The following is a 72,089-nucleotide window of genomic DNA, read 5'->3' as shown; positions in this document are numbered from 1 at the left end:
CGAGAAAATTTAATTCTCGGGGGTGCTGCTGAGGGACACCCTAACCCTAAGCCCAACACCGACCCCCCTAAAGACCAATCACGGCACTCTCATTTCACTGTTAATAGATCACCAGGAACTCATGTTCAAACCTGGCCAGCTGTGCTAAAGCAGCCCGTCGTATCCCCAACTAAGAGTGAAATTGAGTGTGTTGGCACCAGAATCACTCTCAAACCAAGAGGAAAAAATTTAATTCTCGGGGGCGCTGCTGAGGAACACCCTAACCCTAAGTCCAACACCGACCCCCCTAAAGACCAATCACGGCACTCTCATTGCACTGTTAATAGATCACCAGGAACTCATGTTCAAACCTGGCCAGCTGTGCTAAAGCAGCCCGTCGTATCCCCAACTAAGAGTGAAATTGAGTGTGTTGGCACCAGAATCACTCTCAAACCAAGAGGAAAAAATTTAATTCTCGGGGGCGCTGCTGAGGAACAACCTAACCCTAAGTCCAACACCGACCCCCCTAAAGACCAATCACGGCACTCTCATTGCACTGTTAATAGATCACCAGGAACTCATGTTCAAACCTGGCCAGCTGTGCTAAAGCAGCCCGTCATACCCCCAATTAAGAGTGAAACTGAGTGTGTTGGCACCAGAATCACTCTCAAACCAAGACGAGAAAATTTAATTCTCGGGGGCGCTGCTGAGGGACACCCTAACCCTAAGTCCAACACCGACCCCCCTAAAGACCAATCACGGCACTCTAATTGCACTGTTAATAGATCACCAGGAACTCATGTTCAAACCTGGCCAGCTGTGCTAAAGCAGCCCGTCATACCCCCAATTAAGAGTGAAATTGAGTGTGTTGGCACCAAAATCAATCTCAAACCAAGACGAGAAAATTTAATTCTCGGGGGCGCTGCTGAGGGACACCCTAACCCCAACACCGACCCCCCTAAAGACCAATCACGGCACTCTCATTGCACTGTTAATAGATCACCAGGAACTCATGTCCAAACCTGGCCAGCTGTGCTAAAGCAGCCCGTCATACCCCCAATTAAGAGTGAAACTGAGTGTGTTGGCACCAGAATCACTCTCAAACCAAGACGAGAAAATTTAATTCTCGGGGGCGCTGCTGAGGGACACCCTAACCCTAAGTCCAACACCGACCCCCCTAAAGACCAATCACGGCACTCTAATTGCACTGTTAATAGATCACCAGGAACTCATGTTCAAACCTGGCCAGCTGTGCTAAAGCAGCCCGTCGTATCCCCAACTAAGAGTGAAATTGAGTGTGTTGGCACCAAAATCAATCTCAAACCAAGAGGAGAACATTTAATTCTCGGGGGCGCTGCTGAGGGACACCCTAACCCCAACACCGACCCCCCTAAAGACCAATCACGGCACTCTCATTGCACTGTTAATAGATCACCAGGAACTCATGTCCAAACCTGGCCAGCTGTGCTAAAGCAGCCCGTCATACCCCCAATTAAAAGTGAAATGGAGTGTGTTGGCACCAAAATCAATCTCAAACCAAGACGGGAAAATTTATTTCATAGGGGCGCTGCTGAGGGACACCCTAACCCTAAGCCCAACACCGACCCCCCTAAAGACCAATCACGGCACTCTCATTGCACTGTTAATAGATCACCAGGAACTCATGTTCAAACCTGGCCAGCTGTGCTAAAGCAGCCCGTCGTATCCCCAACTAAGAGTGAAATTGAGTGTGTTGGCACCAGTATCACTCTCAAACCAAGACGAGAAAATTTAATTCTCAGGGGCGCTGCTGAGGAACACCCTAACCCTAACCCTAACCCTAACCGCAACACCAACACCGACCCCCCTAAAGACCAATCACAGCACTCTCATTACACTGTTAATGGATCACCAGGAACTCGTTTTCAAACCAGGCCAGCTGTGCTAAAGCAGCCTGTCGTACCCCCAACTAAGAGTGAAACTGAGTGTGTTGGCACCAGAATCACTCTCAAACCAAGACGAGAAAATTTAATTCTCGGGGGTGCTGCTGAGGGACACCCTAACCCCAACACCGACCCCCCTAAAGACCAATCACGGCACTCTAATTGCACTGTTAATAGATCACCAGGAACTCGTTTTCAAACCAGGCCAGCTGTGCTAAAGCAGCCTGTCGTACCCCCAACTAAGAGTGAAACTGAGTGTGTTGGCACTAGAATCACTCTCAAACCAAGACGAGAAAATTTAATTCTCGGGGGTGCTGTTGAGGGACACCCTAACCCCAACACCGACCCCCCTAAAGACCAATCACGGCACTCTAATTGCACTGTTAATAGATCACCAGGAACTCATGTTCAAACCTGGCCAGCTGTGCTAAAGCAGCCCGTCGTACCCCCAACTAAGAGTGAAATTGAGTGTGCTGGCACCAGAATCACTCTCAAACCAAGGGAGCAACGGGGTAACTTGCATTTGGCAAAGCACCATGGGAGAACCTTTTAAAAGTATTTTTTCGGCACAGTTTGACAAGAAATTTATTGGTGACCCATTCTGAATATATATCTTACAAGGGGAAGTCAAAAAGGTCAGTGCATTTTCTGGCAGATCCATGAAACCTGACAAAACAAGACTGGGTTAAAACAATTACAATTACAAATGTTTTTGGCATACACATTTATTTCCTTTATTTACATTGGATCAACACAAAAAAGCCGAAAAAAAGCCAAAATTGGCATAATTTTAGACAAAACTAAAATGGGCCAGACAATACTGTAATCGTTTATCCATGGCTGTAATCAAGAAGTTTATAACCCATGGAGCTGTGGCTAATCTCCCTGGACGTGGACGGAAGAGAAAAACTGACAAAAGAATGCAACGCAGGATAGTTGGAATGGTGGATAAACATCCTCAGTCAACTTCCACACAAATTCAGGCTGTCCTGCCGACTCAGGGTGCGAAAGTGTCAGCTGGGACCATACGTGGTCATCTGAATGAGATGAAGCACTATGGCAGGAGACCCAGGAGAACCCCACTGCTGACAAAGAGACATAAAAAAGCCAGACTGGAGTAGGGCTGGACGATTACGGCAAAAATAATAATCATTATTTTGATTGATATTGAATTCAAGATTAATAAACACGATTATTCATTGATTTCAGAATTTGAGCATTTATTGAACCACAACTTAAAAGAACAAAAAAATAAAAAAAATAAATTGGTAACAAGTAAAATAATAACAATACATTAAATAATAGCAACAAACAACAATAAATGAAAATAAATATCCAGTCTACATGCACTCCTGTAAAACTTGCAAAATTTGCAACATGCAAAAAACACTAATAACACAGCCAAAAACACAACCCAGAAAATACTCTTTGAAGTACACATTAATCGTTTTTCTTTGATTATAATGTTTTTATGATCATGAGAAGCCAAATTTGAAATCACGATCAAAATTCAATTAATTGTCCAGCCCTAGACTGGAGTTTGCAAAAATGTGCCTGAGTAAGCCTCAATCCTTCTGGGAGAACATTTTGTGGACAGATGAGACTAAGGTAGAGCTTTTTGGAAAAACACGTCATTCTACTGTTTACAGAAAACAGAATGAGGCCTACAAAGAAAAGAACACAGTACCTACAGTCAAACATGGTGGAGCTTCAAAGACGTTTTGGGGTTATTTTGCTGCCTCTGGCACTGGGTGCCTTGACTGTGTTTCTTGTGTTGTTCCAATGCACATAAAGGAAACTAGAAAAGCACTCGGAGAGCGCAGACCTCCGCCATTAGCCCTACCTCCCAATAGTGAAGAATCCTTTAAAAAAATTCCTGGATCTGTCCCCATGTGCCCCGGGGGCAGGTGCCAAGTCCTGCTGGAAACATTTGTAATTGCAACAATTTCTGGGAGAAGTGGTGTTTTTTCTGGAAGAACCCCAGGGGTGCCAATACTTTCTTCCATGACTGTATCTGGGATGCCTGTTGAAATGCCTGACTGAAATGTGTGTTCTAGGGCGCAGCGCCCCCCCATGTGCACAGACGGCCCAGGCCTGAATCCAGCCTGAGGCCCTTTGCCACATGTCTCTCCCCTTGCTCTCGTCCCTGTTTCCAACTCTATCCACCATCCTCCTCTATCAAATAAAGGCACAAAAATGCCCAAAATAAACATTTAAAAAAAGTGTGTTCTAGCAGAGTGAATTTATCATGACTGTTAGTAGTATATTATTTTTAGCCAAAGTTATAGTAAGTGGTTACATAAGGGTTAATGCCTGACTTCGTCCCAATGGTTCAGGCCTCCACGTCATCCATGAATCCCTGATAATTGGACACCTCGAAGGGCATTAACCCGCCTATACCGTGGTCACTTGCTAACGTAAATAATAAATAATAAAACTACTAAATTATAATTCCATATGTTTTGTGATCAAAATTGAAAGTTCTACTAAAACAATTTCGTTCCCCTAGCAACACATGAGGGCTTGACTAATAACTGAAATAGCCATTCCAACCTTTTGTTTTATTCAGAAGAACCATAATATCACAAACTTAAGTAAGTTTAATGTAAATTAAAGCTGCAAGCAGCGATGATGGGCCCTCGCAACCCATCGCATCGCTGCTCCCATGGGGTATGTCGGGATTGCAACACTCACAATTTCACAGAAACAGAGGGTGATCCCCCTCATTAATATCCACAGCTTGTAGTTAGGGTAGTCGGTAGTCAAACAAATGGGTAGGAGGTATGAGCCCTGAAAATTTGATTGCAGCTCCAAAAAATGAACAAATCACAGGATTGTCAACTTCACAGCTCCTCTTTCTGCTCTGCTTGGCTCAGCTGCTCTCTCTCGCTCTCTCTCTCTCTCTCTCTCTCTGGCACGCTTGCAGCCTCACTCCCTCTCCCTTGTGTGCGTGCACTCACTGCACAGGAGAAAAATAACTGAGTGGCTAAAAGCATTGACTGATTGTCTTCTGAACGTTTCAATCATTGGTGGTGAAGATAGAGCAGAGGAGTTAATGCAGAGATACAGATGTGTACATGTGTTATTATTTTCTTCAATGCTTGACTACACTGCCTGGCCAAAAAAAAGTCGCCACCTGGATTTAATTAAGCAAATAGATACGAGCCTCCTATTGGATAATTACTGCATGGGCGATTATCTTGCAGCTGTTAACAAGTTATTTAACCCCAGCTGATGCAATGAGTAACTTCTCATTTCTTAAACAATGGATTTTGTCTTCCCTAATGGCACGGGCATATTCCAAGATGACAATGCCAGGATTCATCGGGCTCAAATTATGAAAGAGTGGTTCAGGGAGCATGAGACATCATTTTCACACATGGATTGGCCACCACAGAGTCCAGACCTTAACTCCATTGAGAATCTTTGGGATGTGCTGGAGAAGGCTTTGTGCAGTGGTCAGACTCTCCCATCATCAATATTACAATTAATGCAACACTGGATGGAAATAAATCTTGTGACATTGCGGAAGCTTATCGAAACAATGCCACAGCGAAAGCGTGCTGTAATCACAGCTAAAGGCGGTCCAATGAAATATTAGAGTGTGTGACCTTTTTTGGTGGCGACCTTTTTTTTTTTGGCCAGGCAGTGTATCTCATCTCAGTTCGTCATGTTCTCTTATTTTCATGGAAAAATAGATACAAACATTTTAAAGTGTTGGTTGCTGTTTGTTCCTGTCCTAAATAGTGTTGCAGTATTTTGTATTATTACAAGATAGCAGCATAGCCTTAATTTTGGTTCCATTAGGGGAAGAGAGACTTTTGAAGCTTTCAACACGCAAAATGAAGGAACAAAAATAGACTTGCTGTTGTTTTACAATATGGGTCCAAAAGGCTTTTTTTGTAGATCTTGAGATGTTGTATAAGCTCAAAAATTTTCAAAATTTTAGGTTAAACCTGCTGCAGGGGCTTAATTTTTGAAATGTTGTAGGGGGCGCTACTGAGCCGAAAAGCCACGCCCACCCACAACATTTATAACAATCATCTCAATTTTCCACCGAGGATATTTGTGCCAAGTTTCAGGACTCTACAAGAAGTTTAAGCTCTTTATATAAGTACTTCCTGTTTCATGGTGAGGGATCCTTTGTTGTGGCAACGGAGTTATAAGCAGACGTGTGAGCTTTACAAATCTGATTATCCCAATGGAATTTCATAGATTCAACAAAACCTGACTGCGATATCTACAATTTTGGAGGAATTAGAGGCAATTATATGATTACAGTACTTCATGCTGCCAGCGGGAGGCGCTATGATGTAGAGAAAAAATGTTGTGTAAGAAACTTGTTCAGGCATGTAATTCCACTAAGCAAACAAAATCTAGTTGAGATATGATGACCCTCTTAACTAATTAAGAAGTGCCACAATATTCAAATGCCCAAATTAAAATACCCGTCATTATTATCTAAAAACAGTAAAACAAAACCAACCTTTCCTATTTGTGTTGCCATGATGATGTCAGAAGGCGAACCAAAGGGTTGGACCACCTCGATGATGTCACTCTCTGACCAGCCGCTGTCAGGAAGCCCGGTGATCAGCACAATGCCCTTCTGCAGAAGACAGTGGATCAGGATGTGAGGGGACAGCATGAATACTAATATGCCATCACTGGTCATGAATATAAAATTTTAAATGACCTAAAAAAAGACACTTTTCATTTGGGGAAAATGAGCCAAAGTAAACCTTTCTTACAGTGTATTCTTATATAACAAGGTGTGTTTATCAGATACCTCATCAGAAGTCTTCTGACCAGTCTCAGCTCCTTAAGGAGGGAACAGGAGGGAAAGACAGAGCAATAGTCTTAATTAGCACATTTTTAACTGTTTACTGTATAAAATTATAAATTTAGACCTATACACTCACCAGTCATTGTACTGGGTAAACCTGCTCACCTGATCTTTAACGCAAATATCTAAGCAGCCAATCACATGGCAGTAATCAGTGTAGACATGCACGTTCAAGGTGATGTGCTGAAGTTCAAACTGAGTGTTGAAATGGGGAAAAAATGTGATGTACAGTTGAAACCAGAAGTTTACATACACTATATAAAAAGGCACATAAACTTTTTCTTCTCACTGTCTAACATTAAATCAGATTAAACTTTTCCTGTTTTTGGTCACTTAGGATCACCAAAATTATTTCTATTTGCTAAATGCCAGAATAATGAGAAAAGGATTTTTTTTAGACAATTTTTATGACTTTCTTCATGCCTTCTATGCCTTTAAACAATTTGGGAAAGCCCAGATGATGATGTCATGTCTTTGGAAGCCTCTGATAGGTTTATTGACAACATTTGAGTTACTTAGAGGCACACCTGTGGATGTATTTTAAGGCACACCTGAAACACACTGCTTCTTTGTGTAACATCATGGGAAAATCAAAAGATATCAGCCAAGATATCAGGAAGAGAATTGTGGACTTGGGTAAGTCTGGTTCATCCTTGGGTGCAATTTCCAGACGCCTGAAGGTGCCACGTTCATCTGTTAAACTAATTATATGCAAGTATAAACACCATGGGAATGTCCAGCCATCATACGGCTCAGGAAGGAGACGGGTTCTGTGTCCCAGAGATGAACGTGCTTTGGTCCGAAAAGTGCATCTCAACCCAAGAACAAAAGCAAAAGATCTTGTGAAGATGCTGGCTGAAGCTGGTGAGAGTGTGTCATTATCAACAGTCAAACGAGTCCTGTATCGACATGGGCTGAAAGGCCACTCTCCCAGGAAGAAGCCATTACTCCAAAAGAAACATATCTGTGGTCTGACCAAACTAAAATTGAACTTTTTGGCCATAATGACCATCGTTACATTTGGAGAAAAAAGGGGGAAGCTTGCAAGCCTGAGAACACCATCCCAACTGTGAAACATGGGGGTGGCAGCATCATGTTGTGGGGTTGTTTTTGCTGCAGGAGGGACTGGTGCACTTCATAAAAAAAATGGCATCATGAGGAAAGAACATTATGTGGAAATACTGAAGCAACATCTCAAGACATCAGCCAGGAAGTTAAAGCTTGGGCGCAAATGGGTTTTCCAAATGGACAGTGACCCTAAGCATACTGCCAAACTGGTTACAAAGTGGCTTAAGGATAACAAAGTCAATGTTTTGGAGTGGCCATCACAAAGCCCTGATCTCAATCCCACTGAAAATTTATGGGCAGAGCTGAAAAGGCACGTGCGAGCAAGGCGGCTTACAAACTTGGCTCAGTTACACCAGTTCAGCCAGGAGGAACGGGCCAAAATTCCTGCAAACTATTGTGAGAAGCTTGTGGAAGCATATCCAAAATGTTTGACCCAAGTCATAGAGTTTAAAGGCAATGCTACCAAATACTAATGAAATGTATGTAAACTTCTGACTTTCAAGAAAATAATAAAAAATTGTCTAAAAAAGATCTCTCTCATTATTCTGGCGTTTAGCAAATAGAAATAATTTTGGTACTCCTAAGTGACCAAAAACAGGAAAAGTTTAATCTGATTTAATGTTAGACGGTGAGAAAAAAAGTTTATGTGCCTTTTTATAAAGTGTATGTAAACTTCTGGTTTCAACTAGAGCTGGGCAATTTATGAGGATTTTAAGATATGTCTATATTTTTTCAAATGACATACAACGATAGGTAAATTGACTACAAAACAATCAATATTACATTTTTAGTCAGAACAGGGAGTATCATTTTATAAACTTATTTTATTAAAGGAGACATCAGGATATTACGACTGACTGAAAGAAGGAACTGGTGGGTCCTGAGGACAGACCAGTTGAGAACCACATGTACATATAAGAAATCAATGAGTGAAGGAAACACCTTTTAAATAATTCTGTTGTTTGTGGGTTATGTACTGTGTTTAGGTTTCTGTGTTAGATCCTGAGCAGTTTTCTGTCTTTTCACTGCCTCTAAGCAGTCATATTCATTTTCTCCTGCCCTTTTCAGATTTACATTACAGTTCTAGATATTATAAGCATTGAAAATACATCAGAACAATAATGTAACACGCCTTCTGCCCCTCGCCCTTCTCACTCTCTTCTTTGGAGCAGGGCATGAGGATCACATTGTTGATTTTTCCAAAGGACCCGACCAGGTCGGTAACCTCCTGCTCTGAAGCATCCTTTGGGATTCCTGTCAGGTAAACCAGACGATCGGCCACGGAAGAGTCCTGGGAGGAGGAAGTCACAGCTTTCTTCTTCTTCTTGGCTGGTGGAGCTTTGGCACACTGGAAGCCAAAAGGAGGAAGTTTAAGGTTACTGAGTTTACCCTCTGCTTTCTTAAGTACCCAAACTTCCAGTTTTAAAAGCAGCGTAGTTCACCTTAATAAAATAATTAAAGTGAGGAACAATGTTTACCTCGAAAACCACTAAAATAACATAATCTAAAGCTCCATGTGTGGAAAACAGCTCCCTGAATACGTGAGCGACACTGGAATCAACAATAATTTGGTCAAAATCTTGTTCCATGTTATCAAAGCTAAAATATCACCCACCACGTCAGAGGCCTTGCCACTCCCTGTCTTAGTCGTCTTGGCTCCAGGCTTCGACCCGCTCTTGTTGGTCTTTGTTGAGGACTGTGACGGTCCATGTTTGGAACCGTGACTCGTCTTAAAGGAAGACAGATGTCCGGTGTCAAACTTTGAGTCAGTATAAGGACGCTTCAGACCGCTGCGAGGAGGATCGCCTGAAGGTACAACGTAAGACACAGTTATGAAGAGAAATGTTCATGCAAAAACACTTCAAATAGGTCAAAAACATTAAAAAATTATTAAAGGAGGAGCTTAAAATTAATGTTTCATATTAACACAGGTAATTTCCTTATGAACTGTTAAGTGGCCAAAATGTGTACAAAAAGATGCCATAAAATGTATATAAATTAAATTTTTTCCACTTCAAAACACTCAGATCTTTTCAACAGCTTCACTCCTGTTTATCAAAATCACCTATTTAATCATTTCAAATTATTTAACCCTTTAAAAGTCAGTTTACATACCAAATACAACCAACTTTACTGGGCTGTGTAAAACATAAAAAGTGGCTTAATTTCCACAAATTTTATGCTGGATGAGTTGTTTTAAATTGATGGCTACAGGCTTGGACATGTCATTGATGAACAACAAAAACGATTTTGATGTAAGCTTTTTTTTTTTTTTTTTTTTTTTTACAGTGTCGGATTTAAAAAAAAATCCCACTTGCTGTTTTAAGTGATGTAAACAATGACTGCGTTTACATTGACCTGAGTATCCCGGTTATGAGTCATATCCCGGTTTTTATCATATTCGGGATACTGTGTTCACATATTCACAGAGAAACCCGGTTATTCATATCCCTGTATACATGAGAGAAAGTAGTATCCTGGTTTCTGATCATTGAATCATAGCTGCGCAGATAGTTGATGTTATTTTACAACACCAGAAAGTTAGAAATTTTAGAAAAATTAGATCACTGTTATTTTGGCTTTAAAAGAGTTAAATGCCAGCATTACGCAGCAAAAATGGTACCCACCTAGTCCAAGAACGGGAGAAAACAAAACTAATCTCGTTTATAGAACGCTTGCTTATAAAGCATCTGCAGAAAAAGAGACTGAGAGGATTATAAGGAGTGAAAGGGAGATCTCAAATTAATAAGCTTATTATAACTTCATATTTAAAATTTTTATCACTTATTAGGCGATTATTATTATTATTATTATTATTATTATTATAAAACACGACGAAAGTTTGGCAGAGACACCAAGAAATAGCGAAGCATCTTGTAGTCGACTGACTTCACTAAATAACTTTCCCGGAAACGACTTCAAAATAAAAGTCTGTGAAAACGTAAGCAGCTCAAAGTGGGTCTTAAAATGGCTACGCTTTTATTTTGAAAAACACACCGGAAACGTCATCGTTTCTAAATGTCAGGACTGGAAGGAGTTGAAGGGCTGTGCAGGTCGCTTACCGAGTGCCGTCTTTCCATCTTCAGTTCACAGAGCTCTAACTCGTGGCGTTTCATTCATGGCTGAAGATTTAAACTGTTCAGATCACGTTTTATCGAAATATCAGAACGTTCTGACTGCCGTCAGGTCACAGACTGATCCTCTGCAGACACAGCCGCTCAACTGTCACTCTCTCCGTGCAGAGATCAGCTGATCCTCTGCCGCCCAGACAGACGCGGTATTTACAGTATCTGAAGTTAAATTAAGTTCAAAGTTGTGCTTGCACACGTAAGTCTACAGCAGCCAGAAAACGGGATACTGTGTATACATGGCACAGTATCCCGTTTTCCTTTGGAGTCCTCCAGGTAGCAAAAACGGGTTTCTCAAAAATGGGATACTGTCATATCCCGGTATCTGAAGGAGTATACATGTACAAAGAGAAAACGGGATACTCAAAAAACCCGACAGAAAACGGGATACTCAAATTCATGTAAACGCACTCAATGAAATGTCCAAAGGATTTCTGGCATTTTCTACTGTGTAAAAGTTGTCTGTTTTTCTAAAGGGCATCTGTTTACCTGTGTAGTGATGGTGGCGAGGGTGATGGTGAGGGGGGTACGGCCTCCCCTGCGGCCTGTGTTTCCCATGAGTTGGACTCGGGGAGAGAGAACAGGACACGGATCGAGACGCAGAGTGGGATGGAGAATGTGAGGCCCGGCTATCATGTCGTCCACTGCGACTGCATCAAAGACAGCGGTCATTAACAAACCAAACCAGGGAATGAGCAGAGCAACACTGACACGAGCTGACAAAGAGGGACTGGTGAGACAAGTGCTGACATAAAGGAGGGCCACAAGGCTGGATACTGGTGACTCATGCTGCATTATTTGGTAATGATGTGTGACTTTGATTATACTGAATAATACTGCACATTACAATTGTGATAACAATGTACTACATAAATAGTACCATGAGTCTACTTGCTTGGTTATTGATGAAAAAGGAGAGAATAATGACAGGTTTGAAGTGTGCATTTCCCAACTCAAAACTTACAAAAATTAAGTAGCATAAAGAATACAAAATCAGAAAAATAACTTATTTAAAAAAAAAAGTTTTCCTGGAAATAAAGGTACTTCTACAAAGTGGCACTGTTCTAAACTCAAAGGCCTTTCTGTAGGTATTTTTCCTAACCTTTCAAGCACAACTGAATACAAAAGTACTTGCACCTTTTTAAGTAATTTTATTCTTGCATAGCCTTACTGAAGTCCAAAGAAGCTGATGCACATAGCTCTGGTCTGACTGACCCCTATCAGCTAGACAAACACATTGTGTGTTTCAATAAATATCAGCAGAAAGTGAGACAGTGTGCAGGAGCTTCTTTGAACTTTTATGAGCCTGTCCTTCTCTGATGCACATATTCAGGTGTGCAGAGGCCTCTTCAACGCAATTGCACAGCCTGATAATGCAATTAGATTAACTGTGTAGCACTAAAAAGGATGCACTGGTACCTATACAGACTTGAAATTATGCATTGCTTAACTGTCAGGATAGGTGAGGAACATCTGACAAAAAAATATAAACATTGAAGAAAGTTTTAAGAAGGTTTTACTGAATATTCATATTTGTTGCGGTATCGTGGGTACCCAAATTTAAGTATCTACATGTGTTCTGTCAGAAAAGGAGTGGTACCAACGCATCCCAGCTGGATACCATTCTAAAACATATTTAACAATCCTGTTCCTAAAAGCAGTAAAACAACATCTTGTACTTGGGCCAGTAATGAAATCACATATCTGCTGCAAATTACAATATCACTAATACCCTATATGAGCCTTTCTGAACAAAAAAGAGCACACGTGTGGGCATTTTTATAGTTAAGTTAAAGGATATCTGTGTTAGGACTGACTCAAAGAGTCCTACTGACCTTGGTAGGTTTGGCTTCCAGTCAGGGTACCTTCAGAGAAACAAAAAACAATCTGTTAGAAACTTTAACCTGCAATAATCTTGAGTATATTGAACAGAGAGGACAGTGCCTTTTGTATATTTGAACAATCACCAATTTAAAAAATGTGAAAAAAATGTAAAAAATGCTAAATCTGTTAGCCTGTTAAAAGCCATTTCCATTATGTATTAGCATCAAGCTAATAAACTATCATCCTAGTCCAACTTTTAGCAGTCCAAGTTTTTCCAATAACCCCCCCCCAAATTTTGCTGTTCAGCTTAAACTTCAGTGCATTATCTTGACAATGCCTACCTGCAATGGTTGCTACCACGTGATTGGCCAATTAGATATTGGTGTTAACCGGCAGTTGATATATTCATGACAGTGTTTAGTGTAGGCTGATCCTCTTCTCTCTTATCGACTTTCATTTGAGAGAGAGAGGAGAGAGAAGAGCACAACTACGGGGCTGTCTGCTCTGACATCATCAAAATTAAATGTGCAAATATTTTCTAAGAATCGTGATTATAACATTTATTGGTTTAAGTTGGTTATTACTTATCTATTTACCAAGTGTCTGTCCAACTTCCATTGCAAGTTTATTTTCGTTTCAAGCATTTTGCTTGCTTGGTCAGTGACTTGCAATTTTGTCTTCAGTAACTTTGTGGTTTTGTTGCCGTTTTCTTTCACTTGTTTGCACTGGTGTTGCAGCTACTTAGATATTTGGTCAAAGTTGTCTGCATTTGTGTTTACTGTTAATGCAAAGTCTTTCAGACATGCATTCATGTGAGACCTCCCAGCCACCATATCAATGAGTGTGTGCAATGCATTATAATTCCCTCTCTTGTTGCACAGATCTCTGCAAGCAGCGGTGTGGTTGACGGTGTTAATGTGGTCAACCCAGTCCTGAAGAAAAACAACAAAAGGTGGAGAGAGACCCAGCACATTTAGTCACAAACTGGCAGAATCCTTAATAGAGCTTACTTACTTTCAAATGAATGTAGAGCAAATGATACACATTTTTTTAAACAAGGTGATTAGCCCTGAGATAAAGGCTTAAGGTAATGTTTTTCTGCTTTTATCAAGGTGTTAACAACCAATTTTTGATTCTGGAATTATGATCAAATTATCGTACAGCCTCAAGCACACATAGAATACAAAGCTGAGTCTTGTTCTTGAATTTTAAATTATCTGCTTCCCATGTTTAGACTCCATTAACTTAAGAGTGACTTCAAAATTAACACACTTTAAATCACTGGTACAAAAGAAAGGCACAAATAAAAAAAAAAAAATACACAAGTTCTTTTTAGTCTTACAGTTGTAAATATTAAAGTGTTCCAAGCATTATTATGGATAAACCATTCAATACACAAATATCTGGTTTACCAACCAATTCCCAGTGAAACGTAGATTTCAGAATAAATGTGAAAACAACCTATGCTTGCAAACTTTACAACAGCCCAAATAAACCATGAGGTTTAGTATCTTTAAGGTAATATAGTAAGAAAACCACACGATTGTAGATTCTGAACAGTCAATTGTTGGGAATGAAGAGGATTATAAATCCCCCCCCTTCTTTAAATGAAGTGTGTCATTTTAAAGAAATATTTTTGATTAAAAAATACGACTTTTTAAAAGTAATTATGGTTTAAAGAAATTACCATTTTATTATGCTTTTGTCCAAGCCTACCAAATCTTCAAAATTCCACCTTGGGTGTACTTACCAGAGAAGGACACTTAGGATAATCAATTCAAATTGAACTTGTTATGGTTGCAACAGAGTTAAAACCATTTCAAAAGACAATATTCATACATAGGCTCAATCATAACACCATATGAGAACAAGAGAAGCTGCAGTCCAAAGCCACAGACCGGAGTGTTGGGTTTTCTGACAAAGTCAATGAGATTTCTAACAACTATTACTGATGAACTCAGAAAAACATTCAAATATTTCCTATCATCCTTCAGTTTTGAAGAAGAAAAGGTAAACCACTTAAATTATATAGACAGGCAGTTATTAAATATAATATCATTGCCAGTTTGTTATATTAATAATTTTACTTTGTGCCAAAGTGGTTCAAACTAGGGATGTGCGTAAGCAACTAACTCATCATTTTTGCTAGTCAACAGCAGCATTTCTAATTAGTTAAACAATTACTGACATTTTAAGAATTCAGGCTGCAATGTTGGCCAAATGTTGGGCATAATATGTTACGCAGTGGTCAGCCACATTACCATAACCCTCTACTACCAGCATATACACCAGAATTGAAAATGGGTGGCATCTGGTAAGGTTGCGTGTTTTGATCAGTATTTTCACTTTGTATAATGGCTGTGTCTGAACCACTTGACTGTACCAGCACAGGTGTCAGAGCATTAACCTGCAAAGAGGAGCGAAGGCTGGTGGTGGTAGCACTGCTAGCTTAAGCTACACTCAAACTAATTTGGCATTCAGTATGTTTAAAGTTCTTGTCCACGTACACATGTACATGGGGTTAAATATTTTAATGACAGGAACATGTCTGCCTCAGCTACGGTAGGTGGTGCTGGTTTGCCTCACCATTGGTTACTGTGGACCTTCTCTCTGTAGGAGAACTATAACATGGGCAAACTTTATAGTGACGTGCATTTCCTACGTATCCTATGCTTTACAATAGGCACATATCTGAAAAAAGACAACGATGCAACTTCTGCTATTCTTAGCATTTATATCCATCTCATCGATTTAGGGGCAAAAGTCCAGGATCCGGCATATGCTCAGAAGGCCACGTCAAGTTTGGGTCCGATTGAGGTGTAAACATACCAGAGTAAACGGCAACATACAAGAGTGTTTAGCTGACTTAGAGAAATTTGGTTTGGTATGGTTTGAGTCAAACTGACATGTTTGAAAATCAAATTTTAGGGAGACTGATGCCTTAATTTGACTTTTTATGAAGACATGTAAACACACTGCTTTTCACCAGCAAACAAAGTAATCATAGCAGTGTTATAGTGCTCATGCTTTTCTAAATGTTGTTTTTTTTTTACATTTGGTCAGATGATAGTCTGACTGAATTTTGCATCTTATCACCTGAGAAAAAAGTTGTTTAAGATCATCCCTAGTTCAAACCAAGTGAAAAACCCTTAAAGTCTGAGGAAGGAATAGAAGAACCACTTGATTTGTCAGAATGGGTCAGAAATCAGGTTTATACTTTTAATGTGTGTCGTGTTTCTTGTGTTTGCATTGACTAATACTGTACTGAAATACACTATTTGCTTTTAGGTCAGATCATCGGATAAAAACAATCAACAAAGAGATCGGTTTGGTTACTGTAAAGGTACCTTTTTTACATTATGCCAGCAAATATGTGATTGTAAAGTTGGTATTTGTCTACTTTAATGACTCAAAGTGAGGTAAGGAAAATATGCAAGCAGCATTTTTAGTTTGGCAACCAAAAGTTAATGCTCAGTTTTGAGCCCGGCGTCAACTTTAAAATGTTGAAGCACTCAATAAAAGGCTCCGATGGCCTTTTAGTTACACCTTAATAGTTTCAAGTCTTACTTTGCTTCACCAGACAGTGTCTTGAATGTAAAATTTTCAAAGCTCTAGTATTGCTTCCATTTCTGGCAGTTACTCAAGACTGAAGACTTTCATTTGAATTGCATTCTTTAGCTAAGATCAGACTACACCATCTGTCTACTGCAGTGGCCACTGTGTTGGAGTGGATGATCACAGAGCCATTAATTTGACCAAAAGACGCGGCAGACCACACAGTGGTATCCAACCAATTATTACAACTGGTGGGATGACGGTGGAAAGAAGTGGGGTAGGGCCCGGGAAGAAGACTTTAAATGAACTTAATACTGCAAGCCTAGGGGTGTAACAGTTCACAGAGATCACAGTTCAGCTCATACCTTGGTTTTGGCATCATGCAAGCACAGGATGAGGCGTTAGAGTCAAAGCAGATCACTTAAATACATACTGCTGCCGATCGGTCTCATTCCACTGGTGCTAATGCAGAATCTAACTTTTCTTCTTCGAGTGTATTGTTGTGCCTGTTCAAATGTTGTGGGACTACATGTGCTAAACTGTGACCCCCAAAGCTGGCACAGTTCGGGACAAATACTGTTACAGCCCATCTTGTTACTGCACTATACTATGTCCATCCAAATTTTACAATAAATTTTAACCTTGATTGACGAAAATGCTAATGGCTGTTACTGTAGGTTGCTGAAGAGGGTCTGCCATTTCTCACCAACATTTCTATTTTCAGGCAGTCATGATAGTCCCATTTAACCTTGCAAAGCAGATGGATTTGCCCGTTTCCGTGTTTCTCACCTGCAAATCCATCTTGCAAAGCTCCCATCTGTCTGAACCATTTGGGCCTGGTTAGAAAGTGACAGGACCAATCAGCGTCAAGGGGGAGTACTTTTGGGCACGGCAGAGTCATGATGTAAGCAATCAGCAACAAGAGGCCGATGCAATTATGGCAGAAGACATTAGCGTGGAAGCTGCTAAAGCACCAGTTTTATCAGAACTTGACAACATTTCTTCGTTAAAAACAGAATTGAGGGTTCTTTTTTTCAAAAACGACAAAGTCGTGTACTGACATGTCTATAGTCGCCATGGTTGATGTTATGAAGTTCTCTATGGAGTTTACTCCTTCGGTAGGGGTGCAGCTTGGTAGCAGCCACGCCACGTGTTTTATTGCTCTGATTGGCCTGTAAAGATGTGACAGACAGAACGTGCATCCAATTACCCTCTGAGTTCTTTTTCAAAGGCTCTGCCCTTCACCAAATGCTGTCTATGCAAGATTTAGCAGAGCGTGCCAGGTTTAGTCCCACTATGACATATTATAAAAACAGGGATTTTGTCCCCAGAGCTCAACAAACTTTTTCTTTGTCTCATCCGTCCATACTTGTGCTTGTGAATTTGACTGTTGATCACTATGAGGCACTACATGTCTTAAAATCATCTAAATTTCAGGGCCGGTGGGTCCTGAACCCCTAAGACTGTCCGATGGGGCTATAACCATACTTAAAATGTGTAGTCTGACCTTAGCATTAGAAATGCTGTAATTGAAAACCTTTTATTACTGGCTACTGCTTCCAGTCATGGTGGTGGCCACTGATGCATCATAAATTTGAGTACTATATCTGAACTGGTGTGTTTAATGTAAACTGGACACACTTTTAAAATGCTGAGTTGTTATTACAAGTTAACAGGACACTTTACTGACTAAATTTTGATGGTAACAACCAAAAATGGAAACCATGAGCTAGAAGCAAACCTTGACCCCTGCCTGGTGAGGAGGGACTATTGGCTTAACCTCAACATGTGTAGGTATTCCTGTCAGAGCATGGTGCAAAGGCATGTTAGCACTCACCTTTTCCTCATCACACTGCATTTGACACAGTGAGCAGGTATGGGGATACACCTTTGGCGGCACAGCTGAGAAATCGCTTATCATGGTGGGGGTTGGTAACTTCTGTGCTTCCTGTCTGTAGTCTCGGTCCAGAGTGCGAGGCTTGGATGACGGCTGAAATTCTCTCCCAGGAGACCGACTGCTCTTGCAATGTTTGCTACTTGTCCTGCGGTAGTCCTGATCTCCATGCTTGCTTGGTTCAGTGGGTTCCAAACAAAGCTGCCGCCTTTCAGGTTTCACTGCCTTGGGTACCGATGACGATGGCGATGAAGATTGGTACATTTTAACTGTCCTTTCACTGGAGAGCTGCTATCTTTTGAAAGTCTTTCTTGTAGTTTCGTCCTTTGCCTGACTTGCATGACCATAGTTGATGACTTTACCTGCAGTCTGTGTAACCGCAAGAAGGCTGGGTACCTCTGGAGAGCATGAACGAGTCAACGGCGGAGAGCGAGAAGGAGGCATTGGCATGTCTTGGATGCCATGTGAAAAGTGGCAAAAATTAAGAAAAGTGGCAAATTTCGATAAAAGAGTGACTCAAAGGGGATAAAACACGCAGGGAAAGTGGTACAAATGGCGTTAAAGAATGTCAAAAATTGGTTAACGAGGCAAAAAGTATCAAAAAGGGGTTAAAAGTGTCAAAAATGAGTGAATACTGGTGCTAAATCAAAACTGGGGAGGACCCATGCCATTTCTGTGGGCAGGCCTGTCTTCTCGTTTCCTGCGGCACAGTAGTATGTTATTGAAACCAAAATGTTGATCTAATTTTTGTTTATTTAAAAGTCCGGCCCCAGACTTTCTGCCGTTACTAAATTTGGCCCTTTAGTGAATGTACTTGATGACCCCTGCTCTAACCCCTTACATAAATGAGTGCATGTTTGATTTATGGCTTTGTTCGGTGTAGAAATACTTCAGTGTTTTTCTATATTTTCTGTTTAAAAAGTAGTCTCAAAATTCCTCAGAATTGTTCTCTTAGACGAGCCGTGAAGCAGCAGAGACTTTGGGTTCCACTATACCACATGTGAAATATCACTTGGGTGCTGCATACACAGATATACTCACTTTACCCACAGTATTCATCTCCTCTTTCAACTCGTTTGAGCCAAGACTCGTTGGTATCTGTCTGGCCTGGGATCAGCGGAGAAAACTGGCTGAGTGATGGGAATGGAGAGAAAAATATAGTGCATGACAGAGCATGTAATGAGCAAGCAACAGTCTGGGCATGTGACAAAGATGATACACGCGTGGTGGAAAGTGATACGGCGTGGCCCTCGGTTGGGTCAGCTGCTGAGGTGTTGCCATTAAAGATCAAGAATGTGAATAAGACACTTTTTAATGCAGAATTTACCCGGTTTAAATGTTTGGATTCAGTTATTTAGAGCAGTTTTGGTATGACATAAATGTGTTAACACTTACCCTAACTGAAACATGACGTTTCATTCATTTAAACCACAAAGTTGCTAAGCTACTGGTTGACATGAAAGCTTAAATTCACGAGTGAAAATCGTTGTTTGCTGCAGTAAGGCTGTTAGTTTGCAAAACAAAGGTTATTCATTTTATCATTAGACTGAAATTCATTTTAAAATATGCATTCAGAAAAGCAAGATCTCCAATTATAGGAGGACGTTTTCCCTAATACCTAAAGCAACATGTTTGAATTTTGGTTTGGTTTGCTTTGGAGCCCACAAAAAACACCAGAGATCTCTGGGTGCTTTCTTACCAATAACAGGGGCACTCTTGAGTCTTACTATTTAAAGTATATTTATAGTATTATTATATATATTATTATATTGTAATATATTTATGGTCTTACTAATAAATAAAGTTCTTGTATTGTATTGTATTGTATTGTACTATGACTTTTGGTTGTGTCAATCCAAACCAAGCCGTGTTGATTTACTTTTCCCTCACCAGTAAGGCTAAGCCACACCATGCCCAGAATGCTTCTGCTCTGGAGCAGGGCCCAAGTGCACCAGCCTCGCTTCCAAGCACACCACAGACCCATCAGAGCAGTTCATCATCATTTGGGGAAGTGTTTAAGAAGAAACCGCTGCACCAAACAGAAATACCTGCTGGATTACCAAAAAAAGAAGAAGAAATTTTAAAATAGAAACGATGGCCAGCTCTTGAACAACACAATGCTCACTGAAATGCAGCTATTTAACGTATTTGACTGAAAATGCTGCATCTAAGCTCTAAAGCAGTGTTACACAACCCTGCTCAGCCAAAGAGCCAAATTGTTGAAAAATATTTTTGCAAGAGCCACAATCTACTTAGTGAAAAGTGGCAAAAACAAAAGAGTTACAGGTGGCAAAAATGGTCAAAATGCAGCAAAAAGGGATGAAAATGGGGAAAAATGGTCAGAAAGTTAAAAAAATGGGTGAGAAGTGACAAAAATGGAGTTACAGGTGGCAAAAAATGGTTAAAAAGTGGCAAAACATGGGGGAAAAAGAGTGAAAAGTGACTAAAATGGGCAAAAAGAAGTCAAGGTTGGCAAAAATGGGCAAAAAATAGGTACCAAGTGGTATTTTGTGGCAAAAAGAAGCTTAAATGGGCAAAATGTGGCAAAATAAATTGTGAGAAAGGGCTAAAATGGGCAAAAAGTGGCAAGAAGAAGAGGCAAAAAAGTTGGAAAAAAGGACACAAGTGGTCTTTAATGGCAAGAGGTAGCTTATTTGGATGAAAAGTAGCAAAAATGGGTAATGGGTGACAAAAACAAGTAGCAAAAATGGGCAAAAAAATAGGAAAAAAATGGTGTTTAAAGGCAAAAGATAGCTTAAATGGGTGAAAAATGGTAAAAAGTGGTTAGGAGGTTAGGTGCTTAGGAGACTGAGGAATAAGGCTGCTGGGTTCATGGCCTGCTTCGGGCAGTCGAGGGCCACCTGGGGACAATAATGCCCACCTAGATGACAGGTCCTAAAGAGCCTTAGATCCTCTCTGCATTAAAGGAACCTGATAGCATGATCCCAACAGAGGAGTCAGATATCAAGGAACAATGGTCTAGATAGTTTGATGAGTTGGATCTGGCACATCAGGAGAATGGGGATAGGAAGGATCTGCTGCTGCTGGATATGGGAGCAGCAGTTCTGCTTCTACAGGCACTTGGCGCACCTTCCTGGACCTGCAGCTCACTGCATACTGGGTGCCCAGGACCTGGTGGGTTGGACTAGACATAAGACCTGCAAGTGTCATTGGAGGGGTCAGCTGAGAAGATACCTGGAGAGAGGGGGCATGGGTCTGGTGCAGGCATGGACGACGGCCATCAGTAGGCCAGAGCAGAACAGGACCAAACTGCCCTTAAAATGACTAAAGTAAGACAAGATCTATCTAAATGTTCAAGTATATCAGTAAAGATGGGTTTGACGGCAGTAGAACAGGGCCTTTTGTCAATAAATGACCCTGAGCCAAACACTGACCCTCACAGACACACCCTCACTCAAACAGCTGGTGTGTTGGTGTGTGTGGGTGTGTGTGTGTGTGTGTGTGTGTGTGTGTGTTTTTTAAAGAGTTAAAAAAACACACACAAGAGTTAGGGTTGCATTTTAAGAGTTGAGTGTCTCGTTAAACTTCATGTAACCAATGATATGGCGTCGTCTCAGTGTTTTAAAAGACCATATCAGGGGTGTCAAACTCAAGGCCTGGGGGCTACATCTGGCAAGATGATGTCATACTTTTTATTATATGTTTTATTATAAGTATGAGGATTTCCTCCAGTGTAAAATTGTAAACTTAACCTTGATTATTTAAAATGTTCTTATCCAGTCATAAAATTTTGAAAAAAAAAAAAAAAAGAAATTTAAAGCAGAGAGTTAAAATAATCAGATTAAAAGTCAGGAATGTGGGAAAGAAATTAATTTGTGTTTTCACTGCATATTTTTCATTTTGTGTCTTACAATTATGACTTAAACTTATTGTCATGGACTCTGGACTAATTGTCCTTTGAAATAAAGCAGTCTCTTCTATGATTTCTTAGTGTGACACTGCAGCCTAGTGGCACAGAGTAACAATGCGACTTCAGTCTTAAGTTTCACTTGCATTTTATGTAAAAAGAGTAAATGGCCCATACTGCTGTGCTGTCTCATTTTCTGTGTCCTGTGGAAAGAAAATTCTCTGTTTATTGAAACCATTAAAGGCCATAATTGCAAGGTTTTTTAATGTTTAGTCATTTTTTTCATTAATAGAGTGACATTTTATGTATATTTACCAAAAAACTTAATTCAGATGTGCTCGATGAGCAGCTAGCTTGTGTCATTAGCCTGGAAAATGTGCATGATTCTTTTGTTTTATGTATACTTAAGCATTTCTTTAGCACTTTAATGGCATATTTGTTCATGTGTATTGTGTGATGATGATTGTGTATATGGTAAATACTTACCTTAACTTTTATGATGAGAATTTGGTTGTAACATTATGTTGAAGAGCCTTTACTTATTGATATTTCTGTATTGCTTGTATTACAGTTTCATAGTGTAGTCATGTCCCTCAGTAAACTTAAAGACAATGCAACTACTCTGGTCTGAGAGTCTTCTCTGAGCGTGTCTGATTGTTTAGCTAGCTGGATAAGCTTTTTCAAGCACTAAGAGTGAGGCCAGAATACTTGTGATTTTGACTTTTAATTTCATATTATGTCCTTTTCAATCCATATTTGACTCATCTCGTATTTAGACCTTCAAGATTCACAATTTTAAATTTTAAGTCCCATTTTGACCATTTAAACTCCTAACTTTTACTTTTAATCCCATATTTTGACCCTTTAGACTCACAATCTAAAATTTCAACTCATATTTTGATCTTTAAATCAATGATTTTCACGTATCAAACATGGTTAAATACTGAAATACAGTGCCTATAAAAATAACTCACTTCATTGGACGCTTTACCCTTTTATTTATTTTATTAATCAATCATGGTCAATATATTTTGGCTTTTATGGCAAAAAACCCCCCAAAACAAACATGACAAAAAAAGCCTCTTTAATGCCAAAGTGAAAACAGATTTCTACAAAGTAATATCAAATACAAAACGTATGAAAAGTAAAAGAAGTGACTGCATAAATATTCCCCCCTTTAAAGTGACTGACCTAATTCAACAGAGGTCCAGCCAACTGCTGCTAGTAGTCTCACAGTGAGTGAAATGGGGATCACCTGAGTGTAGTGAATGTGTCTCAAGTGACTGTAGACTCCTGTGTCTGGAAGGTCTGCTCACTGTTAATCAGTATTCCTGGCTACCATTACACCATGAAGACAACAGAACACACCAAGGGACTCAGAGAAAATGTTATTGAAAAGTATAAGTCAGGTGATGGATGTGAAAATAATTCCAAGGCACTGAACATCCCCCAGAGTTCAGCTAAATCAAGCATTAAGTAATAGAAGGAATGTGGCTCATGTAAATCTGCCTAGATCGGGTCATCTAACAAACTGAGTGACCGTACAAGAAGGAGACTAGTAAGAGAGGCCACCAAGACACCTATGACGACTCTAAAGGAGTTACAAGCTTCAGCAGCTGAGATGGGAGGGATTCTGTTGCCCAGGTTCTTCATCAGTCTTTATGGGAGAGTGGCAGAGAGAAAGCCACTGATGAAGAAAACGGATTAAATCTGGGTTAGAGTTTGGCAAAAGAATGTGGGAGACTCCATGGTCAAGTGGAAGAAAGTTCTTTGATCTGATGAGACCAAAATGGTGCTTTTTGGCCTTCAGACAAGACGCTTTGTATGGTGGACACAAACAACAGAGGCTACACAACTCATTAGCAAGAAGAATAGGAAGGCCAGGCTGGAATTTTCCACAAACTCAACATCCCCACTGTGAAGCACAGAGATGGCAGCATCATGTTGTGGTGATGCTTCTCAGCAGCCAGCCCTGGAAGGCTTATAAAAGTAGAGGGTAAAATGAATGCGGCAAAATGAATACCCTGGAGGACAATCTTATTTAGTCTGCACGAGAATGATGGCTTGGGAGAAAATTACCTGAAGCAAAAAGTGAAAGCTACACAGAAATGGCTTAAAGAAAACAAGGTGAATTTTCTGGAGTGGCAGTCAAAGCCCAGACCTTGATCCAGTGGAGAATTTCGGCTGGATTTGAAAGGAGCTGTTCATGTCTGATCCCCGTGCAACCTGATGGAGCTTGAACATTTTTGCCAAAAGGAATGGAGTAAAATTGACAGAAGCCTGATTGAGACCTTTCCACACAGACTCAGAGCTGTGATTGCAGGCAAAGGTACATCTGCTAAATACTGAGTTGAAGAGAGTGAATACAGGGGCGACGCCAGACCCCCTTTACTGGGGCACGTGCCCCAGTATCAGGGCTGGACTTGGCCATCGGAAGCAGGGCCGGTTCTGGGCATAGGCGATATATGCGGTTGCTTAGGGCGCCACGGTGAGGGGGCGCCTTCATGAGTCCTGAACATTTTGAATAGGTCCACCAATGTAACAGATCATTAACTCCTGCACTCCTTTAACCTCTGTGCCCCTCATTCATGAAACAGTCCAGCGTCACCTCGCCACTCTCTCTGTCCATGCGCGCCCCTGGCATACGCACACTGGGAGCCCAGCAAGATGTTTGGAGAACTTTTTCCTCGTTCACACAGCGCTGAACAGACAGGACGTGTAGAGCCCTGTGTGGGACAGCTAACTCCTTACCTGCTCATTCCTCCTGATTTCCTGACCATTAATGCCTGTTTGTGCAGTGTGTGTCATCTCTCTCTCCCACCTGTGCCCACAACATGCGCATCCAATTCCTCCTAAAGTCTGACCATCCACATAATGCACAGAATGAAAGAAACTGCGTTCAGTTTAATAAATTATAATATTGCGTTCACTTAAGCCCTGTCCTTGAAAAATAAGGTTTTTCACTGTTCTAATCAAAGTTTTCTGACTGAATAGAGTATGGTATAGTAGGGGGCCCGTGCCCCAGTAGAGCTTTATGCCTAGCAACACCCCTGGGTGAATATTTACACAGTCACTTATTTAACATTGCATATTTGATTAAATTAACATTACTTTGGAGAAATCTGTTTTCACTTTGACATTAAAGATTTTTTTCAAAGCCAAATTATATTGACTATCTTTGATTAATAAAATCATTTAAAGGGCAGAACATCCAAAGGGGTGAATTCTTTTTAGAGGCACTCTATAAGCAATGGAAGTCTATTATCTTCTGATCATGTAAGATGGGCCAGTTGGACAAGTGAGGGGTGCTCAGGCCCGTAAGTTCCACCCATTATGCTGATCTTTATAAGGCTGGCCTTCCTTATGGACCAGAACAGAGTCACCATGTCTTCATTAGACTGCACATGAATTGCATTCTTTTAATGTTACATCAGGGTCACCAGAAGCATGTCAGTAGCTTGGATGATTTTAACTCCCTTTTTGATTCATGAGGATCTGACCACTGCATACAGTATATCTCTTATACTGAATGTTGCTATTCTATTGATTGTTGGAACTTTCTTGTTCCACTGCTTTTCCAGGACTCCCCCTTTTAAATTTGATTGAATATCCCCTGGTTTAATAAAGCCTGAATAGAAAAATACCTTTATTTCTTCAAAAGCCTGGAAGTGATTTTCACTGGTCAGGGTCACAGATGTGGATGCCAGAATTCTGCTTTTGGTTGGATGGCTTATCTCACAGATTTCCACTCTCATGTCTTCCCCTGTGCAGTCCTGACACTCCACAAAGGTGTTTTCTGCTGTTTTTACTCGCAGCAAGTTGGGGGCAGACATCACCTGCCTGCCAAGAAGAAAGAAAACATAGAGACTATTCTCTATCTGTGGTGCAGAAAGCACCTTATCCTATCTAAAAGTTGTAATAAATTTATTTAGTTAGCACTTTCATAGAACAAGTCAAATAGCTTTATTACAGAAGCCCAAAGCACACATGCATTGTTTTTCTCCAACTTTCTGGGATAGATAGTAAATTTCAGTTGTATTCTCAATATCCAGCTTGACTTAAATCAATGGATGACAATACCACTCTCAATTTTACATGAATCATTACTATTCTATTCTATTCTATTCTATTCTATTCTATTCTATTCTATTCTATTCTACTCTATTCTACTCTATTCAACTTTATTCTGCTCTATTCTATTCTCCTCGATTCTCTTGTATTCTATTCTACTCTATCCTATTTATTCTTTTCTTCTCGATTCTGTTCTATTCTATTCTATTCTATTCTATTCTATTCTATTCTATTCTATTCTATCCCACTCTATTCTATTCTATTCTATTCTATTCTATTCTATTCTATTCCATTCTATTCGATTCTATTCTATTCTATCCCACTCTATTCTATTCAATTCTATTCTATTCTATTCTATTCTATTCTATTCTATTCTATTCTATTCTATTCTATTCTATTCTATTCTATTCCCAACAATACTTATGTGATCCCTGTAGAAGGGAAGCCATAGCAGCATCCACTACCAGTGGGGCAGCTGTGAGAGATTGGATCAGACTGCTTTCAGCAGAGCTGAAACAGGTGGGTTTTTAGGCCTGCCAAAATCCAGTACTTGAGTGGGGTTTTTTTTAAAGCAAGAAACTTCCCAGACATGTTTTAAGACCTCTGAGATGAGTGCCAACTTGTTTTAAAAAAGTCTAATATGTGACCTTTAAAATTTTTTGTGTTTTGAAGAGTTTTACCTGCCAGAGAAGGGAGAAATGCCATTAATTCAACGGAAAAAAACTGCCAAAATGCCAGAAAAGTTGAAAGAAATAAATATTTGATGAGAGAAAAGAACAATGCTTTCTTTCGCAGTTTATAAATTTAAGTTTTAATTCACCCAATTACCACTTTGTAGGGCCCTGAAGAGGGTAGAAACAAACAGATAAGGTGCACACATTATTCTGTTTGCAGTCAGTTCATGCAAACTATTTTGGGCTCAAGAAAAGATGCTGCATTAACAGGATAAATGCTTAAAAGTAAATGCTAAACGTTCTCATAGGCATACAAAACTTCTGCACAGCAACTATTGCTCACTATGTCAAACATTAGCTTAAGTACTATACTTGTAACACAGCCATTCATTGTTGCAGCTTTCATTGATCAAAAACAAAAAAAATCTCAGCAGCATGAAAGGACTTTCTGTTTTCTGTTTGCTTAACTGGAATTGAACAAACAAAGATGGTATACAGTGGAGCTCCATCAGCCACAGGAAAGAAAGATCCAAAAGCCAAAGAGGCCAGCAACCACAGCAGAGTCCTCCTCATCCTCAGGCCTGATCTCACAAAGTTAGAGTGTCACCCCCCCAGCACCCTCCTTTTTATTCACTCTCTGTCCGCCTGCTTCACCCCCACTTTCCAGCTCACCCGTCCTCTTCCCAAAGTTTCTCAGCACAAAAACACAATCACATATGATCTCCCAGCAGCAGTGAAAGAATGTTATCTCCACTGTGGGGAACAAAAAGGTAAACAGTAGAAAATCAATACATGACTGAATGATTGACTCCAAGCATTTTAAAAAGGAGATTTTCACGACAATATTGAGCACCTCCCTTTAAAAATGTTTTTTTCTGACTTTTTTAACACAATATATTGTAATTGTTGTTTTTTTTTTGTTTGTTTCTTTTGCTTTGATCATATCCTGAATCAGTCTGCATACACACAATCAAACCTACTGACCATAGACAAACATGAGGTTAGAGCAGTGTTACTGAACTTTGCCCTACAGGATCCATACTGAACAAAAATATTGTTTTGCAAGAACTACTATCCAGAAATGTCCCATTCTTCGAACATTTAGTATGTGAAAATAGAGAAACCAAATATTATTCATTAAGTATCAAAAAGGATGACATTTGGTTCAGTTAAGAATTGTAGTCATTCCTTTTTTATTGATACTGACTGACACCCTGATGCATTCTTCTTCACAATCCAAGTATCTACTAAAACAGTTGTATATGTTTTACCTAATATTTGTCTTAAATTGTCTTCAACACAATTAATGACCAAAGTACCAAGTACAGGGTCATTTACAAAGAACTGGACACAAAACTTCAAAAGTAGAGCAGGACAGTGCAAGCCAACAGTAACAGTATGATGAGTCTTTTGCATCTCTGTGGAGGAATTTTGGCCCACTCTTCTTTGCAGAACTGTTTTAATTCAGCCATATTTTCAAGCATGAACTGCCTGTTCAAGGTCACAGCACAGCATCTTAATTGGATTTAAGTCTGGACCCTGACTGGGCCACTCCAAAACCTTAATTTTTTTTTTTTTTTTTTGGGCCATTTAGAGGTGGACTTGCTGGTATGTTTTGGGTCGTTGTCCTGCTGCATAACCTAAGAGCACTTGAGCTTGAGGGCACGAACTGATGGCCAGATGTTCGCCTTCAGGGTTTTGTGGTATTCAGAATTCATTGTTCCATCAATCACAGCAAGTGGTCCAGGTCCTGAAGCAGCAAAGCAGCCCCAGACCATCACACTGACACCACCATGTTTGACTGTTGGCATGATGTTCTTTCATCAAATGCTGTGTTATTTTTACACCAGATGTAACGGGCCGCACACCTTCCAAAAAGTTCCACTTTTGTCTGGTCAGTCCACAGAATAGGGCCAGTGAGGCCTGCAGTTCTTTGGATGTTGTTCTGGGTTCTTTTGCAACCTCCTGGATGAGTCGTTTTTGCACTCCTGGAGTAATTTTGGTTGGCTGACCACTCCTGGGAAGGTTCACCACTGTTCCCAGTTTCCTCCATTTGTGCATAATAGCTCTGACTGTGGTTCGCTGGAGTCCCAAAGCCTTGGAAATGGCTTTGTAACCTTTTCAAGACTGATAGATTTCAATCACTTTGTTTCTCATTTGTTTTTGAATTTCTTTGGATTGTTGCATTTCTTTAGCCTACTTCACTTTGTCTCACGGGCTCTATTTAAGTGATTCCTTAATTCAACAAATCTGGCGGTAATCAGGCCTGGGTGTAGCCAGTGAGATTTAACTCAGCTTTCCAAGAACTGTGGTTAATCACAGTTAACTCATGATTTAACAAGGAGGAGAGGGGCAACTTTTCACATAGGGCCAGAAAGGTTGCCCTTTATTATTATTATTATTTTTTGCCACTTGAACATCCTTTGCTGTATAATTCCATGAGGATTGGACACTTTTTGTGCATGACACATAAAGTACAGTTATTCATTCAGCCAAACACCTTCTTAAAATCTTGGAAAGTGACTGTGTCTTTGTCTCTGCTAGTTCACATACAAGAATGAAAAGAAAAGCCAGCTTTTTTAACTCACACAAGGCCTTTCTACACGAATGATTAAACCTTATCAGTGAATGATGAATGGTAGGTTGCTGTAGCTCAATCAATCAAGCGAAACCTACTAATCCTAAAAAAAATAAATATCACTACAACATATCTTTTAAAATGAAACAAAGCGGACTATGTGCTACTTTTACAATGGACATTTAAAGCTGCAATAAGGCTATTTGACACATAAAACACGCAGATACACAACCCTTTCTAATTGGCGGAGAGGGGGCACGTGACTATGTTGATTTGCATGTGGACAGGCAGGTGGGAGCGTGAGAGCAACCAGATTCAGTTATGTCGCGTGCATGCTGACATCCCTGTGTAGGAGTATGAGTGTTTTCGCCTTTCAGGAGCGTCTCGCTTTGAGCCTCAGTCACCGCAGGGCACGCCAGTCGTTTCACCTGAATGATAACTAACTGTCAGGTAATTTAAATCGTCACAGCACGTTACCTTTATGTATTTCTGCGAGCCAGGCTACACTAAAGCTGGTGCATGCAAGAACTGCTCGGTTTCGTTTTTCGTCGCTGGTTTCACCTGCGAGTTTACGGCCGCAGACCTCACCTGAGCAGAGATAGCCTACATGCTAAACAGGTGGAGCAGGATCTGCTGCATTCCACCAAACAGCAGCTCATCCGTCTGTGGCAATGTTAAACTTTGATGGGTGTGTCTGTGTGATTACTTTATCGAAGATTAGCGAACAAATTAGCCACTTCAGTCTAAAGGAAGTTATTTTTACATTTAGAGAGTAACACGCCTCGTTTACCTGTAGCTAAAACGGTGAGTAGGTGGTATCATTTATTTCCTCTCTGCTTTGGTAACTTTTCTCAGCTTTGTTTTAATTGTCTGTTTAAACTGACCGCATGCTATGCTAATTTTAGTCTTTATCTTTGAAGTTAAGTATGGATGAAACGAAAATGTTGTTAAAAGTCATGTAAATTGGGAAAATTTGAATCAATTGGAGAAAATTATGTTTGTTGGGATAATCGTTATAATAAGCAGAGATTAGACAATTCAGGGCATTTGAAAGCTTTTTGAGCTTCCTAGAAACACAGGCTACAACTCTTTTTGTCTTCTTTCCTGTAAATCCCTCTATTTTAATGATTTTTAAAAGGTCTAATCTTTATATGAAAAATATGTTTATTTAATTTGAGACAATATCAAAGTGCTCAAAATTTAAAGCTACATATCATTGCAATTTATTAAGACTTAAAACAAAGTTAATATTTTGCCTTACTACTTTTAAAGAATAGACCTGTAAAAAAGCTAGAAAAAGCTAAATTGTTAATAAAAAATCATCTGGCATTGTAAACTATCAGAATACTTTTCTTACAGTGAGTTGAGTGTATCGTTACATCCCCATTGTTCAACATGGAGTCAAGATTGGCTCATTTTATTAATTATCTCTTTAGGCTGCAACTACAATAAAAATGTAATTAATTTTAACTGGCATCATGCCTGCATAAAAACATAGATGAGCCATCAGAGGGGCTCATCAGGATTGAACAGACCCTGACCCAGTGGCCCAGCTGGTCAAAGCAAACAGCTGCGCAGATAGGCCCAGTCTCTTTGTGATCTGCTAAGTGGTAGTTTCTCCCAGCAGAATTAATGCTGTGTTTCTGAAATTGAGATGTCATGAGATAAAGTCACTGTCACCTCTATATATTAAGGGTCATGACTTTAGTTGTAATCTGGTGATTTATACATAAAGATGATAAACTACAGTGGCTCTTACAGGTCTATACATCTCTGTTACAATACCATTTCTTTGTGATGTAAAAAAGAAAAAATATATTTCAGAACTGATCACCTATAGTACATACAGTTCAGTAAAATGCAGCCAATTTTGGGGGGAATAAAAGTGAAGTTTAAAATGAGAACACCTGAGCGCATAAATATGCTAGAACAGAGATGTCAAACTTGAGGCCCAGGGGCCAAATCCTATCATATTTTTTTTTTAACTGGCTCACTGAGGTCTGTAGATTTTCTCCAGTATATAAAAGCAAATTTAACCTTGATGATTAAAAATATCCTTGTTAAGTCATGATAATTTGATAAAGTAAAGAGTTTTAAAAAATTAGATTAAAAAAATCAGGAATGTGTAAAAGAAATACATTTTTGTTTTCTTTTAATATTTCAAATTTTGCATCTCATAATTACTAATAAACTTATGAGTCTGACTCTTTCATATTTTGATCTTTTCAATTCATATTTATGATATTTTTCTTTTAGATTCACAATTTTGTATTTTTCAGTCATGACCTTTTAAACTTGTGATTTTGAATCGAATCTGACGTCTTGACCTTTTAGACTTACAATCTAAAATTAATAGTCATATTTTGACCTTTAAAACTCGTGACTTTGGATGTAATCTCATGTATTTGCCCTTACTTTTCTTGAATTTTGTGGTTTACCTTTTGAACTAATAAGTTTGACTTTTTATCTCAGATTTTGAACCTTTAAACTTATCATTTTGACTTTTTTAAAATCATTTATTCAATTCAATCATTTATTATCAGTGCTGAGTTTTTTTTCCATTATTCATTACTGGTGAAATGAGGTTGATAGATTATAGTTAAATGTTGACCCTGTTAGGCACTTAAGTCAGAGCTAAATTTAGAATCTGGCCTCTGCTGTGTGAGTTTGACACCCTGCCCGAGAGCGATGCCTTATTGAAGCACTTTTTGATTTTATTCATGTATTACTCTTTTGGGGTGGAGTCAGTCAGCAAAACCATCTCTACTTTGCAAAATGTGCCCACTTTTTTGTGCAGAAGTGCCAAAAACCTGTCAGATTGTGAGGATGTTTCTTGTGTTCTGCCCTCTTTCAGTCACCTTACAGATTTTCAGCTGGATTCAGGGCTCGTCTATTAGTATAGATATCAGTATTGGCTAAAAATAATCTGTAAATATTGGCCTATCAGCAAAAATCAGGTATTGTGCATCCCTACCAAAAACTAAACTTTTTCTGCGTCATCATCAGTGCAGATGGAGGAGTTGTAAGTCCTATTATGCTTTAAAAGTAACTTTACAAAATTGCTGCTTTTTCATTCTGTCAATTTTCTTGTGTATTAGTTTGCTGACCCTTAGTTTGGGTTGTGATGTTTGATCCATGGCATTGATTCGTCTCCTCGCACAGTGTTCTAAAAAAATCCTCCTGTAAGTCTTGTATTATTAATGTACTGACCGAGCAGAAACTTAAACCTCCTTAAACAATGTAATGCAATCCAATACAACAGCTGTAAGTACTACCCGTGTGAAACATGGACACACGTTTTTGTTGGAAGTTTAACCACTCAGTGATGTTGCTGAAATCTTATTTTCTGTCGCTGTGTAGGACTAGGTGTTTAAACACAATTAAATAATGTTGGGCTGTTTCTTCTCGGAGTTAAAATACAACGATTTACCCAGAATGCTGCAGTTCTTGTCTTGTCTAACTCACCACAGGGATGTGATGGCGACTCCTAAACATTAAAGCTGTCTTTCTGTCAGTGTAAAGAGCTGATAAGATCTCGCTCCTGGTATTTGGAGCTCTCATATTTCCTTGTCATTTAAGTTGTTTTTATGCCCCTCGGGTTGTCCTGTTTTTGTTTGTCTGTTTGAATAATGCTTAAACTGTCTGGGACTTTTTATGTGTATACTTAAGAGGTTGGTCTTTTCCATCTCTCTACCTGAGGCTTTCTAGGTGTGTTAGCTCTGTTTTTAAACAGGTCTAAAAACATTTATTTAACTGCTGCTTTACAAAAAGTTCAACCATGTCTTATCTACTTTTTCCTCAACTCTTTCATGTACATAAATAGATTGTGTCTTTCAGATTTATATTATCTCTTGATCATGTTAAATTTTAATGTCTTTTTTGGTTCACTATACATTTCTTTATGTAAATTGATTTTTTTTTTTTTTTTGATGAAAGCTGTGAAGAATTTTTAGGTGTTTATGATCTAAAATTGATACCTGTTTAAAAATCAAAATAACAGGAGCAACAACGTGTTTACTTCTATAATATTTATATTATTACTTTTAATGTCAGAAAAAAAGTTGTGATTTTTTTTCTTCCAGTCAGCATTTTACAAAGGTGGCTAAGTGCCACTGAAACATAATAACAATAATGACAAAAATTAGATTCAACATTTTCTTTAATCCTGAGATTAAGGTCTGAAGTCTGGGAAAAATTCAGAACTGTAAGTGTGAAGTCAGAATTCTGATTTTAAACAAAGTTTGAGAAAAACCTTTTAAAACGCTGAGAAAAAGTGGGATTTTTGAGGGGGGGGAAAAGGCTGAAATCAGAGACTTAAAGTCAGAACTCTGAAATTAAAAAGCTTTAGTCTGAGATTAAAAACTGAGATGAATGTGCGAATTCTGAATTTTCTCTCAGTTTGAAAAAAAGAATCTCTTAATGCCTTTTTCAGTCAGAATTCTGCAGATTAGGGCTTGTGAAACTTTGTTTAAACATTTTTTGATCCAAACATAATTTTTCAATCTTGAGATTAATGTCTTCATTCTGGGAGAAAGACAGAACACTGGGTGTAAAGCCAGAACTCTGACTGAAAAAAAATGTTAAGAAGTTTTTTAAAATGTTAAGAAAAAGTTGGAATTCTGAGACAAAAGCCTAAATCTGGAGATTGAAGCCTGAATTCTGGAATTAAAGTCTGAATTCTGAGAATGAACTCTGAATTCTGGGAATTCTCTTTTGCTCAATTTGAAAAACAAGCAAACAAACAAACAAACAAAAAAACTCTCTATTACTGAGAATTCTACAGAAGAGGATTAGGGCCACTAAAAATTAGTTATAGATCCAAATTTATGTCAGAATTCTGACATTGGTCGGTGTAATATTTGTAAGCTCTTTAAAGCATGTAAGCTGAGTTCAAACTGTGGCCTTGATGCTCAGTGTTTACTTTTTGTGGAGGTTTGTTTTTTGTTTCTCTGTTCGTATTACTCAAACAATTGTTTGGACTCCATGGTCCCACATATGAAGTGACCAAGTCTGATCAAAAAAGAAATAACACTTAAAATGTCACTTGACTTGAATGGTTTAAACTGCCAGAAAACATCTGATCTGCAAACAATCAAAACAATCAGACCACTTTGGCCTGCAGTGTTTAATGCTGCTTTAGAATTGCTCTATATAAACAAACGCATGTGCCTGAATCTTGTCAACACATGCATGTTGAACAGCTTTTTAATCCCAGAGGTCAAATTAAGTCTCTTCTCTGATTTGACTGTGTTTTTTCTTGTTAGATGCCTTGCTGCCCAGATGTAAGACCTCAGGCTTCACAGACCTGATCCATACCTAAAATTCCTTGGGAGGGTGAGTTTTCCATGAAGTTTCTAAGGTAAAATATCACAGCCTTTTTAAATGATATTTTCAGGCTAAATTATATTGCTATTTTTTTCTGTGTTTGAGTTTGTGTAGCTCTGTGTCAGATAGACCTACAGTCATGAAGGAAAAACTTGCTTTTAGGAATGGTCAGGGTTTTGTCTGTAGCCACAGGGGTTCAGTGTTGATTTAATATTGGGTATGTCATTTAGAATCCCTTCCTCAAAAATATGGGGCACCTTAATGTCTCATTTTACTTTCAAAACCTCACAGACAGCTCAGCCAGAAGGCATCTGACCTTGTGTTATCAAACATTCATCTTTTTATTGTCCTCTTATTTCCTTATCAGTCCATAAGAAGTTCCTTTTACCGTGGTTGAGTTCATGTTATAATTTTTTATCTACCCATAAAAGAAGGTCTGTATCCAAACAGGCAGTCAATAACCATTAGATTAAGATGGTAGAAAAATCTAAAATGACACAAGAACAGTTTTAAATGCAAAATAGTGGAAATGAAATGAATATGATTCAATAAGTCGGGAATAACTCTAGAAATTCAGAGATCAGCCCTAATTAAACCTACCGACACTAAGGTACAATACAAATTTGATGTCAATATTTTTGTATTTAAAAAATAACGATGCAGGGTGCCAGTATTTAAAAGATGTACAGGTTAGGGATATGAGGATATATCCTGAATTGGCTAAAAATCAATACAAATAAGGAGGGATTTAAATCGATTCAGCACAATTTTTGTCACAATACTCTGATTAAATAGGGTTTAAACTCTGTTTGCCTTTAAATCTACTAATTCAACATCATAAACTCTCTTCTTAGAGCAGCTGATAAACTCAGAATTATCATGGAGCCAGTGAAAACTTGTTTTATTGTGGATTCTTTGCCCTGTTTAACTTTAAACACTCAGAGATGTAGATACTGTTTTAAGAACAACATCCTCTCTTCAACACACTGGAGAAAACAAAGCTGTTCTCATCAATAACACACTGAAGACGTTGCTGTGAGGGAGGCTTGATAGCACCACACACACGGCTTAATTTTGCCACCCAAGTGGGTCGTCTTGTACCCCTCATCAGTCATTTTCTAGGGCAAGTGAGACGAGTTGCAGCTTTCTTCGTACAGAGCTCATACGCCACCGCTGTACTCGCACCCTAACAGAAAGTAATGTAACTGCCCCGGCACAGGCTAATCATTGATGTAGCAACGTTGTGACATGGAGCTGTCCACTCCAGTGGTGGAAGGAATACACTGCTTTCTCCTGTAGCAAAAAGCATGTTTCCCCATGCCAGCCACTTCTGTCCCAAGTGTTTTCACCTACAGAGGACAATGTGAATGTTCAAAGATCTCACCTTCTGCCTGAGAATGAAAATATGCTGATATTCCCTGAGAAAAACAAATAATTCCAAGCAAGGAACATAAACTGCACTGCTGCTACTTAACAGGAGTTAAAGGGTTATTTTATATTGTCCTTTATTGATGTTATGTGGGAAATGCTGAAAAATAATATTTTGTACTTAATAGATATGACCATAAGGCAGAGATTCTCATGAATATGAAAAATCTGCAGGTTTTTGTATTTAGATTTATTTATATTTACTTTGACTCTAGTTTTTAAATAAAAGGATTGGGATTGGGATTGGGATTGGTACTGAATCATGGGTTGGGTGTTTCCTTAGATCCAGAGACCAGGTGCATCTCAGAAAATTACATAGGGTAAATGTACCCATTAAGCCCACCAAAATCTAAGTTCACATACTTTTCATAGATACTTAGATGGTTTATAAACATAATCATTTGTTAAAATGAAGGATTAATCTCTCATTGAAAGTATATTTATTTACTTATGCATATTTTAAAAAACAAATTAAAGAAATTTTATGAATAAAGTCAGAAGTCTGGCATGGGCTTAACTGGTACCGAAGTACCAGTTAAGCCCATCTGTGTTCCAAATAAGCCCACAACCACATTTATTGACAGAAATATACTTTTTTTTTTAATATTTTTCAGTTAGTAAACACATACTCATTCAGTTACATTTTATACATGTTAAACACAATTTATTTGTTGATTTTATGTTTGGCTTGTAAAAATTGACCTCCACAAACATGACTAAGTAGGCCTAAACTAATTTTCATTGGCTTCAGTATTTAACATTTCATTGAACATTTTATTTAATATTGACAAAATAAAAAAATATATTTGTTTTTAAAAGTATTAAATGACATTGCAGTGCATCAACAATATCTTATTGAACTTGGATTTAATGTTTGGCTTGTAACAATGACGATTTTAGGACAGTTGCTGTAATTCTTCCTTTTTGTTGCCATTTTTCTCACTGTAAACAAATTATTATGCAAAATTAACTGACATAACAATTCTTCTGGGCAGTGTGTGATCTGTGATGTACTCATGTTAATGAAGTTAGTGAGGTATAACAACATCCAACTCAGGATTACAGTGAAAAGCCATCAAACCACAAAATGTCATTATTTCCTATTGAAACAGCTAAAATGGGCTTAAATGGAACACACTGGGCTTAAATGGTTCTACAGTGACTACCAGGGAAATAAAGATATGTTCTCACCAAAATGAAACAAATGTGTAAAGAAATGCCTGTAGCCTAAATATGCTGTAAAACTTTTCCATTATAGTTATTTCCCTTTTTTGCCAAACTTTCTGAATTATCAAGGAATTCATGTTCAAAGTTAGCTTATGCTAGCTGTTTTTTGGGTCAGTGTACCATTTAAGCCCACCTTGGAAAAAGATATTTTTTGAAAATATTTCACCCACTTTTTTGTGTCTTAATTTGAAGATTTATGTAAAATGAATCAGAAAACAGTTTGTGTACTTATCATTTTTAATCCTTAAGTAGTTTATCTATCAGTAGGGCTACATGTATTGACTAGTGATTCGCTCGCTACGCTAGCTAGCATGACTCATCTTTTCGTAGCTTACCACTCATGACAATCAAAAATCCACTCTCTCAAAATATTAGAATATTGTGGAAAAGTCCGAATGGCAAAGGTTTTCTGGGCATTTGTTCTCTCACTCTGGTTTTGCACACACAACAAACAAACATGGGGAATACTGCTGACTTGATAAATGTCCAGAAGACGATCATTGTCACCCTTCGCAAGGAGGTTAAGCCACAGAAGGTCACAGCTGAAAGGGCAGGCTGTTCTCTGAGTATTTATCAAAGCATATTCATGGAAAGAAGACTGGAAGGGAACAATGTGGTAAGAAAAGGTGCACAAGTAACAGGGACGAGCTTCCAGAGTGCTGACAAACAAAGCAGATTCAAGAACTTAGGTGAAATTCACAAGGAGTGGACCAAGGCTGGAGTCACTGGATCAAGAGCCACCACACACACAACTGGTCCAGGAAATGGGCTACAAGTGCTGTGTTCTTAGTGTTGAGCCAATCCTGATCCACAGATGCCATAAGCTAAGAGGAAAAAGAACTGGACTGTTGCTCAGTGGTCCAGAGTCCTGTTTTAAGATGATAGTAAATTATGAATTTCATTTTGGTCCCTGAGTCTTTCAGCGCTTTTCTAGTCATCCAACTGCAAGTGCTTTTACATTGCAGGTCACACCTACCCATTCACACACATTCACTCACACATTCATTCACTGATTAGCTAATCCCATTTGTATGCTTCCATGCCCACTTTCAAAACATTTCCATGTCCGTTGTCATAATTTAAAGGGTTGAAAATACAAATACTTTTCGAAATTTGCTTCACCAAAGTGCAATGTGAGATGTAGCCTGTTGCAACACAGCCAAATAGCTGATCTTTCACAAGTCCCACCTTTGACAAGGCAAGTAGAAACCCAAAGTTTGGGATTTTGTTGTGGTACCAGGGATGGCCAATCAGATTTCAAAGAGGGCCAGCTCACCCCTGGCCACCCCTCTGTGCATGTCCCTGACCTAAGCCAAGACTGGGGTGAATGTCATTTTGCATTATCTGGAGTTACACATTTACAGACCCTTCTGACAGCCTCACCTTTATGTTCTTTCTCCTTCTTAGGTATCTGTTACCATGGCGATCCAGATGTTGGACCCCTCTGTGTGGTCAGTGTTGGTGTCCACTGTGCTGTCCCTGCTCGGTCTGGCTCTACTGTTGTTGCTATGTGTGATCAGGAAGAAGAGACGGATGGAGGGAACATACCAGCCCAGTGCAGAGGAGCGGAAACAGACAGGAGCAGCCGGACCTGAGAAACCCGGCCTCCCTCTGCCTCTGCCCAAAGAGGAACGGCTCATATGATGAACACAAAGACGTGGTCTGACACCATCACCTCTGTGAAAGCTAGGGATCAGTACCTCCTGCTTTCCAGTGTTTCATGAATATGTTTTTGAAATCTTGACACACTCTAAATAGTGTTTATGCTGGGCCTTTACAGTCTGCTGATGACAAAAACACACATCACACTGCTGGTTCTTTCACCCGCCTCACTGCATGGAAAGAGGACTTTTGGGGTTGTGCTGTTGACATGAGCGAAAGTAAAGTATTTGTACAGAGTTTAGTCCATTGTTATTTTCATACATGTATTTATGCAAAACATCATGTTTTCACTATTTGTTATCATGAAGGATGTTAATTAAAGCAGGAAGACTTTAATGCACTTTACGCCTTGTTTAAGGGGCTCGGTTTTTGACAAAAAAAAAAGGAAAAAAAAAGAGTATGTTTGGTACACGTATAGTTCTATAAATAAAACAGGAATGTGCTCATGTTCCCTCTCCTTCAGTCCTGGCACTTGTCAGCAGCTTATTGCTTTTTATTTTTAGTTTAATTGGGGTTTCAGTCATTCTGGCTGTCCAAAGAATTAAATGTCCACAAATTTTAATTTTTTTGGTTTGCAAGAAGGGAAGCGAGGTGGGTGTCACAGATGGGGACATCAGTTTCACTAGGAGGTAAGGTTGAACGAGTCAGAAGAACAAATTGTTGTAAATTATTTGTTAAATCCTTTGGTAAATAAAAAAAAGTTTGAGCTTGAAGCTATGATGATGCATAATGAAAACCACGTCCTCACCAGTGGGAGACAGGTGGGCAATACAAGCATTAAACAGGGCTGACCCTGTAATTCATGTGGTGAGGAGTGTCATGAGCTTTTGCTCATTTATAAGTTGATGAAATTGTCAAAGCTGCATAAGCCTTAAGCTATTGATGGACACTGGAGTGTCATGTACTAAAGCAACAAAAGCAGGAGCAAAAGAAAAGTGTCTGTTTTAATATTTAGTGTGGTTGCACTGAGGTGCAGGTTGGTACTGCTGTCTCACAGCAAGAAAGCTCCTGAATGAAGTTTGCTGGTTCTTCACATGCATGTGTGGATTCTCTTAGGACTCTCCAGCTCTGTATTGTGACTCTGAATTGTCTGTAGGAGTTAATTTAAGTGATGTAATTCTCCATCTCTTTCTTAAAAAACCTGGTTAAAAAATATTAGAATTTCTCTTTACCCATTTTGTTGTGATGAAGTTCATCAGTATTCATGTTTAGTTAGGTGATGAAGTAGTCTCTAACTTTTTATAAGCTTCCCGTAAAGTGAACTCTTTGCAGGACAGAGCTCACAATTAATCACAACGCTGATATTTATGTTAAATAACCTGGTTTACTTTAACATCAGCGACACTGATCTGTCCCTGAGCCTTTTGTGTATGTATTCAGTCTGATGCAGCAGATGGCTGTTGCAAACCTACCAAGAAGACAAAGAAGAAGCTAACACAGTAACCACTTGGGTTGACCCGAATGACGATTGTGTATGTTAAAAGCCGGCAAAGTAGTCCTGCCACCACGGATGTTTTTAACATGCCAGCAATCCAATCTTTATATCTACACATATGTGCAGCTCAGATGATTGAATTGGCTCGCACTGCGTGGATACAGGGGTTTTGAAATGACAGGAGATGTTTATTGCCTTTACAACGCTACTTGCTGACTCCAACTTGTGGTCATCTGCAAGGTAAGTCATAAAAGACTGTTTGCTGACATCTACCATCATTTTGGGGAAAAAAATGTGAACAAACTGCTGTGCAGGGAAAAGTTGTTTTTGCTATGACATATAGCTGACATACTGAAGCCTGGAGAGAAAAAAAATGCCTGATTTGATCGAAGAAGACTTCTCACAATGGTAGATTTAGGTCGTTAGTTGTATCCAAACATTAAATTTGAATAAATAAAATGAAAAAAGGAGAGCCATTTTGGGTTTTGCCCTTTCAGATGTCCTATTTGTCAAAAAACTAAAACTAGTAAAAACTAAACTAATACAACACATTTATGCAAAATAAAAACTAAACTGAACCAAAAAAAACAACATTAAAAATAGTTTAAACTAAAATTTAATTTTAGAAAATGAAAAAAAAACTAATGGAAAATCTAAAACAATTAAAACCTTAATTTGAACCATTCCAGTGTCCAGCTGAATCGTACCAGAGACCTCCTCCCCAAGTGGATGCAGGCCTGGTACCTGGGTGCAAACATTTGCATTTACACTAACCAAAAAGAACTGGACTCTGGGCTCAAGTGTACTCCAATCCGAGATCGGTCCTCCTGTGTGAAAGCCACCTAAGAGAACAGCTGGAGGATGGAAGGAGAGAAAGTGCTCTACTGAGAGGATGTATGGAGGGACGTATCATACGGACATGAATTGGCTTTAAAAGGAACAATGCATGATCAGACAAGTTAATCTTGCTGGATAGATATTTGTATGTCTGAAATGTATATTAAACTAAAAAAACTCACTAAAGATCCCACATATCTGCATTTTGAGTACATTTCAGCTCATAAACTCACCAGGAGACCGCCATGTTTTCACCGGCGTCATGGAGTATGACGTCACGGTTCCGCAGCGCCCCTCTCCGTTGCTGAGCAGTAACCGTTTTCTGACGGTTTTTCTGCTTGCAGCTGTTGCTGACATGAGTTTACTGCGTACTGGTTTTGCCTCCCTGCTGTCAAAGCTCTGTCATTCCTACAAAGTTTTACCTCAATAAACCTCCGTCAATTGACTACATTGAGTGTATCGTGGAAGCGTGGCGGGAGCTTTTAAAAAAAAAAGTATTATGTACATAGAACAGAGTTTCTCCAAAGAATTGCTAAAGCGGACTCTTACTTTGAAAGGCGCAAACCGGAAGTCCGTTCATATTGTGTTTATCTTTACCTGAACCTTGTGGAAACAGAAAGCCTCATAAAGAGGAGAACTTCGGGGAACAGCTTTATTAAACAGACGCATTTTAGCTTGTGGCCTTCATCTGGTTCATCAAGAAACAGATTTCAAACATTTTCTACCCGTGGGAACGTACATATTTGCTACAACAAGGTAAATATGGCTCTGCATTTATCATTTTCCTGTCTAGATGGACAGATAACTGCTTGTGGTGCAAATATAATATAGAAGAGACCTCTAATTTTAGAATTCTCCATGCGTGAGACGTGCTACATTTCTGAGAAGCAGCCCTAACACTGGCTGCCAGTCTGAAACAGGTTACTGCATAGGATCACCGCGGAACTGTGACGTCACGGCGCCAGGGCGGACCAAACGGGACCAAAACATGGCGGTTCCCTGGTGGATTTATAAACTCAAATGACTCAAAATGCAGATATCTTGTGAGTTTTTTTAGTTCAATATGTATATGAGAGATACAAATATCTATCCAACAAGATGAACTTGTCTGATCATGCAGGATTCCTTTTAAAGCTATTTTGCTGAATTTTTTTAGAGCTTTTATTGGACTCTTTAAAAAGGTTTTAATAACGGGTATTGGCTTTCATCAATGCATTTTATGTTTTGATTATTTTACTTTTATAAAATTTTTGAAATAATTTGTACACCTGGTTGCAAGATGTTTAAACATTATGCTCAATATTTGATTTCAAAGAACCTGACACCTTTTTTTGTTAAAGTTGGTCAATTTTATTCATATTATTGGTTTTTTGCATGTTCTCTACATCACAACTCTGGCACATATATAGCTATGTTAGCGTACATAGTTATGTATGCTAGGTAGCTAGCTAATCTATGTTAGCTTTGGCTTTGTAGTTAAAGCTAATGTAGCTAAAATGAGCCAGTTATGTCACTGGCTCACTTTAGCTGCTTCTGTCCTGACTGAGGTGGTAACTCAGTGGTTGTCTGTAAGAGCAGCGCTCTGCAGTCAGACTCCTGTCCTCTTTTTTACCACAAGAAATGTTTTCTCCTCTCCATGAAGTTTGCCACTTTACACCTACCCTGCAGTAGCAGTTTTAGGCATTAAAAGTAACTACATAGTAAAAGTCATTATTTTTTCAAGTGCTCTTATTTGACTTTTTGGCCATAAAGATCCATCAGTATCAAAGTCAGTCTGTTTTTATAACCATTTAACACGTCCTCACAGGAGCTTTAACCTTCAAATCTCTTCTTCAGCTCAGACACTTTGATTGGCGGCTGCTCCTCTTCCTCCTCCTCTCCCTGCTTCTCTGAGCATTGTTTCTCCTCTGATGTGTTTGAGCCACATGGCAGGTGAGTTTGTGTGCTACCCCTGCCCTGAAACCTATTACCAACTCTCCCCGGTTCATTCGGGTCTCTGGTCCTGGACTTCAGCTGAAAGCTCTGGCTCTGCTCCTGAAACTGGAAACGCGCTACAGCAGAGAGCACTTTCTTCACGGCTTCCTCTCTCGTTTTGTCCTGAGCTGCTGGAGCTTCTGGGTTGGGATGATGGGGAAGGAGATTTGTCAGTTTGTTTTCCTGGGTCTCAGTTTCTTCTTTCCTTGTTAGATCTTTCTGCATGTCATGTGGTTCTTTTTTCATCTCTTCTTTCTCATCCTTTTTGCTCTGGTTTTGCACATAATCATTTTTTTCTTCTTCTTCTTCTTTCCTTAATACATCTTTCTGCATGTCATGTGGTTCTTTTTTCATCTCTTCTTTCTCATCCTTTTTGCTCTGGTTTTGCACATAATCATTTTTTTCTTCTTCTTCTTCTTTTCTTGTTACATTCTGCATGTCATGTGGTTCTTTTTTCATCTCTTCTTCCTCATCCTTTTTGCTCTGGTTTTGCACATAACCATTTTTTTCTTCTTCTTCTTCTAGATTTTCAGACATTTCTTTAACTCCATCTTCTCCTAAACTCTCTCTCTTAAAGATCATTTTCTCCTTATTTAGCTCCACTTCCTTAAAAATAGGTCTATCTTCATCAGTTTCTTCTTCTTTCCTGTTTGTAGAGGTATTTATGTCTTCCTGTTCCACACTGCTTTCTTGCTCCTTTATTTCAGCTTGCAGACTCTCTGTCCCATCTTCTTCTGGTACCCCAGTGTCCAGGTTCAGCCAGTCAGGGTCCTCCATCTGATCTGATTGTTCCTCCGTGATTTCCAGGTTCCAACTGTGCAGGCTGCCACTGCCACTGACGGACAGATTCAGGCTTTCCTGGCTGGGGTTGGCTGGATAACCGACCTTAAAGAGAAGAACAGCAGTTACTAGACCAGAGATTCCATTTTTGTGTGTATGCATTCTTTAGCATGTTATCTTCTCACCTTTGTGATATAGTCATAACTGTCGGATCCAAACAGATCCAGGCTACGTGTGCCGTACAGCAGACCACGCTCGTGGAGGCTGCGGGAACTGAGTGTGTCAAAGATCTCCCCGAGCAGATCCATTTCCTCTGAGTCACACAGCAGGGAATCTTCCTCATCGTCCTCATCCTTCTGGAGCTCAGAGTCGAGCCCGACCACAGGCTCAGACACAGCTCTGATGAGCAGAAAACAATAAGAGAATCATGAAAAGTGACAAAAACATGCAATGTATTATCTTCTCCTGTCCTTCTGTTTCCTCTTACCCGTCCCATGTATCTCCAGAGTCCTTTGTACCCTCCTCGTCTTTGGGAGCCCTGTGTTTGTTGACAGGCCGACGGGGACGAGACTAACATGAGGCAACACGGAGCAACAAAGCAAAGCAATGCAAATTTCCCCCAACAGAGGTGACATTTGATGAGGGGATCAGAGTAGAGCAGCAAAAAATTTGCAGTGAAAATTGCAAAATGGCACAAAGAGGCAGTAAAGGACAGAGAGGGCAATTTCAGTCATGATGACAATTCACTGTATGTGGATGGTGTTTGAAGCCCTACATGAACATGCAGACATACAGGTGTATCTAAGAAAATTAGAAAATCACATCAATTTATTCAAAAAGTTAAATTTCCATATTTTCTAGACTCATTACACAGGTCAAATATTTCAATCTTAAAGATTACAGTTTACAGCTCATGAAAATCAAAAATCTACCTTCCCAACCTTGTGGAAAATTAAGCTAATTTTTGCACTCAATACTTGGTCATGGATCCTTTTGCACAAATAACTGCATCAACATGGTATTTCATGGAGATAACATGGTACCAAAAACATTGCTGACTATAGAGACAAAAAACACTGGACTTCAAATCTCTTTGATTCTGTGCCTCTCTGATTTTCCTCCAAATTCCTGGAGCTTGATTTCTAAATGAAACATTTAATTTACTTTCATTTGAAAACATGCCTTTGGACCACTGAGCAACAGTCCACTTCTTTGTCTCCTTTGCCCAGATGGGATGGGACGGAGACCTGAGCATCAATTCAGCATGGAGCAGACCAAGTGGGGCAGAAATTTTCACCGACACCAAATCAAAATATCCCGTTAAATTTTACCACATCAACAAAACATCATAATGAAGTGTAGCTGAGCCTGGAGTCAACAGGTCAGAGGGACAAGAGGAACCCATTCCTTTGTAAATAGGTCACTGACCCATGGTAGAGGCCAAAAAATCCACATGCAAGGACAAAAAAAGACAAATCCAAGCAGCATTTGTATATTTTTATGAAACTTTGGTAGTATCTTCTCACACAACCAGGCATGATTCTGTAACTACTGCGTGAACTCCTCTCTCTCAGGTCGAGCAGTCTGGCTGTCCTGCTCCATGCTGTGCAGTGAAAACGCAGCTGTGGGTGTTGACGGACAGTGAGGCATGCAGTCAAACTGCAGAGACGGACCAAGTGGGAGTACCGGGTTACCCTTCTTGTGGACGGTGTCAGTGATTGTCTTCTGGACCAATGTCAAGTCAGCAGTCTTCCCCATGATTGTGGTTGTGTGTACTGAACCATGTGAGCATACGGGCTGAGGATTCCTCTGCAGGTGTTTTGAGGGAATGAGCTGATTATAGCTCCTTTCAGGATTGAAATATCTGACAAGAAATTGGACTTTTTCACATATTCTAATATTTTGTGATACTTTTTTCATGAGCCATAAGCATTTATCACCAAGATTCAAACAATAAAAACTTGTGAATATTTCACCTTTTGGGGTAATTAATCTAGAGTATAGGTACGTTTAATTTTTCTGAATTCATAAATGATATATCAAGAATGAACTTTTTAATGAAATTCTAATTTTCTGAGATGCACCATTCTATTTACTCCTTTTACTCTTCTCTTACATATATCACTTTCGTAGACCCTGTAAAAAATGTTTTATCGAGGTTAAGGAAAAGTAGACAGGAAAGGTCTTGGTTTGAATTTTTTTGACTGACCCTGTCTTTATTTTATTTTTTTACAGCATGACCATTGGACCCTAGAAAACCCACTTTGGTGTATCTTGGCCTCAAGCCTTCATTAGGATGACAAACAGATAATAGGGAAGCTTGTTTGAAAGGTCCATATGGCCCTGCTGTGAAAATAAAGGTACTGTAGTTGATTTAAAGAGAGAACCTTGAAGTTTTCATTGTTTTTCTGCAACTGCTTGTATCCCATCTTAAATAGCCACAACTGAGCCCAGAGATCACTACTACTTTTTTGTTTTTGGTGCTTTTGCAGCTCTGGGGAGATGAGCGAAGATCTCATGAAAACAATTATAAAGTGCTCTTTCTCACAGGAACAAAGTAAGTAGATAAAATGTTTCTATGCATGTCCATTTAGGGCTTCCATGATTGTTGATTTGTAAGATATTTAGGTTGTATATGGGATTGTTTTGATCTCACCATCCCAAAGTGCTGTGTGATCGGCAGACGGTTTTGCAGGCAGTCTGACTGGGCACGGCGGTGTGACACAGATCCTCCCCTCTGCAGGGCGTGTCCTTCATTGTTGGGCTGCATCAGACACAAGCAGAGACAGGGAGGAAGTTTATATATTCAAACTGCTGCAGAACTGTATCAGTCAAAACCAGCACCCACATAAACACTGACCCACCTTGTGTATCAGCAGGTTTTTCAAACCGGTCTTGGCGAGACCTTTGGCCTGTGACAAACACAATGATTTGGTAACATTCAGTTGGCCTTCTACCAAAATAAGGACAGAAAAGAAACTTGGCTTTGTACTCACCTTTATGTTTGCTTTAGATCGCATGTTCAGGATGAGTGCTCCTCCACCCTTCTGTCAAAGCATGACATGTGCTGTGACACACTTTTTCAAAAATGTGGGAACAGAGTTAAAACTATTCCTTTAAAGATTAAAAGAACTTACCTTTAAGTTACCAACTAAATGTTGATAAGATTTGCCTCTCCCTTTAAAAAAAAAAGAGAAAATGAATTAATCTACATGAAATGAGTTCAAATGACAAAGATAGACACAGAGACATACCTGCTGTAGTTTCACAGTTGAGGATCTCCTCCTCAAAGAGATCATCAGGTTGCTTCCCTTTGTTCAGAATATCCAGACGACCATCGATGAACTAAAATAACACCCACTATTATTTCTTTCATGATTTAAAACTTAGATACACTGCGTTCCAAATTACTATGCAAATGACATGTTTTCCCTGGTTTTCCTGATTAACATTAGGAGGTCATATAAAGCTACTTCCATCAAAAATCATCTTAACAGACTAAGTTACATGTTAACATAGGAGCCCTTCTTTGATATCACCTTCACAATTCTTGCATCCATTGAACTTGTGAGTTTTTGGAGAGTTTCTGTTTGAGTTTCTTAACAAGATGTCAGAATAGCCTCCCAGAGCTGCTGTTTTGATGTGAACTGCCTCCCACCCTCATAGATGTTTAGCTTGAAGATTCTCCAAAGGTTCTCAGTAGGGTTGAGGTCAGGGGAGGATGGGGCCACACCATGAGTTTCTCTCCTTTTATGCCCATAGCAGCCAATGACACAGTGGTATTCTTTGCAGCATGAGATGGTGCATTGTCATGCATGAAGGTAATTTTGCAACAGAAGGCACGGTTCTTCTTTTTGTACCATGGAGGAAAGTGGTCAGTCAGAAACTCTATATACTTTACTGAGGTCATTTTCACACCTTCAGGGACCCTAAAGGGGCCTATTAGCTCTCTCCCCATGATTCCAGTCAAAACATGACTCCTCCACCTCCTTGCTGATGTCACAGCCTTGTTGGGACATGGTGGCCATCCACCAACCATCCACTACTCCTCCATCTGGACCATCCAGGGTTGCACAGCACTCATCAGTAAACAAGACTGTTTGAAAATCAGTTTTCATGTATTTCTGGGCCCACTGCAACCGTTTCTGCTTGTGAGCATTGGTTAGGGGTGGCTGAATAGTAGGTTTATACATGACTGCAAGCCTCTGGAGGATCCTACACCTCGAGGTTGGTGGGACTCTAGAGGCACCAGCAGCTTCAAATACTTGTTTGCTGCTTTGTAATGGCATTTTAGCAGCTGCTCTCTTAATCTGATGAGTTTGTCCAAAAGGAACCTTCCTCATTATGCCTTTATTTGCAAGAACCCATCTGTGCTCTGAATCAGCCACAAATTTCCTCATAGTATGATGATCACACTTAAGTTTTCATGAAATATTTAATGTTTTTATACTTTGTTCAAGGAATTGCACGATTTGACACTTTTTGGCAGCAGAGATTCTTTTTCTTTCCCATGTTGCTGAAACCTGTGACCTGCTTAATAACGTGGAACATCCTTCTTAAGTAGTTTTCCTTTACCTGGGCTCCCCCGGAAAACTAATTATCACAGGTGAGATTGATTTAAGTGACCAAAAGAGCCCTGAGACACAATACCATCAATGAGTTTAACTGAAAAATGATAAACTGGATTTTTATGACACTAAAATCCAATCTGCATAATTATTTGGAACGCGGTGTATCATTTTTCAACCAACATAACGTAGTCTTGTGTTTGCAGGCTGGAAAACATTAAACACCAAATACATGGAATATAAGTGGTGGGTGCAAGGATTGTATCAGGGCTGTGCCTGTTCTTAATTCTGTCCAGTAAGGCAAAATAGGGGAAAGTGGGGTAAGATGAGCCTTTTTGATGGTTAGTTTAGCCATCCCATGTTTCTAGTAAACCACTGATGAAATTGATCATGTGACCAAACATATTAAAGAGGTATCTATACTCTCCCAGTGAAGAGAGGAGCACATGGAGATAGGTACATTTTAGTTAACAAAACTGTTTTTGCTGTTCAAAGTACATTTTTCATATTTATGTTTCTTTGAGTGTTGTGTCTGAAAAATTATTGAGACATTTTCAAAATATTTACACAGGTGCTTGTGCATTAGTAAGCTATGATATGAGGCTAAACTGTTAGTATGAAGTCTGCTCTGGATGAAAGACTTTTGGTTTAAATGGGGGCAACTGAGGTTAATTGAGCCAGAGGGCCAGGGTGAAGTTGAGCCACTGGCTAAACCCCATATATTCCCTTGCAGTGTGGTTCAGTGTAATGCTGAATAGTTGCTCAGTTGCAGTGGATCTGCAATTGATTTTTTTTTAACTTGAGTTTCTCTTGATTTTTGTAAATATACACTGACAAGTAGGACGTTCTGTATTAACCCAGTTCTGCAGGAACTGCAGTCAGTTTTATGCTTTTCTAACTTTATTTTCATTGATGTTGAGCAGCAGCCTGATTTTGTGAAAATGGCAGTGTGAGTTTTGTCATTTAAACAGGATTTTGTTCTGAAAATGTGAAATCCTTAGGAATAATTGAAGACAAGTGGCCATTAAAGTCGAACACTTTATCTTTAAATACAACTTTTAAAAGGTCGTTGGGTGCTGAATTTATCTTGCTTTAATTTAGCATTATATGTGGGGAAATTTTTCAGTTTTACTTCAAGATAACCAATGGCACAATTTACTCCGACATATTTTCTCCAAATGCTCCATTTAACCCTGGCCAAGGGCTCGCTGAGCTAAAGACTCACTTTCTTTAGTGAACCAAATTTTTAAAAATTGTTTATTTTAGACCAAACCAAATATTCCCAGAGACATCCCACATCCTTAGGTATACGTAGAGGTTTTATTTATTGACATTACTGATATCCTGTCACTGTAAAGACACCTCAGTAAAAACTGGCTCATCTTGCCCCACTCTCCCCCACCTGTGCAGCAGAGGGCAGTAACATAAACTGAGTGCAAATATGCTTCTGAACGTGTGAGCTGAATGTGGCTTGTTTGTTTGTTGAATTTCCTTGGGGTGGAGTAGGGGTAATGGGTTGTATTGAGACTGAGCCTAAGCTTAATTCTCTGGCCAGTAAGGCCCTCTATGATGTAATGATTACAGTATCTGTGCAGCAGAGGGCAGTATGTGACGGTACCTGTTTGAAGAACTGGAGATGAACAGCGCTTTGTAGGAACTGTCTCATACTGGAGGACTTGTGATCGAGAAACAGCTCCTCATTGAACCACAGTTCACCTTCCTGCAGGAAGACAGTACTCTGGATTATTAAACTTGTCTTAAGTGCATATCAAAGAGGTCATTTCAACTAACAGTTACAAACCGCACTTATATTTTTTTATGAATAACTGTTTGACGTCAGGTTTGAAATGAGTGGTTTACCTGCTGACTCTGCAGTGCGTCCCTGTAGCCTCCAAACAGCAGAGCCTGAGCTTTGAGGAAGGCCTTCGACACACCACAGCCAGGAGTCACCGCCTGACGCTTCAAACACACCTTTAGACCAGACATCTAGAAACATATTTACATACACAGTATATCTGTGAAGCAGTACACATTCAATACACCTGCTGCTTAATTATAGGGCCCTGGCTGATTGAATTCCATACACTGTACTTGACTATCCTTGAAATCTGTGTGGCAACCCCGTAGGCCACGAAAAACCCTAAACTGCAATTTGCTAGTTGTCTTGGTAAAGGCTGAACTTTGTTAAAATCATCTGTTGATAGGTTCAGTTCATCAGGGTATTTTGCTCAAACCTAACAAGCCAACATAGAAATGTGTTTTCAAGACTTTCTCATACCGTCTTGACGAGTGAAATTCCCCTTTTACCAGCTTCAATAAGGTCGCCCCTGACCATCTGCATGTGATACAAAATGCTACATCAGCTGCAAGACTATTAATATCAGCTCATTTCACATCTACCTTTATACACAGACCTGTACTGGTTATAATGCCTAACAAGGGCTCAAGATATTGAAATCTTTAATACTATTTTTTGTTAGTTTGATGTTTTTCAAATTTCATATTTAATTCCTGTTTATTGAGCGCATAGCTAACCAAAGTCAAATTCCTTATTGTGTAAGCAGACTTGGTCAATAAAGCTGATTCTGATTCCCTACACTGGCTTTAAATAAGACTGAGAATACATTTTAACACCCATGTTTGTGTTTATAAAGCCCTGCATGATCAGGCACCTGGGTAAACTACATGCCTAACTTGCTCCATCCCAACATCACCGGAAGATCCTTAAGCCCCAGTTTATTCAAATACGTTTATTTCTAAAGGGACCATGTGCATTTAAACATAAAAGCTGTCGCTTGATCTATTGTACCAGAGTTAGCTTACAGCTAATCTACATCTGCTGTAGTTCAATGTCGTAGATAAAACTAATGTATAAAACACAGCACAAAGGTCTTGGCACTGTCTTTTTCTCCTGGGTAAGACAAAAATCCAAACATGATTGTGCCTCTGAATTTGGGGCAGCAATCATCAGAACCCACTTTCCACTAACATACACCCCACAGCTTATTAAGGCTTTTAGAGGCAGGGTAAAATACCTTCCTCAGCTTCCAACAGTCTGGTGTGATTTTCTACTCTTGTACTCTTCCTGTTTTTCTTTTTTTCCTACATCCAATTTTTATGACTGTTGTTATTATCATTACTGTTGTTGACGTACGTCTCACTCATCCCTGCCTTCATTAATGCGGATGCACCATGCTGCTGCTGCTGGCAAAGCTTAACCTCCTCCACCCCAGCCTCCTCCTGTATAGCATAAAGCTGTTGCACCCTCATTTATACTACTATGGATTTAGTGCTTTCAACTAATTTTATTGAAAATGAAAATTTATCTATCCATATAGGGGTTTCTACTCATATGCTCCCTGAAAAGTCAAAGCATGCTGCTTAACTAACTCAAAGCACCTGGGAGCCTTATTTCCTGTTGCAAATAATTAAGACCACTTTGCCCTTTTCCCTTTGTATTGTGGTACCAAAACTACTCAAACGACAATCAATTGGCACATGGTTCAAACATGAAAAAGCATGCACACATAACCACACTAAATTTTATATACAAAGTCAGAGTTACCACATCTGAAGGTATCTTCTTCAGGTCGTCAAAGGGGGTTTCCAGAGTATTTGTGTCCACATTAAGAATGACAACTTCCTCCAGACCACGACTTCTCACCCTCTGACATACAAAGACACACAGACACCATTTGATGAGTTACTGAGAGACTGCTGGCAGGTTCATGGATCTTTAATGAGTTAAGTATATACATATATACTGTAATATCCCAGTTATTTACCTCAGATAGACTGGTGTGGACGCCTATCAGATAAGGCATAGGTGCACTGTAAGCATCAAAAAATGTAGTGTTAATGCAAGACAGACAAGTTGTTTGGCCACACCAGTTAGTGTACTGCTATAATTATCAATAACAGTCCTCTCCATGACATTATCATTCTAGCTACCAATGCTAATGATACAGGGTTCTATCAGTCATGGTTGTTATTACTAACTCTTTTCCGATAGCTAGCATCACTATTGAAGTTATCAACATATCCAACAAAACGGAAGGTATGTTTATGGCCACAACAGCCATAAATTTGTCTTGAATGCGTTGTTTTGTTGTTTCTCTTGTCTCTTTATTTGTCTACCCCTCTTCTGTCTTCCTGCTTCTCCTGGACCCCCCACTCCCCTACCCCTTTCCAACCGTAGCCCAGTTTAAGCAGATGGTTGTCAACATGATTCTGGATCAGCTCGAGGTTCCTGCCCATTAAAGGAAAGGTCTTCGTTGCCACTGTAACAATGCTTGAGCTCATAGTATTTAGCATTTGGTCTTTATAATATCTAAGAAAGATACAGATTAGGCCTGCCCTCTTTGTAAAGTGTTGGATATGAACTGACGTTATTCAAATAAAGATTGACTGACTGAAGCTTTCTGAACAACTGCAAACACGAGTTGTTTGACTGAAATGCAGCTAGCAAATTTTACTCATTGAATATCTTGAAATGAGATGCCTGTAGATTTTGGAAGTCAAAGATTGAGGTCATTTGGCTTCTTATTTCCCCTAGCTCATACAAGTTCTATTAATCACCCTACCACAGGAACCACCCCAGCCTTTGTTCCTTACCCGTCATTGCACCTTCACCGTCAGGTAACAGTATAACAGCCAAGTGGTGGCCCTAGTTGTCTCTTGAAATAAGATATGCATCTTAACTTGTCAGGTGAATAGGGCTTAAATTGAGTGTAATAAGATCATTTTTTACTGAAAGCTAGAATATAATGACAGAAGAGTTTTTATCGTATAGATCAAAGACCTCACCAGCAGTAGTCCAGTAGGTGGGGGGGTAGGACAGGGATGAAGATGTGTTGCCAAAACATGGGGTATAACACTGCACTAAGTGCATGCACACAAGACGTCAGCTACAGAGGAACACAAATGAGAAGGACAGTTTTAGAATGACACACAGGACGCACACACCTACAGTGTGGTTCATTTGCATGCAGCAGAAGGAAAGGGGGTTTCTATTTATACTAGAATAAGGTTAAAAACAATGGCTGGGAGCTTAGGTTTCAACACAGACATGGGTTAGTGTGTGTTTCCACAGAATTACGTGAAAATTGTAGATGAATATTGAATCTTACAGTGCTGAGTTTACTGGCAAAGATGAGAATGCGTCTCTCAAACAGCATGCTGGCGTAGAGCTGGAGCAGATTACTCACATCAACTGCCACGATCAGTTCAGTCAGGTTCCTCTGCAAAAACAAACACAATCACACATTTGCACATGCATTAGTATGAAGTGCAAATGTGTCGCTGAAAAATGCAAACTGAGGCTAATTTAACGTTACATTTTCAGGGATGGAAGGGAGACTTCTGGGGTCCGGAGCAATGAAGTAAGGAACCTGTTCAAAAAGAACGAAACTCAACATTAATGATATGAGAGCTTCATTAAAGTGTCATGGCTCATTAATGGTTTTGCATTTTATTGACATACAGGGCAAAGGATTGGATGTTAGATTTTCATTCCAAAATTCTGTTTCGTCTTTAATTTTTGCACAAGATAAACTTTATGCTGTAATGAATCATGATGTTATAATGATGACTGTGTACATTAGATCTAACTTTAGTAATGATTGTATCTGTGTTAATTTAACGACTAAACTTATGACTAAAAATATTTGTGAAAGATGAGACTAGAACAGGGTGAAAATAGATCTTCTATGTCAAAAACTCAGTCTAAAATCTTTTGGCCTTTTTTGGCTGCCAGAGCAACCCCACCTTCAACATATCTAGGCTCCATATATTTAAGCTCAAGGTAGTGACAACCATAAAGCTACCAACCTGACAATGCATATCAGAGAACAAAACAAACCATGAGGTCAAAGGAACTGCCAGCAGAGCTCAAATAAAGGAATGTTAAAAGGCACAGATCTGGGGAAGGCTGCAATAAATTCTGTTGCACTGAAGGTTCCCAAGAGTACAGTGACCTCAACCAGGACTCAACCAAGAGCTGGTCACCAGACCAAACTGAGCAATTGGGGAATAAGGACCATATTAAGAGAGGTGACTAAGAATCTGTTGGTACCTCTTATAGGCCTTTCAGACTTGCAGGACTCCATGCTGGTTCCTGAACCTAAATTTAAACCGGCCGGTGCATTCAAACCAGGAGAAAATTGGTTTTGAACCTGAGAAATTAGTTCTCAGCCGGAACCAAAATAGGTGGTTCTTTCTTGGGAACCGTGACATCATTAGTGGGCATGTCACTTTCTAGGTTGTGAAGATGAGTGGAAAAAGAAAAAAAAAAGTGGTCTGCTGGGGAGACAAAATGGTTGTGATCTTGGCATTGATAGAACTCCAGGTGAGACCGGAGAGTAGTATAAGGAAGAGCATGTTACATGCGGAACTTGTGGAAGAGAAACTTTACACAAGAAACTGAAAAAGCAATACTGGGACTGCATGAAAGACTTGGGCAAAAGCGGAGCAGGACGTGGCGATACATGCTCATCATGTCCTCCCACTCTGGTTCTGCTTAAACTGGTGTGAATACGGGCTTGTTCCACAGAAAGCACCAAGGTTCTGAGTCTCCAGAAAAGAACCAGAGCCAGTGCCAGAACCAGAACCGTGTCTGTCTAAAAAACACCCTTAGTGAGCTCAAGAGATCCTGTGTGGGGACTGGACAGAGTTACAGAAGGACAACCATCACTGCAGCCCTCCATTGATCTGGGTTTATTGCAGATTGACTAGACTGAAGCCTCTGATCAGTGCAAAACGCATGAAAGCTCACTTGGCTTTCACATGGAAATTTTTGGAAACTCCAAGCAGGAACCTTCAGTGCAACTGATTTTTTTAGCCTTTCCCAGATCTGTGTCTAGAACAATCTTGTCTCTGATCTCTACAGGCAGTTCCTTTGACCTCATGTAAATCAACTTAATTTACTACAGCTGGACTCCAATTAAGGTGTAGAAACAAAAAGATTGGGAAAACACTGAGGAGAATACTTATGTCAATATGACATTTTAGTTTTGCATTTTTAATTAATTTGGCAAAAAAAAAAAAAAAATCTTAAATTTACTTTTCACTATGTCATGATGGGGCAGTGAGTGTAGATATGTGAGCATACAAATTAGAATGCTCAACTGTAGCATCAGACTGCAACATAACAGAATTGGAAAAGTGGGGGTGGGGTCTGAATACTCTCCAAATGTACTTTGGCTTTGGCTTTTGACTTTGCAATGATAGTGGCTACAGTGTCAGGGTCACTGTGCATGCAACTGCAAACAATTTTTTATCACTCTGGCTGGCCTGTAATAAATGAGACAGAGCGTTTGTCAAATCACCCAATCAGTATATGAAATAATAAATCTGGTGTGTCAGGTTAACTCACTTTATCAAGAGATTAAAAAAAACTTAAAGCAAACTAAAGCCAATCTTGAACCTGATGTAACATGTTTTTCACTCATAACTATTGCATCATGGGTAGAAAAAATAGGTGTCAAAACCAAGTCAAATGGATTCCAACTTTGATTAAAAAATATTTCTCTTATTTTATATCTTTATAATGAAAATCTGTTTCTTCATTGTTTATTTTGGAATGAAAGTCTTCAGGTGATTAGTAACTTCAAACAAACAGTTGATTAGTAACTTCAGTTTGAGAGTGATATGCAGGTTTTCATGTTAGATAGAACATTCATTATTAGGTCAGTACAACGCTTATGTGTTAAAGAGAATCATGTTAATTGTTGCACTGAGATTGAATTAGAGGGTTAAGGTTTTAAGTCCATGCATGTCAGAGACAGCAAAGTGTTCCAGCAGGAGTTAGTCTGTATCTGCTTGGCTGTAAACTCCTGTGGGACTCACCCCCTCTTGTCCCTCTGGGTGTCCAGTAGGACAGGACACCTCTGTGCTGACCAAAAGCTGCTCTCCCTCAGAGAAAAACAAAACACACTAACCACTGACAAATGGCAGCTGTAAAGTCAAATGTAACTCCTGGTGTGTATCAAGGGAAGACTTACCATCTGCAGAGTGACGGATCCTGCTGCCAGTGGTATGGACTGTTTGTAGAGCGCAGCCAGGAGTGCTTTCATCTCATTGGTCTGTTGAGAAGATTAGGATCTGTTACACCTGCAAACCTAACAAATGCCTACAAACGTGATAAACTATAAAAGTAATAATAACCTACCGTTTTTAAAGAAATAATCCCACAAATGTAATAGCAGCTGCCTTCTGAAAACATTCATGGGCATTTTTTTGTTCGCCATGAAACAGGAAGTAGATTTTTTGTTGTCTTAAAAGACTAGTCAAGCCATGAACATAAGCAAAGTTGATTAAAGTGTGTCAAAACAGCACTTTAAGGAAATTATTGATAACGTACAGAAACATTGTTCACATAGCCAATATAAAAAGGCTTACAGATGTAAATGAAAATGTGATGGTTACCACATTTACAGATGGCAACTGCTATTATGGGCAGTTATTACGTTTGTAGTTGTTAAAGGATCGTCATGTAAACTGCATAAATGTTTACAGAGAAAATTACAGAGCAAAGAGACTGCATGTAGAAGTTGATATCTTACCTGTCCTTTTGCGAGATAATCAGCCAGGTTATTGAGGAGTTTGTAAAACACTTCAAACCACGGAAGATAACTGTAATATTTAAAATTATTTTCTTAAAGTTGTGGTTCATTCGGCACAGTCAGATATACTTTTTACGCACATTCATACACCTTACCTGAGAATGCATAGGCAGGTGTGTGTGCTGTTGGTGAGACGACAAAATCCAAACCGCTGGCATCCCTCTATGTCAGTCAAAACAAAAGTAAAGTGCTGCACGGCTGCACCATCCCTCGCTCTGTATGAAAAAAAAGCACCGACCAATTTTAATTGTTTTCATTTACAAAAGCCAAACATAGCTGACCTAGAGACTCTTGAAAAAAGTATATGTATAAACTATTCATTATAATGACGTATAATGATGTATTAGGGTCACTCCAGAAAAAATAAAGAGGGTCTGTTAACTTTCAAGAAAAAAATCAACAGTAAAAGTCATTAAATGACTCGGAATAGAACATAATTTTAACTTATAAAGTCTTAAATATACATCAACAAAAACCTGGAAATTTTTAGATTAGAAAGTAAATAATCCAACCACTGTTGTCTTTACAGTGTTGCAAAATTTTGATTTTTAAATTGTGTTTTCTTTCCTTTTTTTTTTATTTGAATAAAAATTTGAGTCACAGAAATGGTATAAAGACAACAATGTGAATGTAGCTGCGCCAAAGCCCAGACCTTAATTCAATAGAGAATTTGAGCCTGTTCTTTAAAAAGAGTATAAATGCAGTGTCCAGGGTTCCTTTGAACATCTTCAGATTTAGTTCACTTAATGGAGCAGCATTTCTCCAGGTCTCTTTAAAGCTGGGATGTCAAAATAAATTCTTCTTTAAAGGGGACATATTTTACCCCTGTAAGACAAGTTTATACAGGCCTCAGAGGTCCCCAAAACATGCCGGTGAAGTATTGGATTTTTGCATGTCTAAAACCCCTCTGTTTCAGCCCTGCTCAGAACGAGCTGTTTCTGTGGCTTTATATGTTAATGAGCTGTCTGACTCCGCCCCCTGTCTGACTCCGCCCCTGACACTCTCTCAGGAAATGGATGTGGCTCTCCTGATCTTCCTTTAAGCTGGCAGCTGAGAGGAAGATGAGGAAAGGAGAGCGGTACTTTCTTTCAAGCAGGGTGGGCCAATTGAACTTATTTGAATTTATCATCTCTTAAATGATAAATATAGTGACTAGATGTTGCATTATGTTGTAATACTTTTACATAAAATAATGGCATTAATGTCTTGTTTTGCTTCATTTAGCAAACTCTGTGTGGTCTTTAAGGTCATATAAATACATTCTTTTATCATATTAAAATGATTTACTCACCTTTGTATGTCATACGGGAAGCAGAACCTGGGTAATGTTTGACAAGACTCCTAGAAATGGAAACAGTTGTGGTTGTTAGAGAAGACTGGAGTGTGCTGACAAGTGTTGACAACTTAAAATTGCTTTTTCAAAAAAAAATTAAAAAAAAGTCTAAACCCTTAACATTTAAAACATTTCATTGGCATAATACTGAAACAACAGACTTTAAAAATGCAGTTGACGGATCAATGGTGACAGATAGAGCAGAGCTCTGTTCATTCATATTACTGTTATTGTAAATGACAATCAGCCTATAGTAAAATAAAGTTACCTTACAATAAGCTACATCCATGCTGACAACTCTGTTAAACTTTACTTTGGCTTAATGTCATGTTAGGCCACTATAAAGTCTTTTAATTATGCAGATTTTAAGGTTTCTAGTGGTTTAAGGCAGGGGTGTCAAACTCAAGACCCGGGGGGTCAAATCTGGCCCGCAAGATGATCTCATATTTCTGTTATAAGTGGCCAGTATGAGGTCTGCAGATTTCCTCAAGTATAAAAAGGTAAACTTATCCGTGATGGTTTAAGTTATCCTTGTTAAGTCATAAAATCTGAAAAAGTAAGGAATGAAAATATTTAGATAAGAAGTCAGGAATCTGGGAAAACAAAATCATTGTTTTAATTTCACATTTTCAATTTTGCATCCCATAATTAGGACTGAAACTTAGGATTCTGACTTTTTATTTCATACTTTGAGCATTTCAACTCATAATTTTGACTTCTCATATCATATTTTGAGGTTAAAGATTCATATTTCTAATTTTTTAGTGATATTTTGACCTTTTTAACTAATTATTTTGTATTTTATCTTACATTTTAAACTCCTTTGACTTCATAATCCCATAGTTTTTCCTTTTAGACTCAAAAATTAAAATTTTTAATCATATTTTGACTTTTAATTTCATGATTACAAATTTTATTTCCTATTTTGACCTTTTAAACTCATGATTTTGTCTTTCTTTCTAATATAACTGCCTTTAAAAAACATTATTTTCATTTCAATTTCATGTTTTGACCTTTTTGAATGTTCTTTTCTTAATCCACTCCAATCCAAATTTATTTATAAAGCACGTTTAAAAACAACAAAATGCTGACCAAAGTGCTGTACAGTAAAAACTAAAAACAATAAAACAAACAATAAAACACAGACGCAGGACCAAAGTAAAACTGGAGGACGTAAATGGATCAATAAAAACAGAAAGGATTAAAAGCCAAATATTCAAGCAGGGCTGAAAGCCAGGGAGTAAAAGTGTGTTTTTAAGTTTGATTTAAAGACAGGCAGCGAGGAGGACAGTCGAACATGAAGAAGAAGAGCACTCCAGAGCTTTGGAGCAGCTACTGGAAAAGTTCTCTGATTGTGAGCCTTTAAACTTTTTTTTTTTTTAACTTTTCAAATGTCAGAATCATTTATCATCGATGCTAAGTTATATATATATATATATATATATATATATATATATATATATATATATATTTATTACTGGTGAAATGAGGTTGACAGTTTATGGTTAAAAAGGTGACCCTGTTAGGACCTCAAGTTAGACCTGAATCCAGAATCCAGCCCCTGCTGTGATTGAGTTTGACACCTCTGGTTTAATGGATGAGAGGATGTCAGAGCAGTTGTCATTTGATTGCACTGACAGCACATCATATCTTTTTACTGATTAAGATAACTGCAACTGATTTGACTTAACTGAAATTAGATAGTTTCTAAGCCCTACAGCTGAAATTAAAGGATAATCAGCAAATTAAAGGCGTTTAGTCTTTTACTTTAGCACTGGACAAATCAAAATGATCATGATGTTGCTGGGAGGAAAGCCAGCAGATGTTGAGACATTCCAGGCTGATTTAACAGTAATCACCTTTAAAGCAACATATAGCATAACATGCATCAATCAGGACTAGATACAGCAACATGAGGGGTTACCTCATCATTGAAGTCCTCTGGAAACTGGAACAATACACCAGGATCTATAACAAAAACAAAATAATGCATATTATTACTGATAAACCAAAGTATTTTGCACTCCAGTATTAGGGGTGGCACTGCTGTGATAGGACATGACCCTCTTAAAGCTCCTGTGAGGAGTTTTTGGCTGGTTCTGATTGATTCTTTACAAGCTTAAACAAGACCCTCAGTGACCCTGAGTTTTTATTTGCATTGTTATTTTTAATGTCTTTTAATGCTGCTGTAGTGTAGGAGTCAGATATACTGATTTACACTAAACAACCTTTGTTCACCTTTTCCGACGCAAGGATTTACAATGAATGGGCATTTAAGAAAGCAGAAGGGATTTTCTGACATAAAACATCATTTACACATGCACGGCAAAGATCAACTAAAGCCGAGCTCTCACTGAAAGATTTTTATAATGTTAACAATTTTTTTTTTAAATATTAGAGCTCATACATGATGACAAATAATGACTGATGTGTTTTTTTCCCATGATGTAGAGCATGTGTCACCAACTTCTCTGGGTTGAGGAAACTGGTGACACAAATACATTTTAAAGGCAATATGGACATATAAAGTAGAGAACAGAGGCTACGAGTGCATTTTAGAGGCTCTGCTTGGACTGAGTTATAAGCCATTCTGCAGTCCTTCACTAACAAACATGAGTCATAATTTTGCGTGATGCACACTTTAGCCAGTGTTTTCTACCTCTGCATATTCTGCCTTTGATATGCTGTTTACAAACAACTATGTCAAGGGTGTCCAAACTATGGCCTGAGGGCCAAATGTGGCCCACAGGCCATATTTAAATAGCTCTCAAACAAATTCTTGAAATTAAATGAACACTTATTCCGTAAACAAACATTTTGACAAGACAAATTTGTTTTTCTTGACTAAACTGAGACAACACTGTAAACGGTTAACATATTGGCAACCAAAATGATAATTATATCTGTTATATGGATAACAGCATCAAAAGCACCACCAGTGACCTTGCAGGGGCAGAGCCAGTGGTATGCAGGGCCAACCAGGGCCCCCTGAAATCTGAATGGCCATCCCATGATTGGCTATTTGCTTTGTCGGCCAATAAATAGCAATTTTAGCATACCTAATCACTAAACATATCTTTACCTACATAAGATCGGTCTTACTAACTTTACTATGCTCATGGTGGGGTCAATAAAAGCGGCCCCACCATCCTGATATATTTTCTGATCGTGGCCCCCACTCAACAAAGTTTGGTCACCCCTGAACTATGTGATGGTGTCACAGCACACTTGAAAACGCCTCACAGGAGCTTTAAGTGCATAAGCAAAAACTACCGCAAAAGACAGCAGATGTGATTACCAGTACATGGCAGCAACTATGAATAAATACAAATGAATAACTATTATTCAGCTTAGAAGTAACAGAGTCACATCTATGTATTTAGGTACCACAACATGATCCAATGTGGTTTAAGTGTAGCAACACAGGCTGTGTGGTTTTTCTGGTCACATGACAGGAAGTCTGAGCGACTCTCAGCTCAGCAGATACACCTTCAGTTTTGAAATTGAATCATTTAGTGACGTGAACATACAATTTTGGTGTTAATTTGTTTGGTGATGGTTTTGAATGGTTGTTAATTATGAAATAGTCAGAGTGTGATTATTTAAAGTTAGCCGAGTTAAAGGAAGAATTTGAGGAACAATTTATTTCAACTTCTCTTTTATTACAACTAAACGTAACATGAACATTCAAAGAACATGAAGCTAGGAAAGTAGACTGAGGACTCACCTTTGTCTCTGGCTACAGGGCAAGTCGCCTCAAAGAACCAGTAGAAGGTTTGCTCAGGGTTTTGTCTGACAGGAGAGAGATGTACAGCACTGATGTGAGATAAAATATACGATATGTTACAGAAACAATGCTGGGATAGTTCAGAGAATATGAATTAAATGTGTAATTTTATTAAACCATGATTAGAAACAATAGAAGATGCTTGTGGTCATTATGCCACAGATGCTCTTCATAGGCCTGCTGTAAACTGTGATAGATGATGTGATTGTTCAGTAGTGTACAGGAGATTAACTTAAATGTTTAGCAAAATGTTTTAAGAAACAAGTACAAATCATCGCTTTTCTGTTTTTAAAAACAGGTCTACCATGGAGATTATGGCAACTCATAAAGGGCAGCAGAGTTGAAGCAGGAAGCTTCCTGTGCTGTTGTGAGAGGAAGTAATAAAAACCACAAGAACAGAGTGACAGGCAGACTGATGAAGACAGAAGACGAGTGAAAAATGACACGATAAACTCACTTCAGTCTGGAGCCCATGCTGTCAGGATATGTATGTGTCCATGTGATTGTCCAGGAGGGCAGAGGGCTTCAGAGGATCTGCTGTATAAAGGTCATTCCTGTGATGTAGCGGGGATGTACAGGAAAGCAGACGACAGCAGCAGCGTGCAAGATCAGTGGCAGAGTGACAGAACACTTCCTGATCTCTCAGCTTATGTATTCTGTCAGTGTGTGCATACACGCATGATGTGTGTCAAAACACACCTCTCCAGTCATTCAGCTGTCTGTCTCTTCTCTTAAAACTTCTGAAAACAGTTTTTACCTGGCCATGAAACAGGCTGGAATTTAAAGTAATGCCTCCCTATGATCTCCAAACAAGATCATGAGAGAATTGAAGACTTCTTCACAGCATTTTTAAATGAACAGAGGTTTAGTCAGATCACACTATGAGCAAGTCAAAAAGGCTTTTTGTAAATCTTCCATGACCAAGATTCACAATCACAGATATGTTTCACTGTTAAAAATAACTTTTTGTTTTTTTTTATTGTTAGGAAACAGTATTTGCAAATACATAATCACATCAGCAAAACAGATAAGAGGCACCTCTGTGTCCACAAGGGGGCTCCAACATTGACTCAAACTGAACGTCTCAGGAGCAGTGATAGACTGGTACCCAAAAAAGGCCTTGACATTTGATCTGCCCGTTTTTTTTTAAACAAGCACAACACTATATAGAGTGAATGTTTTGCCAGATTCTCTAGGATTAGTTCTATAATTGACAGAATGCCCGTGATGCACTGGTTGCTGAATCAAATCCCAGTGTTAGCATTGTTTGGTGCATGTCTCTCCCCCTCTCTACCTCCATATTTCGTCTCTCTGCACCTATCCTGTCGAAAAAAAAGGAAAAACTTACATAAAAGTCTCTTTATTCCTTCATTTGGTTTCATTTCTACTTTGACGATTCTTCATATCCTCAAGAACGACTTCTGCAAGGTCACAGGTTGTATAAAGAGGAACTGTTATTTATATCATGAGCTATTAGACACATAAATTTATTTGCCATTTTAGAAGTATCACTAACACAGGGACTCATGTTGAGAATTCTCTTTTACATCTTTATAAATCTAAGACATACTTAGGTCTGCGAAAAATGACTTGCCCCTCTCTTAATACAAAATTCAGTTTTTCAATGATGATTTTATTTATCAAGGGGAAAAAACCCCACAACCTACAAACCTACCTGGACCTATGTGAAAAAAAAATGTGAAATTGTGAAATTGCACCCCTGGTTAAATCATGAACTAACTGCAATCAACCAGGTTAGGTTTAATGTTAATTAAATTCTTTTCATAAATAAGAAATTAAATCATTTGTTATCTTTCATTCATTTAAATATGGTTCAAGACATCAATCACAGATAATGCTTCTGATATACAGCAGGGAGTCACGGCCATTTGAGACACTGTAAATGTCAAAAAATTAAAATATTTCATTCAAAATTATGTTTATCATATCATCAACATCACTGCAAAAAATATAGTGAAAGGAGAGTGATTTGGAGGCAAAGAGAAAGTCACAGTTTGAAGAACTAATAATAATTCTTTGTGCAAAGCTAAAATGTTCGTGGTTCACTGCTTCCAGCCAGTAATAATGCAACACACCCTCACAGCCGGTCATTATGTGCTATGTCATCGGAAACTCAGGCCCCGACAGATCAGTCAGCACATCTGGTACCAATACCGGACTTAATAAGGTGCTGTGGCATGGCCTTAAACAGGCCGTTCATTCTCCAAAACCCTTCAATGTGGCTGGATTTAAACAATTCTATAAAGAAGAGTGGGACAAAATTCCTCCTCAGGGATGTGAAAGACTCATTGCCAGTTATCACTTGCAGTTGACTGGTTTAGGGGGCAATTACTTTTTCACAAAAGGGCAGGTAGGTTTGGATGGCTTTTTTCCCTTAAGAAATTAATCCACATCTAAAACAGCTTTTTGTATTCACTCAAATTATCTTTGTCTAACATTAAAATTTGCTTGTTGATCTGAAACATTTACGTGTGACAAATATGCAAAAAATATGAAATCAAGAAGGGGTCAAATACTTTTTAACAGAACTGCAGTGTTAGAGAAACTGTATGAGAAGCTGGATTTTGTCATTTTCCTTGCTGTTACTTCAATAAAACCTTTCCCTTTCCTTTAAATACATGTTTTTGCAATGTCATTTGTGGAAAGTTGGTGTAACAGGTTTCACAATGGAGCAGGATAAACAAGGCATCTAGAATCATCCACAGATTCGCCAAGCACATAGATCACATACTGCCTCCTTGTGGCGTTTAAGTGAAACTTCACCATCTGTTGACATCGCTGGTGCTCCATTTTGATTTGCTTTTCAAGTATGATGTCATCACTAAAACTGCAATCCAATTTGGGCATCATCAAATGTTGTCAAGGTTTGTTTTTTTATTTTGTTTATTGATTGTATTTTTGGTAGGGTATTTTTTATTACTGAACACCTTAAAGTTTTACATTCAAAAAAAGCACATCAAGACACAAGACGGATGTTTTAACAACAAATTTATTCAGATTGATGCCAAATTAGACAAGTTATAATATTGTGTGATTTACTTGACCCAAGTATGAAACATAATGTTTAACATAAACAAAGCACTACTGACAAAAAACCACAAGCACACCTGTGTTAGCTACCTGACATGTGTGAAGTGAAGACCTAGTGTTGTGAATCCTACTCTGGAGCAAAGGGAGGGGCAGGGAGAGAGAAAAGAGAAAACAGAATAAAGGGATAAAATATAGGGAGAGGAGGGGAGTAACAGAAAGAAGGACAACGAGAAGCAGAGAAGGAGTGAGATAAGTGGATGGATGCACTTATGACAAGTGAAGATGAGGAATGATGATGAGTGTTTTCAGCCTCAGGCCACCTCCTCCTCGCCTTCCTCCTCAAACTCGCCCTCCTCGGCCGTGGCGTCCTGGTACTGCTGGTACTCAGACACCAAGTCGTTCATGTTGCTCTCTGCCTCTGTGAACTCCATCTCATCCATGCCTTCGCCTGTGTACCAGTGAAGGAAGGCCTTGCGGCGGAACATGGCGGTGAACTGCTCGGAGATGCGCTTGAACAGCTCCTGGATGGCGGTGCTGTTTCCGATGAAGGTCGCTGCCATCTTGAGACCGCGGGGAGGGATGTCACACACGGCCGTCTTCACATTATTGGGGATCCACTCCACAAAGTAGCTGCTGTTCTTGTTCTGCACATTCAGCATCTGCTCATCCACCTCCTTCATGGACATGCGGCCACGGAAGACAGCAGCTACAGTCAGGTAGCGGCCGTGGCGTGGGTCGCAGGCGGCCATCATGTTTTTGGCATCAAACATTTGCTGTGTGAGCTCAGGCACTGAGAGCGCTCTGTACTGCTGGCTGCCTCTGCTGGTGAGTGGGGCGAAGCCGGGCATGAAGAAGTGCAGACGTGGGAAGGGCACCATGTTGACAGCCAGTTTGCGGAGGTCAGCATTCAGCTGGCCAGGGAAACGCAGGCAGGTTGTCACACCGCTCATGGTGGCAGAGACCAGGTGGTTCAGGTCTCCGTAAGTGGGTGTGGTCAACTTGAGGGTGCGGAAGCAGATGTCATACAGGGCCTCGTTGTCGATACAGTAGGTCTCGTCTGTGTTCTCGACAAGCTGGTGGACAGACAGGGTGGCGTTGTACGGCTCCACGACTGTGTCTGACACCTGGAGAAACAAAATGCAAACATTAGTAGAGGAAAGCTGAAAGTGAAAAATATAAGTCAATGCGACTTGATAGCCATACCTTAGGGGATGGCACCACGCTAAATGTGTTCATGATACGGTCGGGGTACTCCTCTCGGATCTTGCTGATGAGCAGAGTTCCCATACCAGAACCGGTACCCCCACCCAGAGAGTGTGTCAGCTGGAAACCCTGAAGGCAGTCGCAGCTCTCAGCCTCCTTCCTCACCACATCCAGGACTGAGTCCACCAGCTCTGCCCCCTCTGTGTAGTGACCCTTTGCCCAGTTGTTTCCAGCTCCACTCTGGCCTGAAACAAAGTGGTTAAATACAGCCAGGTCATTTAATATTTAGTCTTGCCAAAAGGTCATCAGTAATAAAAACAAAAAAATAAAATTGTCAACATTATCCATGAATGATAACACACCAAAAACAAAGTTGTCAGGTCTGAAGATCTGTCCAAAGGGGCCAGAGCGCACGGAGTCCATGGTGCCTGGCTCCAGATCCACAAGGATGGCCCTTGGCACGTACTTCCCACCTAAATGCAAACACAAGTGTCTAATTTTACACTACAAAGGAAACTGCAGACTATTGCATTACTAGATCTGCAGTGATGCTGCTACAAACCTGAAGCCTCATTATAGTAGACATTGATTCTGTCCAGCTGCAGGTCGCTGTCTCCATGGTAAGTTCCTGTAGGGTCGATGCCGTGCTCGTCACTGATCACCTCCCAGAACTGCAGACAGATCAATTGGTTAAATTTGTCAAAATATATAATAAAAGCATCCAAAAGAGTCACAATATATCTACCAATGTTTCATGACTCAACACAGGGTGATGAGCAGTTATGCTGCGATCTACAACCTGCTCTACCTATAAAGCACTGACGGCCCCATCAGTCTGTTGATTAGTGTTTTAATTGAAAAGATTTTTAAGGAAAAATATGCACTGTTGCTTGGGGATGTAATTATACCTCACAATACAATAATGAATATACATTCAATATGGACAATTTAAAGCTATTTGACCAATATATATATATTGGTCAAATAGTTGCTTATTACTAAGGATGCACAATATCATTAGGATGATGTCAGTATCTGCAACTATTAGCTTAACAAGGAAACTATCTGTATAGGCAGGTATGAAAATGTCTGCCAATACTTTGGCCATGAAAATCTGCCTGTATCAGCTGCAACTATTGGCAGTACAAACAAATATGTTTGTGGAGTGGATCAACAGTCCTTCATCAGCTGAAGTATTTTTCTTCTTCATCATCATTCCTTACACTTTAACGTGTGATTTAAGGGCTGGAATTTGTTCATTTGTGCATCTTCAAACTTGACATTGTGTGTTTGAAGGACTTAAGTTTTAGGTCTGAACTAGGGATGCATGATATTTGATTTTTGCTGATATCTGATATGCCAATATGTACTAAATAATTCAGATCATAGCAACATCAACACAAATTTTTAAATGTAGTTTAGACCTAAAACACACCATTTCAAGTGTAAGGATGAAGAAATAAACAAATTTCAGTCTATGAAAACACCTTAAAGTGTCAGGAATGACAATGAATAAAGAAAAAGACTTCGGCTGACATAGTTCTGTTGGTCCAGCCTAAAAACTTACTTACATATTTGTATGACAAGTATTTCCAGCTGATATTTCCTTTAGTGGAAAAAACATTGGCTGTGAATATCAGGAAAAATGTCATATCCACTGATGCAATATTTCACTTTTTAAGCCAATATCTGCTAACAAATACCGATCATATTGTGCATCCCTAATCTGACCTTCATTTAAATATCAGTATCGGTATTGTTACCAGCTTAAATTAATTTGTAGGTGTTGGTATATTGTATATTGGAAAAAAATCCAATATACAATCACTACTTATTACTTAAGGCCTCTCATGCTCAAGAGGCTGAAGCAGTAGCATGTACTGGTGTCAGTTTTTATAAAAACAAAAATATGCTTTGTTTAACCTGAATAACCTCAAAATAAATAAATAAATTAAAAATAAGTCTTGAATTAAAGACTGTCTTTAAAAAAAAATGCAAAACCCATAAATAAATCATAAGAATCACAGCATGAATCCAGTATCATGAAATTTAATATACTCTAAGATTAGTGTATCATTGCATCTCTTTAGTGAACAGAACGATCCTCTTAAATGTATAGATTTTTTATGTTTCCTAAAATTTTCACTCAATCTGAAAAAAAAACAGCAATCTGCAGATATCCATTAGCTACATAATAAATCCATTATGAAAAGGGCCAAGAAATAAATCAATTCAATCGCAGAATGAATTTAAAAATACTATTGTGTTGTTGCTCTTATCAAATAATCATTATTCAAGACTCAAGCTGAAAATCCACCTCTGTTATCTAACAGACGTGTGGATCCCAACCAACGCCCATAAACTGAATCATCGATGATAAATACACCATCCTTTAAGACTTCAGTGACCATGGAGAAATATGAACCCAAAATGTGAGAATGTGAGATATTGCATGTCTGCCTGCCGGCGTACCAGTGATTTCGGTGTCTGAACCACACCCCTCTCTCTCTCTGAACACACACACACATGCATTCACGCAAAAACACGCGCGTGCGTTATTTGTGCGTGATTTTGGCATCAGCGACAGCAGGGATGTCTCGGCTTGCCACCGCCCATCCTAAATGATGCTATTGTACCCTGCTTTCACCACGGTCTTACACAACACTCTCCTTACCGCTATGTTGACCTATTTACTGTTTCCTGTGGCCTGCCTGGCCTCTCCACAGTCCTCGCTACACTTTAAATACGGTAAAAACATGCATGCACACACAGAAACACACTACAGTGAACAGGTACGTGGAAAAAAAACAGGGCAGCTGTCTGAGTGCGGGTTCATACCTTTGCTCCAATCTGGTTACCGCACTGCCCGGCCTGCAGATGCACTATCTCACGCATGTTGTCGCTACGGAGTGGGGTATCTCACAGAGAGAAACAGGGGAAGATAACGACGGGCTCCGGTTCTGCGGCGGTTCGGTCCTGGCCCTCCCGGTTCAGTCGACAGTCTGGACGAATGGCGGAGGAGCTGTGACTGCGTAAGCTCTCTCTCTCTCTCTCTCTCGCTCACTCTCTCTCTTGTCTCGCCCTCCCCACCGTTAGCGGCTGCGCTGTTCATCGCGGTGCTGCAGCATGACGTCATCTCCATGGCAACGAGAACCAGGCTCAGCCGGACAAGTGGCCTGCCTAGGCTGGTTTGCTAGTCACTGGTTGTGAAGGTTTTTGCTAGTAGCCTACATTAGAGAGAGATGAGTAGAAGATACATTTTCCTCCTAAATCTTGGTTCCCTAAAGGGTTAACCGTTTGCAAGCATGTGAAGGAATTCACTCACACATCTAGCATGACTGACGGTTACACATGGATCAGTAGTCTAGCTTCTGCTAAACCACGGTGAATTGTGATATTTTTGGAAGAAATAAATCCACTTTTTTGGCTCATAGGTACTTCCAGTTCAGTAAACTAGGGCTGCATTAAAACAATGTTGGACCCTAGGACTTACTTTTTGAAGGTCACTCTGCCTATGAGCGTGGTACAGGGGAGAGAAGGGGTACCGATTAACCAGGCCCACAGAAGGGGTTTCCCTTGAGAAGCTAATGAACACTGTGTTTTTTTTTCTTTTTTTTTTAGTGCCATAATTGAATCAAAAGCGACTAAATGAATTGGTCAATAGATTGAAATTTTTATTCAATATAATACAATAATATAATGGGATCCCCTGCTCCACCCTTTCAAATAAACAACATTAATTACTGCTAACATTCGTTTCTCTGCTGATATTACTTGACTGAGAGACCCTCTGCATCCCTTTGCATCTGTAGCACCATCCTAGACACTACATTTGAAAAAAATTACAAAAAAATTGGATACAATTCAATCCATATATGTGATTTTGTCCTAGTATAGATTTTTAACTTGTTTGCTTCTTCTGTGTGTGTCCAGAATTATGAATCTAGCCTGTAGTTATGAATGTGATTTGAGGTTAGGTCCTCCGGATATTCTTAATATTCTTGAGCTGAAGTGGCATTGCAAAGATTATTTGATGCATTATTGTGACATAATTAGATATCACTGTTGTTACAGTTGATAGCTTGAAAGCAACACTAATATCATGTACCTTCACGAGCCTGTTTTATTGTATGATAGGCTAACTAAAAAGCTAGAGGCTAATATCAATCCTGTATGCTTCATTCCTGAAGAGATTCCTGTCTATGTGGAAGATAGGGAGAAAGAAGATATGGAGGATGGTAAAGAAAGCAGATGAGGATGATGGAGGAGAAGAAAGCAGGGTGGGACAGGGAGGGTTCATTACTGTTGATTCATTGTTGCCAGCTGCACATGTAGCAGCACTGTAGCAGCAGGGCTCCTCTAAAAAAGCTACATTTTCCTGCTGAGCTGCAGCCAAGCACAGACTTAGCTAATGTTACTAAGTCCATCCATACATCCATCCATCTTCTCCACTTATCCCATTTGGGGTTGCAGTGCTCAGGCAGTTTGAAAGTTAAAATTCATAGCTTTCCCTGCATTATAATTGGTGTGGCTGGTAAATTTTCATCCAAGTTACATGTGTAGTTGAAGAGCAACTCATTCATTGGACAATGGGAAGACCTATTCCTATTAACCAATCACAATGACGTTTTTTTTTACTCAAGTGATTGATTTTCCTTCCTCCCCCAGGGTCCATTACACACCCATAAACCGACAAAAGGACACAGAACAGCCAAACCAAATGAGCGTGATTTTTGTTACTCTCCTGGACTTTCTGGGCCCCCTCTCATGGTAAGCCCATGCATTAAAACAGGCCAGTACTACCATCAGCCTCAATGAAAAAAAAAGGTTTCAGTGTCTTTTTGTAACCTCAGTTTTCATAATTTGATTCTAAATAGATCTGAATACCTCTTAAGAGTGTTTCCTGCACTCCTGTGACAGCTGTCCACTAAGGACTTAAGTCCTGTGTTATGGTAATGGACTGCCATCTAGGCCTACTACTTTCTGTCTGATGATGACTGTTGAATTCTAGCAGTGTTAGGTTACCTGTATGAAATATACTCCAACTGGATGTTTAAACATACTGTATATTGCAGAACGACAGCAGTGTAGTGCAACAGCAACAAGGCTCACAATAACAGGATGGCCAAGTCCCAACATCACAAGCATGGCTTTCAGGAAGTCCAATACAAAACAGTGATTAATGCTCTGTTACACACTCACCGTTTCACACACCGAAGTTTAGACCGGCAGTGAAAAACTGTCCTATGTCAAGGTCTGTTGTACAGTCAATGATGTGCATCTACTGTATGCTGTGTAGGTCAGTTGTGTGAGTTCTTGACACAATTACTAATGGAAGGAGAATAATGAAAGTGGTCCTTTAAACAGGAGAAGGACTTCTGCTTGGTTTAGACATTTTTTTGTTGGTGGATTAGTTTATAATTATCTGCAAATGTCATTTGAATGGGGGGCAAA

The 72,089-nt window shown here is 39.3% G+C and overlaps 2 protein-coding genes and 1 long non-coding RNA gene across 5 annotated transcripts; all 3 read right to left on the bottom strand.

The window, feature by feature from the left end:
* Positions 1-8,880: 8,880 nt before the first annotated feature.
* LOC121509111 lies at positions 8,881-11,019 on the bottom strand. The gene is made up of 3 exons (XR_005991847.1): positions 10,875-11,019; positions 9,428-9,618; positions 8,881-9,160 (listed from the first exon to the last, which is right to left on the bottom strand). It is a non-coding gene; the product is annotated as an uncharacterized LOC121509111 (long non-coding RNA).
* Positions 11,020-42,663: 31,644 nt separating this feature from the next.
* dennd1c (DENN domain containing 1C) lies at positions 42,664-62,993 on the bottom strand. Of its 3 annotated transcripts, none has more exons than XM_041786284.1 (23): positions 62,839-62,993; positions 62,322-62,386; positions 60,519-60,562; positions 58,553-58,602; positions 57,357-57,476; positions 57,202-57,271; positions 56,641-56,721; positions 56,486-56,551; positions 53,977-54,030; positions 53,770-53,880; positions 53,447-53,547; positions 52,426-52,471; positions 52,206-52,307; positions 50,501-50,626; positions 50,259-50,360; positions 47,327-47,417; positions 47,210-47,250; positions 47,069-47,119; positions 46,937-46,984; positions 46,729-46,836; positions 44,560-44,642; positions 44,258-44,471; positions 42,664-44,177 (listed from the first exon to the last, which is right to left on the bottom strand). In XM_041786284.1, exons 1-23 carry the CDS (start codon positions 62,853-62,855, stop codon positions 43,131-43,133), a joined length of 2,838 nt encoding a protein of 945 aa, XP_041642218.1. In that variant the 5' UTR covers positions 62,856-62,993; the 3' UTR covers positions 42,664-43,130. The 3 variants fall into 3 exon arrangements, with proteins under 3 accessions (XP_041642218.1, XP_041642219.1, XP_041642220.1); XM_041786285.1 differs by having other exon boundaries at positions 56,486-56,542; XM_041786286.1 differs by lacking the exon at positions 56,486-56,551.
* A 2,380-nt stretch (positions 62,994-65,373) lies between these two features.
* LOC121509068 (tubulin beta-4B chain-like) lies at positions 65,374-69,683 on the bottom strand. Its single transcript, XM_041786287.1, has 5 exons — positions 69,474-69,683; positions 67,198-67,306; positions 66,998-67,108; positions 66,636-66,880; positions 65,374-66,556 (listed from the first exon to the last, which is right to left on the bottom strand). Exons 1-5 carry the CDS (start codon positions 69,528-69,530, stop codon positions 65,744-65,746), a joined length of 1,335 nt encoding a protein of 444 aa, XP_041642221.1. The 5' UTR covers positions 69,531-69,683; the 3' UTR covers positions 65,374-65,743.
* Positions 69,684-72,089: the final 2,406 nt, after the last annotated feature.

The sequence above is a fragment of the Cheilinus undulatus genome, linkage group 4 (genome assembly GCF_018320785.1).
Source record: "Cheilinus undulatus linkage group 4, ASM1832078v1, whole genome shotgun sequence".
Taxonomy (NCBI): Eukaryota; Metazoa; Chordata; class Actinopteri; order Labriformes; family Labridae; genus Cheilinus; species Cheilinus undulatus.
The sequence above is the reverse complement of the archived record's forward strand: the minus strand, read 5'-3'. Positions and strand labels throughout refer to the sequence as shown.

What these genes read in the sequence shown, in the direction of transcription:
- LOC121509068 (XM_041786287.1), bottom strand. Translation starts at nt 69,530, where the DNA reads ATGCGTGAGATAGTGCATCTGCAGGCCGGGCAGTGCGGTAACCAGATT. An exon ending in CTACTATAATGAGGCTTCAG is followed by an intron (nt 67,109 to 67,197) that starts GTTTGTAGCAGC and finishes GTTTGCATTTAG; the next exon opens with GTGGGAAGTACGTGCCAAGG. An exon ending in GCGTGGTGCCATCCCCTAAG is followed by an intron (nt 66,557 to 66,635) that starts GTATGGCTATCA and finishes TTGTTTCTCCAG; the next exon opens with GTGTCAGACACAGTCGTGGA.
- dennd1c (XM_041786284.1), bottom strand. An exon ending in TTCCCGTATGACATACAAAG is followed by an intron (nt 57,477 to 58,552) that starts GTGAGTAAATCA and finishes TTTTTCATACAG; the next exon opens with AGCGAGGGATGGTGCAGCCG. An exon ending in GTTATGACTATATCACAAAG is followed by an intron (nt 44,178 to 44,257) that starts GTGAGAAGATAA and finishes CTTCTCTTTAAG; the next exon opens with GTCGGTTATCCAGCCAACCC.